General features: G+C 35.2%; 1 protein-coding gene and 1 long non-coding RNA gene across 2 annotated transcripts; one reads left to right on the top strand and one right to left on the bottom strand.

Moving 5' to 3' along the window:
- Positions 1-43,224: 43,224 nt before the first annotated feature.
- Positions 43,225-65,800, top strand: LOC116741469. The gene is made up of 3 exons (XR_004346165.1): positions 43,225-43,378; positions 59,931-60,883; positions 62,841-65,800. It is a non-coding gene; the product is annotated as an uncharacterized LOC116741469 (long non-coding RNA).
- Positions 48,892-50,646, bottom strand: LOC116741466 (hsc70-interacting protein-like). The gene has a single exon (XM_032608026.1). It carries the CDS (start codon positions 50,151-50,153, stop codon positions 49,647-49,649), a length of 507 nt encoding a protein of 168 aa, XP_032463917.1. The 5' UTR covers positions 50,154-50,646; the 3' UTR covers positions 48,892-49,646.
- Positions 65,801-72,089: the final 6,289 nt, after the last annotated feature.

Here is a 72,089-nt window from a genome sequence, read left to right as displayed (position 1 = left end):
CATTGTGGAAAATGTGATAAATCTAAATATAGTGCTTATATTTATCCCTAATTACATCACAGTGTAGCCATAGTGGTTTTTGAAATTCCGTCATCTACTTTATTTTTACACAATTCAGAAAATTATATATTGTCTTCTGAACTGTTTTTTTAATATTTATATTATTGAGTTCAAAGTTACTTATAATATGCATAAATATGATTTAGCTTATTTTAGTGTCAACAATACTCATGTTTACTTTTTCTGATATAGGCTTACAAGTAATAAACAAATTCAGTGAGACACTGTTTTAAAATGTGTATAATATGTTCAAAATATATTTTAGATATTCTTAAAAAGAGAAAGAAGTTGGCTTTTCTAAAAATAGTTTCTACAAAAATAGCTATTAATAAATGCTAAGAGATGTCCAGTTGGTAGCAACAGGGTTTCATTGTTGTATACTTAAAACACATTGGACAGGACAGTTAGGAGTGATTTCTGCGATAACATGAAAGTACAGTGTTCAAGTAACATTATAAGAATCTCTGTAGTCTCATTGATTTTCTCTTTCAAATAGCCTGCCCTAGCACAGAAAATATGTTCAAATAAATATGTGGGGCAGATAAAGCAGGAGTCTCTAAGGTCAATAAGTCCCAAATTTAGAGTCTATATGGATCAACTGTTAAAAATACAGATCTCTGCACCCCATTCTCAGAGATTCTAAACTGATAGGTTTGTGGTCAGTCCAGTAATATTCATTACAGCAAGGACTTTGGTCTTGTGATTCTGGTGTAAGAGGCATCTGGGCCACACTTTAAGAAACACTACCTTGGAATTTAGGCCTAAGCCACCTAGACTTTTCATGAGCTTTTTACAATTTTGAACCTTGGAACAATAATATATTATCCACTTTTTAAAAAATAACATAAGTATGAGATTTAAAAATGCAAATGAACATTTAATTTGTATTGAAAATGCATTTTTAAAATTGAAAATGAATTTTACCTTTAGAAATATTCTTATATGATAAAAATTTTAATTTTTTTTCAATTTATTTATTTATTTATTTTTGGCTGCATTGGGTCTTTGTTGCTGCGCACGGGCTTTCTCTAGTTGTGGCGAGCAGGGGCTACTCTTTGCTGTGGTGATCTGGTTTCTCATTGCGGTGGCTTCTCTTATTGTGGAGCATGGGCTCTAGGTGCACGGGCTTCAGTAGTTGTGGTTCGCGGGCTCTAGCGTGCAGGCTCAGTAGTTGTGGCCCACAGACTTAGCTGCTCCATGGCATGTGGGATCTTCTAGGACCAAGGCTCGATCCCCTGTCCCCTGAATTGGCAGACGGATTTTTTTTTTTTTTTGCGGTATGCGGGCCTCTCACTGTTGTGGCCTCTCCCGCTGCGGAGCACAGGCTCCGGACGCGCAGGCCCAGCGGCCATGGCTCACGGGCCAGCCGCTCTGCGGCATGTGGGATCTTCCCAGACCGGGGCACGAACTCATGTGCCCTGCATTGGTAGGCGGACTCTCAACCACAGCGCCACCAGTGAAGCCCGGCAGATGGATTCTTAACCACTGCACCACCAGGGAAACCCTTTAATGTTTCTTTTACTTGAAAAAAGCTTAGTTTTTGAACCCACACTGCTTTTGTACCCTGAGGCCTTCCTATAATGAATCTTTTTTTTTTTTTTTTTTTGTCTGTTGTAGAACTTCTGTTGGGATTAGAGAGCCATGTAAAGTGGAGTGAGATTTTGACATATTAAAAAATTGTAGCTAGTATCTGTATCTGTCATTTTATTTCCATGTGTTATTTTACTACTTATAGGGAGTTTCAACTGAACTATGTCATTTAGGTAAATTCAGATATCTTATTCATAAAGAGATTTATTTAGAACAACTCTGATTTTCTAGTACTATAATATAAAAATTGCTTAAACTTTGCCCTAATATTGCACTTTAATCCATTATGGATTGTAATTATAGATTATTATTAGTCTTCAAAATTAGGGAAAAGTGGTAAAGTGGGAAGCACATGTTTGAAAACATAAGCTTAATTTCTGGCTTCACCCCTCACGTGACTTTAAGTTCTCCTTCTCCCAGACTCCTTTACTTCTCATCAGTATACCAAAAATTTATTGAGCACTTTCTTACTGCCAAGAACAGTAAGATTTAAAGATGAAAACACAGACTCCTTACTTTGCCTTGCCTTCCTCTCAGTGTTTACATGAAGATCAAATGAAGGAGCTGTATAAACTCGTCACACATCAATTTGAAATTTTATTCTTATTTGCATTGATTAAGTGCACAAAATGGTTTTCTTAAAGTTGGTTTTATAAACTTCCTAAAGAAGATCACATAATGAACAAATGTGCTGTAGATAATATTTTCTAAGCTTCTTAAATTTCCCTGTAATAAAAACCCTCTCTGTCACTGGTCTACCTACTGTTGTTCATCTTTGTTAAAAGTGGTGCTCAAAACTAAACTTTCCTCAAGTTCAAACTAGAATCGTTTATCTTGCCAATGTATCTAACTCTTTTCTGAGAGTATGTCATTGTTAATAATGGCTTTATTCTCATTAAAATATCCTGTAATTTCCATTCCATAATGCACAGATCATTTTCCTTCAGTACTCACTCCCTATTGGTTTCTTATCATTATATCAAATCTCCTGAAAGTGGTGAATAAATTTTAAAGCCTATTCACACTATTCAGGCATCTGTGCGTGTGTGTATGTGAGCAGATTTATGCATTTAAGCAGTAGCTAATGTATAGAAATCTCATTTTCAAATGTATAAATGTAATTAAGTGTTCCTCTACTTACATAACACTAGGTATCTGCTATCTCTTTCCTTTTGTACCTGAAATTGCCCTTACCATATGCCTCTGCTGATGGAATGTCTACAGATTGTTCTGTTGGCATATGTGGCCACACTCTGAACCATGCTATGATAAGCCTGGTCTTAGCTGTTTAGAACAGGAAAGCCACATGACATAATAGAATCTAATTTGCATTAGTACATCTGGATACATGATCCTAAGTCAGCAGTCAAGCAAAAACTATGGTGATCACTCAATTTAGGGAATTTGAAATGGAGACCCAGGGTTGGGTGGGGGAAGACTCATCAAACTGATCATGAGAGCAGAATGGAAACATACATTTTAAAAAGTCAGAAAGAGGGAGGGAGAGTTGGTTCAGCAAAATGGCAGAATATCACAACAGTTATAAAACCAACTCCTATTTTGAAGGTTTCAAGAGGTTGTGCTTACTAAGACTGAAAGCCTCAACCCATAGCTGAAATACTTGTTTTCTTATTTCAATGTATACCTTTACAATAAAACTCCCATTAATTGGGTTACCCAAGGTGCTCCAATTTTCCATGGAACCAGAAGAACCTCGCTGACACAGATTCCTAGCTCTAATGAGAAAAGAAGTGGGGTCAAATCTTTTCTCTGTTGAAAACTATTCTCTTGCTTTTCAGATTCAGGAAAAAATGAATCTCAAAACGAAAATGTCATGTAAAATAAAAGATTTATTATTGTGTGAATTCTACTTACTCCTACTCAGCAGTGATGTTCCATCAGCATTACTCATGGCTCTGGAAATTTGGTTTTGAATAATAATACATGGTTCTCTAAATACAAACTGGCTTGGATGACCTGCCTATATTAAGAAGGATATTTTAGTAGATGGATTATAACCCACTTTTACACACATGCACATACTCACTCATTATTATATTTGTGGCCAAATAGTAGCTTTTTTTTCAGCACAATCTAACTTTATTGGCTAAAGACCAAAATAAACCTTGGTTTATGATTTATCATTCTGCAGCTGATTATTGGATGCTATGATACTTTTCCTAGACTCCTTCCTCAAGACCATCCCCCAGCTACAGGTAATAGCTCTTGACCACATACAGCTCAGTGCCTCAATAGGAATTGTCCTCAGCTATAAGGAACTGCCTTGCCAAATGGGACTAGGATCAGCCCATGACCAATATCTGGCTGATGAAAAGATAAAAAGGCACAGCTACCTTGCCCCAAGTTGGGACAACTTTAAAGCACATCTCAACTTTAGAGCTCCCCATTGGATTGGCTGAAGCCTGAGATGCAACTGGACTGCATTTCAGCTTCTCCTTCTGCCCAGTCCTCAGTCATCACTAATTTATATGTGTATATCCTAATAGAGCACCAGGAAGCTTTCTACATGAAATGCTCTTTTACATTATAGGGAATTCAATACAGAGAAAAGTCAAGTCCTGCAGTTTGCAACAATATAAACTAAAGAGATTTTTCTCCTTGTTTTTCTTTTTTTTTTTAATTTTTAAACAATTTATTGGGTTGGCCTAGAAGTTCGTTTGTGTTTTTCCTTAACATCCTACGGAAAGACCCGAATGAACTTTTTGGCCAACCCAATATTTCATTGATGTATAGGTGACTTACAATGTGTTGATTTCTGCTGTACAGCCAAGTGATTCAGATATATATATATATATACATATACATTTTTTCATATTCTTTTCGAATATGGTTTATCACAGGATATTGAATATAGTTCCCTGTGCTATACAGTAGGACCTTGTTGTTTATCCATTCTATATATAATAGTTTGCAGCTGCTAATCCCAAACACCCAATCTATCCTCTCCAACCCCCCTTGGCAACTACAAGTCTGTTCTCTATGTCTGTGGCTCTGTTTTGTAGATAAGTTCATTTGTGTCATATTTTAGATTCCACAAATAAATGATATCATATGGTATTTGTCTTTCTCTTTCTGACTTACTTGACTAGGAATGATAATTTCTAGGTCCATCCATGTTGCTGCAAATGGTATTATTTCATTCTGTTTTATGGCTGAGTAATATTCCATTGTGTATATATACCATGTCTTTATCCATTCATCTTTTGATGGACATTTGTTTCCATGTCTTGGCTATTGTGAATAGTGCTGCTATGAACACAGGGTGCATGTATCTTTTTGAATTACAGTTTTGTCTTGGTATATGCCTGGGAGAGGGATTGCTGGGTCATATGGCAATTCTATTTTTAGTTTTTAGAGGAACTTTCATACCGTTTTCCATAGTGGCTGCACCAATTTACATTCCCACCAACAGTGTAGGAGAATTCCTTTTTCTCCACACCCTCTCCAGCATTTGTTATTTATACACTTTTTAATGATGGCCATTCTGACCAGTGTGAGGTGGTACCTTATTGTAATTTTGATTTACATTTCTCTAATAATTAACAATGTTGAGAATTTTTTCATGTGCCTGTTGGCCATCTGTATGTCTTTTCTGGAGAAATGTCTATTAGGTCTTCTGCCCATTTTTCAAGTGTTTTTTTTTTTTTTTTTTAATTGAGTTGTATGAGCTGTTTGTATATTTTGGAAATTAAGCCATTGTCAGTCGTATCATTTGCAAATATTTTCTCCCACTCTGTAGGTTGTCTTTTTGTTTTGTTTATGGTTGACTTTGCTGTACAAAAGCTTGTAAGTTTCATTAGGTCCCAATTATTTATTTTTGCTTTTATTTCTATTGCCTTGGGAGACTGACCTAAGAAAACATCGGTACGCTTTATGTCAGAAAATGTTTTCCTATGTTCTCTTCTCCACAGCCAATATAATACTCAAAGGTGAAAAGCTGAAAGTGTTCCCACTAAAATCTGGAACAAGACAAGGATACCCACTCTCACCACTTCTATTCAACATGGTATTGGAAGTCCTAGCCACAGCAATCAGACCAAAAATAAATAAATAAAAGGTATACAAATTGGAACGGAAGAGGTAAAATTGTCATTCTATGCAGATGACATGATACTATATATAGAAAACCCTAAAGACTCCACACAAAAACTACTAGAACTGATAAACAAATTCAGCAAGGTAGCAACATACAAGATTAACACACAGAAACAGGCTGCGTTTCTTTACACTAACAATGAAATGTCAGAAAGGGAATGTAAAAAAACCCAATCCCTTTTAAAATCACATAAAAGAAAATACTTAGGAATAAACCTGAGCAAGGAGGTGAATGACTTATATGCTGAGAACTATAAAACATTAATAAAGGAAGTTGAAGATGATTAAAGAAATTGAAACGTATTCCATGTTCTTGGATTGGAAAAATTATTATTGTAAAAATGGCCCTACTACCTAACTCAATCTACAGATTTAATGTGATCCCTATCAAATTACCCATGACACTGTTTACCAAGCTAGAACAAATAATCCTAAAATTTATATGGAACCATAAAAGACCCAGAATTGCCAAAGAAATCCTGAGGAAAAAGAACAAAGCAGGAGGCATAATCCCAGACTTCAGACAATATTACAAAGCTACATTAATCAAAACAGTGTGGTATTGGCACAAAAACAGACATATGGATCAATGCAACAGAATAGAGACCACAGAAATAAACCCACACACCTAGGGTCAATTAATCTTTGACCAAGGAGGCAAGAATATACAATGGAGAAAAGACAGTCTCTTCAGCAACTGGTGTTTGGAAAGTTGGACAACCACATGTAAATCAGTGAAGTTAGAACACACCCTCACACTATATGCAAAAATAAAGTCAAAATGGCTTAAAGACTTACATATAAGACATGACACCATAAAACTCCTTGAGTTTTGGAAGAGATGGTCTGAAAGAGCTCAAGAACACAACCAAGAATAATTTCATAAGGTTTATGAAAACTCATCATTCCAATAAAATAAGAATTACAAGATAGAAGTGGCATTATCCTCACAATATCCAAGATAGAGATTTACTTTGGATTTTTCCAGGTGGAGTTGGCTGGGATTGCAAGTAATTGATAAATACCAAATCTGGGAAGAAGTTTAATCTTTAAGCCTTTTAAAGTCAGAACTGTATATAATTCTTATATAAAACAGGAGGTATATATTTTGTATTTTTTGTATTGTAGAAGTAGAAACACACATCATGGAGAGATGTCCATGATGTATTGGTAAGTGAGAACAAGTGGCATATATATGTATAATGTAATTATTTTATGAGCTGTTTATATATTTTATTTTATTATTTTTTAATTAATTTTTATCAGAGTATAGTTGCTTTACAATATTGTGTTAGTTTCTGTTGTACAGCAAAATGAATCAGCTATACATATACATATATCCCCTCTTTTTTAGATTTCCTTCCCATTTACGTCACCACAGTGCAAGTAGAGTTCCTGTGCAATATGGTACATTCTCTTTGTTATTGTATAATATAATTTTTATAAATGGAAATGGTATCAAAATCCTTTACGTGTGTGTGTATTTGTTTGTATATATTTGAGGGTGAAGAAGGATATACAACAGGTATTAACATTAATTATTATAGGGTGAGACTAGTAGAAAGGAAAATTTAGCAGGAGTGTAAATATAGTGCGTTTAAAAGAACCATTATTCTTTATTATTCTAGTGGGTTTTGTTTGTTTGTTTGTTTGTTTTTCCAGGTTGAGGTTAAGAGATATAAAGTTTGTAATTTTGGAGGGGGCACTTAAGATTTAAAGTGAAATAGAAAAATGTCTTTAACCTAAAAATCAGGCTACAGAAAACTATTCTAAATAAAACTTTTGTTTGTTGTAATGTGATACCAGTTAATGTTTATATTACTGAAATGATGACTTCAAGATTGCAATGGAATCTACTGTAAACCAATACAATGGTTTCAAAGAACTACAGTGAAAATAAACAAGACCAAATTACAATTGGTGAAAGAATTTTTTGAATTTTCTTTTCTCAAAAATGCCTATATTACCTATGACTAGAAAGCTGTTTTTCTTATTTCTCTACTCAAGACTGTTTTAAAGAAGTAGCATAAATAGAGTATATGTCATGTTTAAAAACCCTCAAAATTCCCCATAAACTTTCAAGAGAAAATTCAAGCTTGTTTAAATGGAGTGTAGGTCTCATATATCCTTTCTAATTCCCTCTTTAACTTCATCTTCCCCATCTCTCCCCTTATGTGCTTTACTTCAGTCTTCATGTTGTGACAGACCTTCAAAGTCATCTGCCTCTGTGTCTTTGTACAGTTTGCTTCCTTATGCTAGTAACTTTTCCCCACCAAGTTCCACTTACCCAGATAAGTTTTATTCCTCCTTCACTGTTAAATCAAGACGTCTTCTCTAGGTAGTATTTTTGTGTCCCCAAGCATCAACCTGGATTAGACATTTTCCTAACACATCCCCAAATATCTCAGGGTTTTCTTTCTCATGGCATTCATCCCTGTTTGAATTCACTTTTTAACTTTACTGAAGTTTAATTGATATACAATAAATGTGTATATCATTTTATATCAATCATTTTCTATCAATATATGTGTATTTCATTTTAAATTGTATAATTTAATGAGCTTTGACATATGTATACAGCCATGAAACCATCACTTCAAATCAAGATAATGAACTTTTTCTATCACCCACAAAAATTTCTTCATGTCTCTTTGTATTTCCTCCTCTCCCTTTCTACCCTCCCTGATACCTAGGCTACCACTGATGTGTTTTCTATCATGATAGATTAGTTTGGATTGTCTAGAATTTTATATAAATGGAAACTTACAAAATGTACTCTTTTATTTTTCGCTTTTTTCACTCAGCATAATTATTTTTAAGATTTGTCAATGTTGCATGTATTAATAGTTCATTCATTTTTACTTTTGAGTAGTATTCCATTGTATGGTTATACCATGATTTGTTTATCCATTCACCTGTTGATAGACATTTGTGTTGTTTCCAGTTTGGGGCTATTACAAATAATGCTGCTGTGCACATTTGTATACGAGTCTTTGTGTGGACATATGCTTTAATTTCTCCTATGTAAATACCTAGGAGTAATGTATTAGTTTCTAGGGCTCCTATAACAAAGTACCACAAACTGGGTGGCTTAAAACAACTGAAATTGATTCTCATGGTTTTGGAGGCTAGAAGTTCAAAATCAAGGTGTTGGCAGAGTCATGCTCTCTCCAAAGGCTGTAAGGAAAACTCCTTCTTTTCCTCTTCTACATTCTGGCATTTCTTGGCATTCCTTGACATTTCTGATATTCCTTGGCTTGTAGGTGAATGACTCTATTCTCTGCCTGTGTCTTCATATGGCCTTGTGTCCTGTGTGTGTCTCTGTGTCCAAATTTCCCTTTTCTTATATGAACACCAGTAATATTAGATTCAGGCCAATTTTAATCAAGTATGATCTCCTCTTAGCTAGATTATATCTGCAAAAACCTTATTTCCAAACATGGTAACATTTATAGGTTTTGAGTGGATGTCAATTTGGTGCAGGGGACACTACTAACCCAGTACAGGGCCTAACATTTTGGGGGGACAAGATTAATCTTTTATTGCACAGACATATTTTGCAAATATATTCTCCTAGGAAGGGCTTGTCTTTTCATATTCACGCCAGTGTCTTTTGAAGAGCAAAATTTTCAGTTTTTATAAAGTCCAAATTAGTGATTTATTTCTTTTACACCTTGTCCTTTTTGCATTGTGTTTAAGAAATACATGTCAAACTTAACATCATTGAGATTTTTGCCCTATGATTTCTTCTAGAAGTTTTCCAGACTTTGGTCCTCAAACCATTTCAAGTTAGTTTTTATATATAGTGTGAGGTAAGAATAGAGGCTCATTTTTGTTTATTTTATATATGGTTATTCAATTGTTCTAGCACCATTTGTTGAAAATATTTTGCTTTTCCCATTAAATTGTCTTGGCGGTGTTTTCAAAAATAAATTGAATAGATGTATCAGTCTAATTCTAAACTCTATTCTGTTCTGTATGCCAAAACCACACTGCCTTGATTATTCTAATTTTATAATGAATCTTAAAATTAGAAAGTAAATCTTCTAACTTTGTTCTTTATAAAAATTGTTTTGTTAATTCTAAGCCCCTTGCAACTCTATATGAAGGTTAGAATTTACTTGTGAATTTCTACAAAAATATTTTTCTGGGATTTTTCAGTGCACTTTATTTTTAAAAGAGCTTTAAAGTGCACTGAAAAATGTTAAGAGGGTAAATCTCATGTTAAGGTGTTATGTGTTTTATCACAATAAAAATTGAAATTAATTAATTAAAATAAAATATAGGGATCATGTTTAATATCCAACATATATTTATATACTCAGTAGACACTTACACTATTGGAATGTTCAGTAAATGCCAGCTGGTTGACTAAGTGTACTTCTTTACAACTGTGTTTGTTAAAGTTCCATGGAAAAGACCCTCCCATATTACCTTCAGTGACTGAAATTTATTGCAATACACATGTAACTTTGGTTTCCAGCGTGTACCATGTTGAATAATGTCCCCTCCAAATTCATGTCCACCTGGAATCCAGAATGTGACCTTATTTGGAAATAGGGTCTTTGCAGATATTCTCAGGTTAATTAGGTATGCGTTAATCCAATGACTGTTGTCTTTTTAAGAAGAAGGAAGGCAGAATGCCATATGAAGATGGAGACAGAGGTTGGAGTGATAAGTCTAAAAACCAAGGAATGGCAAGAAACACCATGGAATGCCAGCAAACATGAGAAGCAAAGAGAGAGGAATGTAACAGATTCTTCCTCAAAGCCTCCAGAGTTAATTTCAGACTTCTAGCTTCCAGAACTATGAGAAAATACATTTCTGGTGTTTCAAGCCATCTGGTTTGTGGTACTATGTTACCATAGGCCTAGGAAACTAATGCAGGATGTTACAGTTTCAAGTTGTTAGCTTTATTTCCTGCCTTCAGTTTTTCTATTAAGTAACTCTCACTCTCTCACCCACAAACTTGTGAATTAAACTAATAGGAGTGAGTTTCTGTTATTTGGCCAAAAGAGCTTTAATCAAAGAAAGTTGACGTACAAACTAGAAAAATCCATTTGCAGTTGCTTTTGACAGAATGTAACAATGGCCTTGAGTTAAATGGATACCTCATCAGCACATGAACATATTAGTCCAGAAACACTGAACACACTGCATATGTGTGTCAGGGTCCATTCAGGAAACAGAAAAACAAAGACATCATTCAAAGTTCTAAAAATAGAGGGAATTTAATGCAGGGTATTGGTTTCATGGCTAATGGAAGAGGCTGAGAAGCTAACCAGGGAAAAGTGAGGGAACCTAGAGATTAGGAGCAGGAGGAAGCTGCTTTTACCTATAGTCTGAGGGGACAAAAGGAGAAGGCAGGGTTGTTACAGCCAGGACTAAGTCCCCAGGCAGAAGCTGGCATGTTCGCAGCCTGTCCAAGGATGCTGGAACCACAGAAGATAAGCAGCTCCTGTTGGTGATACCAGTGAAAAAGGGAAGATTTTCAGCCTTCTGTTGGATTACCCCAATTAGAAGTCCAGTGAACAAAGGAGCCTGGGAAATGGAGCCTCTAAGGGTCAGTCCCCTGCTTTATAGAGCTGAGCGAGGGAGCTAAAAGGAATGGAGGTGGAGGCAAGTAGATACTTCACATCCATTATTTTCTATTTATCTCTTCCATTATCACCCAGGTCAGTCCCTAATCATCATTCATCTTGTGTGTTGTAAACTTCTAACAATTTTTTCTGACTCTAGTTGGAGCCTCCTTTTCTTAGCCATTGTGGACATAGTAAGGACATTTGTTTAACTCAGCTGAAGAAGTTTCCTTATTTGCTAGAGGATAAAGGCTAAACGTATTAAATTGATGATTTAGGTCCCAAACCAGGTTCAAAATATCTTTTAAATTGTCTTTCATTATTTACCTACTTAATTGTCTTGCTCTTGCTAGATAGTGCTAGAATGGTGTTGTTGGAGAGGAAAAAAAGAACCCATGCAAAATCGCTGAATGAGTATGATTAGTTTTAAAGCTGCATGATAAACTAAGTCTTTTAGGATATTGAGATCAATGAGAACTGGAGCAGTCTCTGAATCTCACTACCTGCCTGTGTTTTATTCAATATTGTATCTCACTTAGATCAGTGCATGGCCATAGTTGATACTCAAAAAATACTTACTGAAGGATGAGTTCATGAATGATGGGTCAGTTATCTGAGGCCTAAAGTCTTTGGTGAAAGGTATTATTAGCCAGATATCAAATTTATTTTTTTCATATATATAACTATCAAAAATATGGAAATATTTTGAGGTTTTAACAGAAATTTTTCATTCAAGGATACACATTGCATTCTCTAGTTTATTACACAGGGTCAATAGACACTGTTTTCCTAAATTGTATAAAGATAATAATGAGAATTTAAAATATATAGTACACCTTAAAGATACAGTTATAAATAGTTACATGTATACACATAGATAAGTTGAAACAAAGAAGAAAATGTGTTTTCCATTATAGAAAATGTGTTTTCTATTGCTCAAATTTAGTTATTTTCAGTGCTCTAAAGAACTATTTATAGATATATCATTGTCTGTATCTACCTCAAGTGGGCATGGGGCATTAAATTATTTTTTTCAGATTTGGGGCTGATGTGTAAAAGTTAGTAATAATGTGCTTTGTTCAAATGTACATGTTATCACCTTTGAAACAGATTTCCCCTTCCCCTTTAGTTATGTAGAAAGATGTGAGGAAACTATATATCTATACTTTTCTGAAAGGAGTATACTGTAATATTTCAGCATGTCAAGAGCCATTTTGGTGCTATGTTGATTTTTGGCAGTATTCCTATGGAAGCCAAAATTTTACATAAGAGCCAAAGAGACTTCCAATTATAAGGGAAGTGGAACTGTACTTTTTATCTTTGAGACTGAGAATTATTAAAATATCTTAAATTTCAGGGTGGTATCCATTAAGGTTTGCTGTAAAGGAAGTTCTCATGTGCAAAAGACAATCTCCGGTATAGAAGAAACATTCTGGACCGATGACTTGCACTTGATATTGACTTAGGGAAGGTTGGATTTGAGCACAGTGTATAGTTTATGCTGGAATCTACTCATACGTACAACTGGGTATGTACTTAAAAAAAATGCAAGCAAACTGAAAAATGTGTTCTTAACAGATGTCATAGTAAACTGATCTCTGACAAAGGATCAAAGGCAATGCAATGGAGCAAAGATGGTCTCTTCCACAAATGGTGCTGGAACAACTGGACACCCACATACAAAAAAAGTGAATCTAGACATAGACCTTACACCCTTCAAAAAATTAACTCAGAGAAGCTGCTGAGGCTCCTCGAGGGACGGACCCAGCACCTCCTGAGGCGGGAGACGCAGCGAGCTCACGGCTCAGCAGACTCTGGAAATCTTGGAATCATCACGTTCTGGCTTGAATACCCCATGAAGCAGAGAAGTGACTTGCTACTTGTTCTTGGATCTTCAAGCTGTGTGGATGAAAGGCTCTTGGTGCTCCAGCCAGGAGTCAGGGCTCTGCCTCTGAGGTAGGAGAGCCAACTTCAGGACACTGGTCAACAAGAGACCTCCCAGCTCCACATAATATTAAATGGTGGAAATATCCCAGAGACCTCCATCTTAACACCAGCACCCAGCTTCACTCAACGACCAGCAAGCCACAGTGCTGGACAACCTATGCCAAACAACTAGCAAAACAGGAACACAACCCCACCCATTAGCAGAGAGGCTGCCTAAAATCATAATAAGGCCACAGACAACCCAAAACACACCACCAGACGTGAACCTGCCCACTAGAGAGACAAGATCCAGCCTCATCCAGCACAACACAGGCACTAGTCCCCTCCACCAGGAAGCCTACACAACCCACTGAAACAACCTTAGCCACTGGAGACAGACATCAAAAACAACGGGAACTACGAAAGTGCAGCCTGCAAAAAGGAGACCCCAAACACAGTAAGATAAGCAAAATGAGAAGACAGAAAAACACACAGCAGATGAAGGAGCAAGATAAAAACCCACCAGACCTAACAAATGAAGAGGAAATAGGCAATCTACCTGAAAAAGAATTCAGAATAATGATAGTAAGGATGATCCGAAATCTTGGAAGTAGAATGGACAAAATGCAAGAAACAGTTAACAAGGACCTACAAGAACTAAAGATGAAACAAGCAACGATGAACAATGCAATAAATGAAATTAAAATCACTCTAGATAGGATCAATAGCAGAATAACTGAGGCAGAAGAACGGATAAGTGACCTGGAAGATAAAGTAGTGGAAATAACTACTGCAGAGCAGAATAAAGAAAAAAGAATGAAAAGAACTGAGGACAGTCTCAGAGACCTCTGGGACAACATGAAACGCACCAACATTCGAATTATAGGGGTTCCAGAAGAAGAAGAAAGAAAGAAAGGGACTGAGAAAATATTTGAAGAGATTATAGTTGAAAACTTCCCTAATATGGGAAAGGAAATAGTTAATCAAGTCCAGGAAGCACAGAGGGTCCCATACAGGATAAATACAAGGAGAAACACGCCAAGACACATATTAATCAAACTGTCAAAAATTAAATACAAAGAAAGCATATTAAAAGCAGCAAGGGAAAAACAACAAATAACACACAAGGGAATCCCCATAAGGTTAACAGCTGATCTCTCAGCAGAAACCCTACAAGCCAGAAGGGAGTGGCAGGACATACTGAAAGTGATGAAGGAGAATAGCCTGCAACCAAGACTACTCTACCCAGCAAGGATCTCATTCACATTTGATGGAGAAATTAAAACCTTTACAGACAAGCAAAAGCTGAGAGAGTTCAGCACCACCAAACCAGCTTTACAACAAATGCTAAAGGAACTTCTCTAGACACGAAACACAAGAGAAGGAAATGACCTATAGTAGCAAACCCTAAACAATATATAAAATGGAAATAGGAACATACATATCGATAATTACCTTAAATGTAAATGGACTAAATGCTCCCACCAAAAGACACAGATTGGCTGAATGGATACAAAAACAAGACCCTTATATATGCTGTCTACAAGAGACCCACTTCAGAACTAGAGACACATACAGACTGAAAGTAAGGGGATGGAAAAAGATATTCCATGCAAATGGAAACCAAAAGAAAGCTGGAGTAGCAATTCTCATATCAGACAAAATAGACTTTAAAATAAGGACTATTAAAAGGGACAAAGAAGGACACTACATAATGATCAAGGGATCGATCCAAGAAGAAGATATAACAATTGTAAATATTTATGCACCCAACATAGGAGCACCTCAATACATAAGGCAAATACTAACAACCATAAAAGGGGAGATCAACAGTAACACATTCATAGTAGGGGACTTTAACACCCCACTTTCACCCATGGACAGATCATCCAAAATGAAAATAAATAAGGAAACACAAGCTTTAAATGATACATTAAACAAGATGGACTTAATTGATATTTATAGGACACTCCATCCAAAAACAACAGAATACACATTTTTCTCAAGTGCTCATGGAACATTCTCCAGGATAGATCATATATTGGGTCACAAATCAAGCTTTGGTAAATTTAAGAAAACTGAAATTGTATCAAGTATCTTTTCCGACCACAACGCCATGAGACTAGATATCAATTACAGGAAAAGATCTGTAAAAAATACAAACACATGGAGGCTAAACAATACACTACTTAATAATGAAGTGATCACTGAAGAAATCAAAGAGGAAATAAAAAAACACCTAGAAACAAATGACAATGGAGACACAACGACCCAAAACCTATGGGATGCAGCAAAAGCAGTTCTAAGGGGGAAGTTTATAGCAATACAAGCCCACCTTAAGAAGCAGGAAACATCTCGAATAAACAACCTAACCTTGCACCTCAAGCAATTAGAGAAAGAAGAACAAAAAAACCCCAAAGCTAGCAGAAGGAAAGAAATCATAAAAATCAGATCAGAAATAAATGAAAAAGAAATGAAGGAAACAATAGCAAAGATCAATAAAACTAAAAGCTGGTTCTTTGAGAAGATAAACAAAATAGATAAACCACTAGCCAGACTCATCAAGAAAAAAATGGAGAAGACTCAAATCAATAGAATTAGAAATGAAAAAGGAGAAGTAACAACTGACACTGCAGAAATAAAAAAAATCATGAGAGATTACTACAAGCAACTCTATGCCAATAAAATGGACAATCTGGAAGAAATGGACAAATTCTTAGAAATGCACAACCTGCCAAGACTGAATCAGGAAGAAATAGAAAATATGAACAGACCAATCACAAGCACTGAAATTGAAACTGTGATTAAAAACCTTCCAACAAACAAAAGCCCAGGACCAGATGGCTTCACAGGTGAATTCTATCAAACGTTTAGAGAAGAGCTAACACCTATCCTTCTCAAACTCTTCCAAAATATAGCAGAGGGAGGAACACTCCCAAATTCCTTCTACGAAGCCACCATCACCTTGATACCAAAACCAGACAAGGATGTCACAAAGAAAGAAAACTACAGGCCAATATCACTGATGAACATAGATGCAAAAATCCTCAACAAAATACTAGCAAACAGAATCCAACAGCACATTAAAAGGATCATACACCATGATCAAGTGGGGTTTATTCCAGGAATGCAAGGATTCTTCAATATACGCAAATCTATCAATGTGATAAACCATATTAACAAATTGAAGGAGAAAAACCATATGATCATCTCAATAGATGCAGAGAAAGCTTTTGACAAAATTCAACACCCATTTATGATAAAAACCCTCCAGAAAGTAGGCATAGAGGGAACTTTCCTAAACATAATAAAAGCCATATATGACAAGCCCACAGCAAACATCATCCTCAATGGTGAAAAACTGAAAGCATTTCCACTAAGATCAGGAACAAGACAAGGTTGCCCACTCTCACCACTCTTATTCAACATAGTTTTGGAAGTTTTAGCCACAGCAATCAGAGAAGAAAAGGAAATAAAAGGAATCCAAATCGGAAAAGAAGAAGTAAAGCTGTCACTGTTTGCAGATGACATGATACTATACATAGAGAATCCTAAAGGTGCTACCAGAAAACTACGAGAGCTAATCAATGAATTTGGTAAAGTAGCAGGATACAAAATTAATGCACAGAAATCTCTGGCATTCCTATATACTAATGATGAAAAATCTGAAAGTGAAATCAAGAAAACACTCCCATTTACCATTGCAACAAAAAGAATAAAATATCTAGGAATAAACCTACCTAAGGATACGAAAGACCTGTATGCAGAAAATTATAAGACACTGATGAAAGAAATTAAAGATGATACAAATAGATGGAGAGATATACCATGTTCTTGGATGGGAAGAATCAACATTGTGAAAATGACTCTACTACCCAAAGCAGTCTACAGATTCAATGCAATCCCTATCAAACTACCACTGGCATTTTTCACAGAACTAGAACAAAAAATTTCGCAATTTGTATGGAAACACAAAAGACCCCGAATAGCCAAAGCAATCTTGAGAACGAAAAAAGGAGCTGGAGGAATAAGGCTCCCTGACTTTAGACTATATTACAAAGCAACAGTAATCAAGACAGTATGGTACTGGCACAAAAACAGAAAGATAGATCAGTGGAACAGGATAGAAAGCCCAGAGATAAACCCACGCACATATGGACACCTTATCTTTGATAAAGGAGGCAGGTATGTACAGTGGAGAAAGAACAGCCTCTTCAATAAATGGTGCTGGGAAAACTGGACAGGTACATGTAAAAGTATGAGATTAGATCACTCCCTAACACCATACACAAAAATAAGCTCAAAATGGATTAAAGACCTAAATGTAAGGCCAGAAACTATCAAACTCTTAGAAGAAAACATAGGAAGAACACTCTATGACATAAATCACAGCAAGATCCTTTCTGACCCACCTCCTAGAGTAATGGAAATAAAAACAAAAATAAACAAATGGGACCTAATGAAACTTCAAAGCTTTTGCACAGCAAAGGAAACCATAACCAAGACCAAAAGACAACCCTCAGAATGGGAGAAAACATTTGCAAATGAAGCAACTGACAAAGGATTAATCTCCAAAATTTACAAGCAGCTCATGCAGCTCAATAACAAAAAAACAAACAACCCCATCCAAAAATGGGCAGAAGACCTAAACAGACATTTCTCCAAAGAAGATATACAGAATGCCAACAAACACATGAAAGAATGCTCAACATCATTAATCATTAGAGAAATGCAAATCAAAACTACAATGAGATATCATCTCACACCAGTCAGAATGGCCATCATCAAAAAATCTAGAAACAATAAATGCTGGAGAGGGTGTGGAGAAAAGGGGACACTCTTGCACTGCTGGTGGGAATGTGAATTGGTTCAGCCACTGTGGAGAACAGTATGGAGGTTCCTTAAAAAACTACAAATAGAATTACCATATGACCCAGCAATCCCACTACTTGGCATATACCCTGAGAAAACCAAAATTCAAAAAGAGTCATGTACCAAAATGTTCATTGCAGCTCTATTTACAATAGCCAGGACATGGAAACAACCTAAGCGCCCATCATCGGATGAATGGATAAAGAAGATGTGGCACATATACACAATGGAATATTACTCAGCCTTAAAAAGAAATGAAATTGAGCTATTTGTAATGAGATGGATAGACCTAGAGTCTGTCATACAGAGTGAAGTAAGTCAGAAAGAAAAAGACAAATACCGTATGCTAACACATATATATGGAATTTAAGGGGAAAAAATGTCATGAAGAACCTAGGGGTAAGATAGGAATAAAGACGCAGACCTACTGGAGAACGGACTTGAGGATATGGGGAGGGGGAAGGGTGAGTTTTGACAGGGCGAGAGAGAGTCATGGACATATACACACTAACAAACGTAGTAAGGTAGATAGCTGGGGGGAAGCAGCTGCAAGGCACAGGGATATTAGCTCGGTGCTTTGTGACAGCCTGGAAGGGTGGGATGGGGAGAGTGGGAGGGAGGGAGACGCAAGAGGGAAGACATATGGGAACATATGTATATGTATAGCTGATTCACTTTGTTATAAAGCAGAAACTAACACACCATTGTAAAGCAATTATACCCCAATAATGATGTTTAAAAAAAAAAAAAAATTAACTCAAAATAGATCAAGACCTGTAATGGAGCAGGACCCTATGGGACGTTTCTGAGGCAGACCCTTCCCCCATATCCTCTGCTATAGCTCCTCTCTGAAGTAGCCAGATAATATTGCCTTGGCCAAAAAGTTTGTTCAGGTTTTTCCGTAACCTCTTACGAACGAACGTATCTCATGAATTTAACCTGAGTTTCTCAGCTGCTAAAAACCTCCTCCAAATGGAAGAAATTATTTACTTGATGATCAAGAGTGCATAGCCCCCAGACCTTCTGGTGCCTAAGGATTGATAATGTTGACCTCCCTGTTACCTCACCAAAAACCAATCAGAGAATTGTGCAGGAGCTGATCACATACCCTGTGACTGCACCTCCCTCTCCTTGCTTTTTAAAAATGCTTTGCTGAAACCCTTTGGGAGTTTGGGGTTTCTGGGGCCGGAGCCACCTGTTCTCCTTGTATGGTCCTCCAGTAAACCTTTCCCTACTCCAAACTCTGACGTTTCAGTAGTTTGGTCTCACTGTGTGTCGGGCACAAAAACTTGTGTTTGGTAACAGACCTAAATGTAAAATGAAAAACTGTAAAACTCTTCGAAGATAATCCAAAAGCACACCTAGATGACCTTGGATATGGCAATGACTTTTTAGACAAAACATCAAAGGCATGATCTATGGAAAAATAATTAATAAGCTGGATTTCTGCAAAAACAATATCAAGAGTATGAGAAGACAAACTACATGCTGGGAGAAAATATTTGCAAAAGACACATCTGATAAAGGACTGTTGTCCCAAATATACAAAGAACACTTAGAAATCAATAATAGGAAAGCAAACAACCCTATTAAAAAATGGGCCAAAACCTTACCAGACACCTTGCCAGAGAAGATATACAGGTGGCAAATAAATGTATGAAAAAGTGTTCCACATCATGTGTCATCATACAAATGCAAATTAAAACAACAGTGAGCTACTACTCCATATCTATTAGAATGGTCAAAATCCAGAACATTGACCACACCAAATGCTGTTGAAGCTATGAAGCAACTGGGACTCTATTGCTGGAGGAACTGCAAATGGTACAGCCCCTTTGGAAGACAATCTGGCAGTTTCTTACAAAACTAAACACACTTTTACCATATGAGCCAGCAATCACATTCCTTGGTATTTACCCAAAGGAGGTGAAAGTTTATGTCCACACAAAAACCTACACATGGATGTTTATTGCAGCTTTATTCATAGTTACCAAACCTTGGAAGCAACCAAGATATGCTTCAGTAGGTGAAGGGATAAATAAACTGTGATACATCCAGACAATGGAATATTATTCAGCACTAAAAAGAAATGCACTATCAAGTCATGTAAAGACAAAGAAGCCAATCTGAAAAGTCCACATCTTATATGATTCCAACTATTTGACACTCTAGAAAAGGTAAAACTATGAAGACAGTAAAAAAAATCACTGGTTGCCAGGGGTTGGGGGTAAGGGAAATAAATGGGCAGAGCACAGAGGATTTGTAGGACAGTGAAAATAGTCTGTATAATACCATAATGATGGATACATGACATTACACTTTTATCCAAACCCAAAGAATATGCAACATCAAGAAAGAACCCTAAGGTAAACTATGGAGTTTGGGTATAATGATATGTCAATGTAGGTTCATCGAATATAACAATTGTACTACTGTGGTGAGTGGTGTTGATAATGGGAGAGGCTATGATTGCTGGGTGGTGGACGGGATATATGGTAAATCTGTGTAATTTCCACTTAATTTTACTGCAAATCTTAAATTGCTCTAAAAAAGAAATGCTATAAAATAAATAAGCTGTCATAGTTAAGGCTCAAGGTAATTAATTTTACTGTAGGACCTCCTTAATAAACCTAACCCTGCGAGGAATCCTTCCCCAAAGGATGAGCAACTGCACTGAAAAAGCCCTTACCTCAGAGCCAAAGTGACTTCTGGGCTTCTTTCATTTCTGCCTAACACGGAGCCTCAGCTCTGTGGCAAATTTCTATTGCTTATGGCCTTGCACCAGATAGCTGAACTGCTCTGAACTTTAGCCAGGAGAGCCATTTGGTACTGGAGAACTTTTAACCACAAAGGGAGGCTGTTGAGAAGGCCAACCCTTACAGAAATTTGGCTTAATGAGGTACACTTGAGTTCTCAGTCTCTGGCCATGTTAGCCAGGCCAGCAGAAAGGAGGAAGAATTCAACAAACCAGGGCAACCAAGTGTGGGGTCCTTAGAAATAGTTTAGGATATTGGGGAAACCTAGATTTCCTGTTCACGAGGGGGAGATGAGAATCCAGAGTTGTCATAATATGAAAAATATTTTAATTATGACATTATTTTGTACTTAGAACAAGAAAAGTAATATCCATATTTCAAATATGTGTATAGAATTTCTGATTTTGTTATTCAATTTAAACCCCATACCCTCGAAATTTGAAGATAAGTTTCTTCCAACAAATACAACAGTCCTTATTTGATAACTTGCCTTTAAAATTGTTTCTTGTACAGCCAATGTATATGTTAGCAAATATTTACCTAATCTGAACAGAAACAACAAAAAATTGACCAAATAAATAATTCTCAGGTGGACCACTTGTATACTGCACACATTTATCATTATCATCATTATTATTATTTTCTGAGCTTTTGAAAAGCTGGACTCAGATAAACAAGCCAAATATTCAGACTGTTATGAGAAAACGAAACAAAACAAAACCTCTTGGGCATCAAGAGCTTTGGGTTAGTTCTGCCACTAACTAGCTGTGTGGGACCTTGGATAAATCACGTAGGTTCATTTCAGTGGACCTTTGATTTTTCCTTTTTAAAATAAAGAAATTGTACTCGATGATTCCCAAAGACTTTTGCAGTGCTAAAAGATCTAAAATTTCTAGCATGTGAATTTGTTACAAATATTTCATATACATAGCAATATTCTCAAAAGTTTGCCCAAGCAAGATATGCCATATCTACTAGGAATTAAGTCAATCAGGTAGTAAAAACAACTATTTCATTCAGAATAAAGAAATGTCAAAAACAATTGCACATTCTTAATGTATTAAGATACAGATTTCAAAAATTTTCACAACTTAATAATGTAAAACATCCCGATTTTACCATTTTTCCCTTATGAAAAAGAATAGGCTGTTTGTACACCATTAAAAATAAGTGCTTCTTTGCAAACTCTTCAAGAAATCATATATTTTTTTTCACTCATCAGGAGTATGTGACTATCAAGTGAAAAGTTGAATTAAATCATGGCTTCAACATGATATGGGCCATTTTTCAGTGAATACATACATTTCCCTTTTCAATACTAGTCTGATAAAATTCTTCTGACTTCTTTCCATGGTAATTTTCATGCCTCAGAAAATTTTATCTGCTATTTAATTCTTTCCTTTCATAAGTCTTTACCTCTAAATTTTATCTCATAAATGTATATTCAATAAATATTTTCTATTTCCAAATTATTTCATCAAGATACATATTGAAGGTTGTACCATCATAAAATATCATCATGGGTAGGCTGTTAAAGTACATCATTCACAGTAGTTACCCTTGACTTTTTAGAATCGTTGCTAGTCAAAATGTGAACCATGGGCCATCAGCCTTAGTATCACCTGGGACCTTATGCAGAATCTTAGCCATCCCAGGCCAAGGTTGAATAATAAACATGTTCAAGTTTGAGAAGCATTGCTTGAAAGGAGATACTGATGCTTCTGGTCTGAGGACCATGCTTTAAGTAGATAGCCTAGGGAGGCCCTAGTGTTTTTTTTCCCCCATTTACATTTTTCCTAGAATACTATTGAGATGGTGGTTAATGCTCATAGCTTTCTTCAAAAGCAGTACTCAAAGCTGGCACTTATGAGAGGACTTAGTTATAGAGAAGATTTTCATTTAACTTTGGAGAAAAATGTTCTCAGATTTAGTGTAAATCACCTAGATATACATTGAATATATTTTCATTCCATTTTGAAAGTAAAATTATAACTGGCTGTTCACATCTGAAGTAAAAATTGTTTATTTCCATGGAATTGCAAAAGGTTTTAATTGTAAATCAATTGTTTCAAAGTATTTTATGCTTGGATACCAATCATAAAGCATTTATGGAGATTGAATGACTACATCTAAGGGACAGATGTTGGCTCAAGTTGTGCTGAATAAAAACCTTACCGAGTATAATATATAATTTTCCTACATCTATTTTCACTTCTGGTTGCCTCCCTCTTCCAAAGATATTTATGCTTTGGATAGAAAATCCTGTGATGTCATTTAAGGGAAAATTACAGTGTGAGTTTTGTTTATAACAATGTAGTGGTCAGAGGAACCCACTCTACCTTGGCACTTGATTACAGTTCAGAAAATGTTCATGTCCATTTGTAATGTGTCTGAAGGACAGTGAAAGAGAGAGATTTGAAGTTGGAAAGAGTTCATACAAATCCAAGTGAATGTTTCTTAAAATAAAATATAATATGATGATATGATATGACTTAATACAATATAATAAAGCTCTTATAGAAAAAGTCTGAATCTAAAAGATAAAATTAAGAAAATAATGAAGTTAGCAAATAGAAATTTACTGTTCCTCACCTTGCTATTATTACTCTTCTGAATAAGGGATGTGAAGTTACAAAGTGGTAATAGACAAGGCTCATTCACCTTATGGAGAAACGGTCAGTGCCTGCCTGTCTGCACAACACTCTGTTAGACGCTGCACTGATGCCTCAAAAAAGGGAAGAAAGGAACATTATAAAATTCTAATTGAACAGCAGGAGTTGTAGAGTAAGGACAATGTAAGGAAAATTATGTAAAAATTGTAATGTAAATTATAAATCAATTTTAAAAGTTCAAAATGGAGAAACAAGAAAAGTGAAAATACAGAGATTAAAGAATATAACAAGAGAAAGATAAGAATGGAAGATTAAAGCATGTAGAGAAGCCATTGAAATGTAGAAAGAGAAAGAGATATGTAGATAAGTGACCAATATTTACTGGTTCCATAGGAAGCATAGGGATAGGGGAACCTGAAATTTGCAGGGAGAGGTAGAAGGATTGTTAAGAGTCCTTTAAAATGAGGTGCCAACTTCAGGTCTATTCTGATCAGTCCAGAGAATAAAGATTAATAACAACAAAATAGCTAATATTTATTTATTGCTTATATAACTAGGTACTGTTTCCTAGCACTTCACATACATTAACTCATTCAATATTCATACAAACTTTATGGATGAGAAAACTAAGGCAGAGAATGGTTAAATATTGAATTTAAAATGTTTTAAATAGTATATGGTCAAATGTTGAACCGGTCCAGAGATTCACAGTTAGTTAGTGGCAGATTTAGAGTTGAGCTTGAAACGTCTGACTCCAGAATTTTTATTAACCACCATGCTGTTAAGAATCCTAGGGTACAACAGTCATCCCCCTTCTAAATATTATATTTCTAAAATGAAACATAATGTTTTTGTTTTTTATGAAGGGGTTTGATTCTCACTGCAAAGTGTTAGCTAGTTTTGAAAGGCAGAGTAAGAAGGCTAAAAGGCCAGGGTTTTATACTAAAACAGACCAAGATTCAAATCCTACTCTACCACTTATTACTTTTCACATCCTTGGCAAATAATTAAATCTTTATTGACCTCATTGTCTCATTTGTAAATATCTGTCTTCAATATTTGATGTGAGATCAATAAGATTAAAATTATGGTACCATGTTTGACAGGGTAGACACTCAAAAATGGTAATTATTATTATTATACTTTCTGAAATTACTGTTATTTGTACTGTTATTCTCAAGTACTGTTGGCTAATTGTTGTTAGTCAGTCTCCTACGTTTTCCCACTAAAATACAAACTCTATAAGAGTATGAAATCTGAGGTGTCTCCAGCCTAATGTGGTGTCTGGCACAGAATAGCTATTCAATAAGTATATTAAATAAATAAATAAATAAATAAATAGACAAATAAGAACACCACTGCTATTGATAATTAGTTAACTTAGTATTTTCAAAGAAATGAATTTTATATTTGTACTTATTTAAAATGACTTCAGAATATGGACTTAAACTTAAAAATGAAGGATAATTTGGGGGATTAAAATTTTCTAACTTTTAATGCAAAGAAATTTTTTTCCTATGATTTATTTTTAAAGTAGGAAAGTGCTAAAGCAGTGATTTCACAGTAATGAAAATTCCATTTATTGTAGCACTTGTACCTTGGCTCTAGATTTACAGTTGACTCTTCCCACCACACACCAAATATAGTACATAATAAAATGGAGTTTCCAGACAGAACTTAGTTTTTTTACTGCTTGATGTATATCAGAGAAACTCTCTCCTCTTTGCATTCATTGATAATTATGTAGTATTGCTGCAAAATATATCTGCATTTGAGTTTTTATTTTTATATTTCCCTTTATGCTGTTTGTAGATAAAGTTGCTTGATAGTGTAGTGCTTTATTTCTTTCTTTTTCTTGTGGCACAGTCAGCATAAAAACTTTACAATATGGTAAAAAGGAAAAGTATGCAATGAATGAATCTAATAAGCTTCTGAAAAATAGGAGTTTGAATATATTATACAATTTAGAGTTTCTTAGGAGTTTGAATATGTTATAAAATCAGAGCTTTCATGTAATGAAAGAATAGAATAATATGGTCATGAAAATCAAATCTAAGAAAGTTTATACCCCTTTTCCCAATTTATCTAAACTTCTCTTTTATTTGTGGCCCATTAATGAGCTCAGTGGAGATTCTATGATTTGATACTTACTATGTTCAGGGCACTGCACTGGTGGCCATGAACTCCGAGGCATGTATTTTTCCTTTAGGGCCTCTCCTTCAGATAGTTTAGGGTCCAACTGCCTTGAGATGGGCTCATGACAGGGCCTTGTAGGAAACAAATAGTAACAGATTTCATCCTGTTTCTATCATAAGTAATTGTGTTGCTTTGGACAAGGTCACTTATTCTCATTCATTTATTCAATACATATTTAATAAAGGTTTTCTATTTTCCTGTCACTGTTCTAGGTTCTAGGAATACAGTAGTGAGCACAGTAGATGAAGAATGTGCCTTTACTCAGTAACTTACATTTCAGTGGGATTGCCTTACAGTCACTGGGTCTATTTCCACCTCTCTGAATGTGTTAAACTATGGATCTCTTAGGGTGTGTGAAGAGTGAACTGGATAGCAGATAAGAGGCCCTAAAGTAGTAAATGCATGATGGAACATAAAGGTTCAAGAAATGTTAATTTGCATCCCACCAAGTTCTATTCCTAAGGAACACATAAAATATTTAGGTAAGATAAGTTCAAAACCAATGTAAAGCCTTTATAGTCATAGAATCTTATGTATTTGTTGTATCATAATAAATATTTTGAGACTTTGTTGTAGATAATATGAAAAATAATTCCAAAGTATTGTTGAAAAGATTAATAACTTCACTCTTATGAAAAATCATTTTAATGTTCATGCCAAAAATATTTTACCTTTAAATTCTTTGGGTGTATGCCATAATATTAAGATTCCATTAGAAGCTTCAAAGTGGATTTCCTCCAGTAATAATTAGAATGATATTTAAGATAGCCTACTGTGGATTAGGCATTTTCTTGAATTTAAAAATCTTTGAACAGTATATAAGGTTGTAAATATATAATGTTGCAGTTCTAAATTTAATTTTAAAAATTTTAAATAAACTTTATAATTTTAGATTTGTATAAAAGTGGCAAAGATAGTATAGAGAGTTCCCATATACTCCATATGTAGTTTCCTCTATAATTAACATTTTACTGTAGTAGGATACATGTCACAATTAATCAATATTTATACGTTATTATTAACTAAAGTCCATACTTACTGATATTTCTCTAAGTTTTACCTAACATCTTTCTTCTTTTCCAGGATCCCATTAGGATAGCACATAACATTTAGTTGTTATGTTTTCTTAAGCTCCTCTTCGCTATGAAAGCTTCTCAGACTTTCCTCCTATTTCCTTTGATAGTTTTGAAGAGTCAGATATTTTGTAGAATGTTAATCAGGATTTATTTGATTGTTTTCTCCTGAGACTGGAATTATGGGCTTTGGGGACAAAGACTACGGAAATTACGTGTTATTCTCATCATATCATATCAAGCTGACAATCAGCTGACAACACTGCTGATGTTAACTTTGGCATCTGGCTGAGATAGCGTTTGCCAGGTTGCTTCACTATAAACTTATTTTGTACTCTTTTTCCATACAGTGCTCTTTGGAAAGAAGACAGTAAGAGTAGCTCCCACTTAAAGGTGAGAGCTATACTCTGCCTCCTTGAGGACAGGGTATCTACATAAAATATTTGAAATTCTTCTGCAGGAGAGATTTGTCTATTCTCTCTTATTTGTTTATTTTATTCTTTATGTCAGTACAGATTCATAGATATTTATTTTATACTTTGGGTTATAATCCAAAACTATTTCATTTATTTTGTTGTTCAAATTATTCCAACTTTGGCCATTTGGTACTTTTTTTATTTGGCTCATATGCTGCTTTCACATACCTCATTATTGTTTTTGTTGTTTTACTTTTTGCACTACAAAATGCTCCAGGATCACCTTGTCCTCAGTCCTGGAATTAGCCATTTCCTCATGAAGTCCAGATTTTTTTTATTGGAGAATGATATTAGAAACTAAGATCTGGGGACCAGGTGTGCTTGTTGCTACTGAGGTGTCATTGCTTCTGTAATCTCTTAGGTAACAGAACCAGGAAATAAATGTATGTATACTAACCAGAGAATATACATGTAAACATAGATATTTTTGTATATATATCTGTGTCTATATTACTGAATTTGATTTTAAGCATGTTATTCATTTAGCAAAATCATTTAATGGGAGATGAGTTTGCACATCGCTAAACACAAGGTATTTCATAAATTACATATGATAATTTAGTAAACTTTTGATGCTGCCACATTCTAGCTGAGGCTTGTCAGTAGTTGGAAGGTGTCCTACTTTGTACTCTAAAAGTGAGATACCTAAAAATGACTCTTACATAATGCTATGGTTTTGAGTTTGTTAAGGACTGGTTTTGGTGGACCTGTTTAGTGGGAATTGGGTAAGAGTTGATGGGTTTACTACAGTAGGAACTTTATTCTAGAAGCAGAACCAGAGGTGAAGATCCAGGTGTACATGATTTACTGAGGAGGTATTCATAGGGAAAAATGCAAACGGAAGGAGTGAAGCAGGGTTGAAAGGAAAAAGGGATGAACAAGGATGTGGTCTTAGGAAGAGTCTTACCCTGTTTACCCTGGCCTGAGCCACAGGGGCAAGGCTCTGGAGCATAAACTGCACCTTAGAATGATTTCCTCTTGAGGAAAAAGAAATAACCTTATACTTATTCCCTATTAGTCATTAGTTATAAACTATGGGCCATTTCCTGGGGTATGGCTTCCTTACCAAAGTGCTTCCCATCAGGTGAGGGCAGTTTTCTGGAGACATTGGGCAGCTGTGAGCTCCTAGTAACTAACACAACAGACCCAGTAATGGCAGCTGGCCAGGGCGCCATAGTGCCCTTTACAAGCCATGAGAAATAGAAAGATTAGGTAAGGATTACCTAGCTTCAGAATTATAACATTGTATCAATGAGTAGAATTATACTGAATACAGATCAACCAGATTAAAGACCACCATTAGCAGAGAGGAGATTTATGGAACAATCATGTTTCAGAACAATATATAAATATTAGAGATTAAACAAACTCTCAAATGATGAGAATTCGCAGATTGGCACTATGATTAGCTCCCAATCACATAGAACCTCAAAGTGATAGTTGAATTGAAGACCAGAAGAAAGAGGAATTTTGGCAATTGTAAATAACAATAATCCATTCATGGAAAAATATTCATTGGAGTACATATTTTGTGCCAAGTACTATTCTGGATGAAACAATGAAGGAAACTGAGTCTCTTCTCTCTTGAAGCTTACATTCTAGTGAGAAGAGACAAAAAATAAACAAGTATAACATACTATAGTTCAGTGGGTAATAAGTATTAAAATGAAAAATAAAGCACTGCATGTAATAGTATAAAAAAGGATGTTTTGGATTGGATGATTAGAGAATAATTAGTCTTCAAAGGTGAAGGAAAGGAGCTATTCAAAGATTGGGAGAAAGTGTGTTCTAGACAAAGGACACAGCTTGTGCAAAGGCACTGAGGTGAGAATGTGCTTGTTGTTTGCAAGTAAGTGCAAGGATGTCAGAGTACAGAGATGTCCATGAGTAGAGGGAGTGTGGTAGAGTGAATGAAATCTGTGAGGGAGAATGTAGATCTTACAGGTGTTGCAGCCCAAGTTTGACCTACTAGCTATTTCTATATGGGTTATGAATGATTATAAATGGTTATTACAATTTAAAATGTTTGGAATAAAATATGAAAAATAAAACAATATTTTATGACACTTATAATTTGTATGAGATTCAAATTTTATTGTCCATAAAGTTTCATTGGAATGAAGCCACACTCTTTTGTTTCTGCATTATTTATGACTGTTTTCTTGCTACAATGGCCAAGTTTGGTAGCTGCTACAGAAAATATTTAATGTCTAGGCTTTTACGGGAAAAGTTTGCCCACTCCTAATATAGAACCTTATAGGCAATGGTAAGAATTTTAGATTTTATACTGAGGGGAGATAGGAAGCTGCTGTGGCTTTTATAAGAGAGGATTTACTTGATCTGACTTGTTTTCAAATATCTAATAAGTTTATGAAATCAATAATTTTCAGGTGTGATATTGGTATTTATAATAAATAATATATATTTGCTCTTTGCCGCATTTCTGGGATGGAGCTCCTAAAACCCTTGGAATTTCCTAAGTGAAGAGAACAGCAAAGGTATTCATTTGCCCCGAGTGCAGCAAACCAAGACTTAATAGCAGTTTCAACCTCTCCCAGGAATTGACCTTTAAAACAGTCAATCTGAAATTTCCTGATCTACACTAGTGAGGTAATCTGCATGATAAAGACCCTTTCTGTTTCCTTCCCCACACCCCATCCCCCCAAAGAAGATGGCCTGGCCTGAATCAATCCCTTCTTTCATTTTTCTTTTTCTTTTGCTTTGTTGCTGTTGTTGTTGTTAGCTAGCACCTTCATCCCCACCCTCCTTCCGCCTATAAAAACCTTACATTTTGTACAACCCCTCAGAGTGCCATTCTATTTACTAGATGGGATGCTGCCTGATTCATGAATCACCTAATAATTAGATCTCCAAATTTACTTGGTTGAATTCTGCTTTTCAACATTAGTGAGGTGACTTTTGGACTGCACCTAAGGATGGGGGCTTGTTGCCAGGGGAACCTACCATGAATAAAGGGTTGGAACTTTCAGTCCTACCCCCTGATTTCCTGGGAGTGGGGAGGGGCTGGAGGTTGAATCAATAGCCAGTGGCCAATGATTTAATCAATCATGCCTATGTAACAAAGCCTCCAAATGAATGGGATTTGGAGAGCTTCTGGGTTGGTGATCATGTGGAGGTTCAGGAAGAGTCACATTTTAGGCAGAGCATGGAAGCTCTGCACCCTTTCCCCATACTTTGTCCTATGCCTCTCTTGTATCTAGCTGTTCCTGAGTTATACCTTTTTATAATAGACCAATAATCCAGTAAGTAAAATGTTTCTGTGGGTTCTGTGAGCCACTCTAGCAAATTATTGAATCTCTGGAGGGAGTCATTGGAACCTGCAATTTGCAGCCTGTTGGTGAGGAGCACAGGGGACAATCTGGACTTGCTATCCTCTGAAGTAGAGAGGAGGACAGCCATATAAGACTTAGCCCTTAACCTATGGAATCTGATGCTATCTCTGGGTAGATAGGTCAGAATTGATTTGAATTGTAGGACAGCCAGGGTCTAAGAATTTCTTAGTGGCATAGGGAAACCCCCTGCTGCTCTGCAACACATCAGAATTGGTAACAAGAAAAATAGCAGGTGAGACTTTTGTCCACACATGGCCTTGTATCATTTAGGATCTAGTGTTTCAGAATTGTCCCTCCAGGTTATATATTTTCTACTATATATTTCTATAAATATGTTCCTATATATATGCTATAAAATTTAAGATGTGTAAAATATTAATACAAAAATTCCTTAAAGAAACCTAAATAAAATAATGTAATTTTTGTGCTGTGATTGAAAAAAGAAAACAAAAGAACCATGAGAATCCAATCCATTTATTTATAAAATTATAACCTCTAGTTTTGAGGTTACAGAACTACAGGATCTTTGTGGGAGCTTCTAAAGGGGCTGCAGAAGGCTTCAGGTTTGGGAACAATGGAGAGAGAATAATTAGAACATTGCTGAACTGAGAAAGGAAAGTAGGGCCCAAGTATTCACTTTGTACACCTAGAGACAACAGGGAGGGGACCCTCCAGGAGTGCAGAAAAGATGACTTTAGAATCCAGGCAAACAATCCTTGATTCATTCTCAGCTCACCAATCAAAACAGATTTTATTGTTATGTGCTGTTTTTTGCTGGACTCAACATGAAAAGGTTAGTGTTGTAAAATAACATTTTCTATGACTCATACGCCTTCCAAGCTTTCAGCACCAGACAGCTCAGTTGGCCTAGGCACCTCAGTTCCTCCTTCATTACACCTTAGGCCTGAGATTTGTGCAAAAACTTGAGACCTTGATAGAAAGGCTAGAGAAAAAGTAGAGCTGAGGTCTCGGGATATGGAGAAATCGTGCTGCAAGTAAGAGACAGCTCTTTCAAAATGTGCATTCAGGTGTCCTTCTGAGACGTTTTTCTCAGGTCTTTCTCTGAGATAATATTTTACTGTTACTTCTCTCAGCCTGCATCAAATTTTTTTGATCTTAATATATACCTTAATATATACCTTAAGGACTGATATAAATAGATCTTAGGATATAAGTTAGAATTTAAGAGTATATTAAATATAGAAAAATAACCAACTTGGATAATAGCTACAGTTGATTTCTTATATAGGTAAGAGATTCTTGTAGTATTACATTTATCGAATAGAACCAAATATTTAGATGGAATTCATGTGACTTTTCAAGTTCTACCTTCAGTAGTAAAATAGGAAGTCAGTTAAAATGAATGCTACAAAATAATTCTGAGTACATGTTTATTTAGTCACTTATCAGTATTCTGTAGAAATTGGTATAATTTTGAAATACAAATTCTGAGCGTGATACCTGCACTAAATTACAGTAATCAGAGGCAGGAAAATCTAAACGTAAGACATAATACTCTAAGGATTCTAATGGTTGTTGTTGGGGAAAGAAAGGAGCGTTTCAGTTGGAAGAAATCAAATGGCAGTAAAATGCTGCAATACCAGAAGCCATACAGGAAATAAAATATAAAATAAATATGAGAACCATCAGAAAACTTCAGGATAAGAATAAATGGAGTTCAGAAAATTTTGAAGGTATTTCTGTAGAAACTTCCGAGAAATTTGATATGTAGTTGTTCAAATGAATCTTTTACTTTGGAGTGCAGGCTTAAGTGGAGGCTAAATACTTTTAAAAAGGCTGAGGTAGGTGCTGGTTAGAGTACATGTACTCTGCTATATTCATTTCATCTAGAAGCTAATGAGCTTAAGTGTGGATTCTGCAAAGACTGAAAAATTTTAATCTTGTTTGCCAACATCATAATATCAAGTACTGTTCATTATGAGTTTTTTAAAGATGTATTCTGAATGATTTTATGCAGTTTAGAAAAATAGATGAATAGATAGATATAGATGAAAAAGAGATATTTTACTGGTTGTGTCCTTTTAAAAATTTATACAATGGGAAGTCAATTAAACTGAGAGAGAAAGTGCTAGTGAAAATTATAGGCTGTACAATTTGATGAGTAATTTTTGCAATACTTTTTTGGAAGACTAACATAAAATGGGTCTCTAGGTTGTGATCAAGGAAAATCATGTTTGCTTGATTTATATAGTTTCTTTATTCATATTGTAGAACAAAAACAAAAAAAACTTTAGTTTTATAGAAAAATCCAATAGTCTATAAACTGAAGTAATCAAAATTATTTTCTCCCATAAAGAGGTTGCAGAATCCTACAGATAAATACAAAACTATCAAAGTCCATACCAAGTAAGCCCTGTGATAAAGAGTTAAGAGGAGTGGGGAGAGATAGGTTCCAGTCCTATCTTTCTATGATGCCTTCAGCAAACCACTTCTTTTTTGTAGTTCTCTATCTACTCATCTACAAATTGATTGGATACTTATCTACAAGTTGACTGGATACTTTCCAAATGTTTTCTAGTTCTAAAATTAAAGCATCCTTTTTAAACTTTATTTTCAATTGGAAATGAAAATGTTCTGTGGAATATGGGAAAGTCTGAAAAGGGCATAAACTAAGACAGGTCTTATTTTAAATTAATAACTGTAAAAGTAGATAGCTTCAAAAAGGAATGAAGTACTGATACATGCTACAATATGTATGAACCTTGAAAACATTAAATCAAAGAAGCCACATATTATATTATTTCATTCATAGGAAATATCCAGAATTGGCAAATGTATCTAGATGTAAACTGTATTATCAATTGCCTTAAGCTAAGCTTCAGGGGAAGCTGAAGCTTCCCCTGGACGGGGAGGAAAGGGGAGTGTCTTCTAATGGGTATTATATTTCTTTGGAGGGGGGGGTGATGAAAATGTTCTAAAATTAGATTGTGCTGATGGTTGCACAAGTCTGTAAATATACTGAAAACTACTGAATTGCCCATTTTATATGGGTGAATTGTATACATATGAAATATATCAAAATAAAGCTTAAAAAACCCCACAACACAGATAGCTTTAGCCTTGTATAAAACAGACCTAAAATAAGACAAGTTCAACAGAATGTAAGCACCATGAATGCAGGGATTTGTGTCTCTTTTGTTTACTGCTGAATACTCACATCTAAAGATTGTGCCTAGCACAAGTTATACACTCAACAAATATTTGTTGACTGAAGTCTTGCATTAAATTAAGAACAGAAAACCAATTACCTTCATGCTTGAAGTCATTTTCAGACTTTTATATTTTTACTAATCTCTTTCTTCTCCATCTGTTGGCAATGCAAAAGAAATTATCTTTATTCCCAGTCTTGTTATACCAGAGCTTTTGGTTTCCTGTAGAAAGCAATCAAAACCTGTGCTGTAATTGGCATCCAAGGTAGAGAGGTGCTATTTGAAAGAAGGCAGGGCCCTAAGGCACCAGAAGCAATTCTGTACTAGCTGGTTTATGAGAATGTGCACAGCCCCTGGTCTGAGGAGCCTAACTGGAGTAGTGTCTTAGAGGTTTATACTGTGTCTTAGAGGTTTATACTAAGTCTAGAGAGCAAACTGTGCATGTCTATTTCTTCTTTTCAGTTCTGTTTTTATGTTTTACCAGATATGAACACTATACTTGTTTCCTGTCTGAGGCGTATTCCTCTAATTCCACCATGAGAGCTTTCTCTCATTGGTTTACCAGGTGTGAGAGGTGAACCTTGTCTCAAAAGAGCTTAATCCTATAGAGAGTGTTTTAAGAAATTCGTTCATCAAAAAATTCCATTCCTATTATTGCAGATGCTAATTTGCTAGTAGGTTTTGATTATTTTAGTTGGACACAGGGTCTTTATTTCATTTTTTTTTCTTGATTCTCCTTTGGTTTGTTTTATATTTTTGCTTTTCTCTTATGTTTACTTTTAGACTATGTTACCTGGAATTTCCAAATACAGGTTCCTATTTGGCTCAGCAGTGGATCTTGATGTTCTTCCTGTCTCAGAAGGCTTCCCAATTGCAGTAAAATGGATTATTTGCTAATTTATTTCCCCTACACAAAATTAGTATGGCTATCCAAAGTTGACTCAGACATATAGCTGACCAATTATTAGTTTTTATCAATAATCAAGATGTGGGTTTGTTCAGCAATTTGGTATAGGTAATTTATGGACCAAGTCTGATATTTAGCAAAATTTTGAAAATAGATTCAGGAAATAAAAAATTATGTTAGTAGAAGAGCAATGATGAATTAATCCATTAACACTTCAACAATCCAAAGTTGTACACTGCTAGCATTATGTAACACTATAGATTAATTGAAATTTAAAGGTATTAAAGTAATTAAGTAGGTAAATGTTGGATATTGCTTTTGAAAAGGAAGGGAGATGTTATGGTTTGACAATATATTTTTGCAATAAAGAATGTACTCTGTTTTTAACTGAATAAAATATTAGTAATTTTGCTTCTATAAATGGATGTTGTTAAATTATATGTGAATAAAGAAATATATAAGATAGTTTAGAGAAAAAATAAAATGTATAGGAATTAACCTATTAACAAATGATAAAAATAAACCCATGCATCATGTACTACATATGTTTTATTTTTAGGCCAGTTTCTTCAAATCAATTCTGGTCAATAAGTGATTTGTTTTATGGGACCATTTAAAATATCTCAAAGCATTCAGTGCATTAGAATCTTTTTTTTCTTTATTTTAGTCTTTTACCCTAAATAGTATACTCTTCTAAAAGGGAAGCACATTTTTCTGATTTGTATTAAATACAATGAAAACCTTTCCAAATATAGATTTTTTTTTCCTTGTAAACCCAAGTGAATGAAAAATCTGCTAGTGAGATTTACTATTCCAACTATGGAATAAAATTTCAATGGCTAACTTGATGATGACAGAAACTTATAAAGAAATTTCTGAGATGTTCCTTCTATGATTACTTTTCATTAATTTTTTAAAGTCTGGTTGAAGGCATTTCATGTGTATATTCATCATATCCTGTGTTCTATTGCCCCAATTGCAGTTTTGCGGCAGAATTTGCACTGTCATCAGAGTATTGAGCCATCAATGACTAAGTCTCGTGGTTTTGGTTAACTGCATCACAATGATCACATTGACTGAAAATTTAAAACATAACCCTGCTTGTTTAAATATTCTGGTAGGGGTTGAATATGTTATAGCAGACAAGAAAATCAGCATGTTCAGGCAGTGACTAATGACAATGAATTAATAAGGAAATACTAGTTTTACATATCGAAAGTGGAGAAATATTTTAAGAAGCTCATGTTCTAAGGTCCCTTTTAAACATCAGAATTTGAATGCCTGAGTTGAGAATCTAATCTTCATTGTATGGGGATGTGGTAAAGTGAAATATGTATCAGTTTTAGGTTTGAATTCTGGGTTTGAATTCTGACACTGCTACATTTTGGATTAGTTTTCTGACTATAAGATAAAAATCTAAGTATCCACCTAATTTTATTGATAGAGCTCAACAAAACAATATACATAAGAAAATGTAACATATGTTCTCAACACACAATGTCAAGCATCATTATATGGATGTTTATTATGGTTATATTTGATATGACAAGATCTATAAACCACTGTTATTAAGAACAAAATAAGCCCTGTAGGTTATTGATTCCAAAACCTATTTTCCTAAATCCTAAATGCCTCCATACCTCCCGTTGTGTTTTAAAATGAGTAGAATGAATGACTCTACATCTCTAAATTTGAGAATTCCCTTATATTTTTGTAATACTGAAATGTTTATTAAATACTTGGATACCTGCTGAAATTGCCATTCATTTTGTAAAAAATTCTCCACTAAGACTATTACCATTCAGAAGCACAGAAAATTTTAGCCCATTTTCAATTATCTCTGTATGTTGACTAGGATCTCAGGTGAAATATGACTGTTCACAAACCCATCAACAGAAAATGTACTTCATGAACCAAAGTGAGAGTGAAATGCAAGTTTTAGTTTATCCCATTCACAAATCACTGAAATTTGAAATCCTTCAGAAAATTGCATATAACTAAAGCACACCTCCCAGTTTAGTAACTTTTCCACCTGATCGAAGGGATGCAACATAAACTAAAAAGGGCTTCAGTGTCTTTGGGCCTTAGCTTTAAGGGGGAGTGGGAGGGAAGTGGGGGCAGGGACAGAGAGATTTTGTGTTGAAGAAGTTTCCATAAAAAAGGCATGCCCTCTCATTTCACAAGTTTATAGAGAAAAAAAAAAATGTGCTGTAGAAATAAATTATTAATAAAATTGATCTTTTATATGGCAAAATAAATCTATGATGTGGTCCACTTTGGTTCCCCTGAACAATTGTTTTAAGCTAGCTCTGCTTAACATCCTGGGTGGGGACTGGGGAGAGGGGAAAAGAGGCAGAATTATCACCTCTCCTAGGAGTACTGAAAAAATACTCCATCTACCATTTTTCATAAACAACACATGGGTGACATGTCTGTGAATGTCAATGCTGCCTTTGATGTATAGCCATATAACCTAATATGCCAGATATCTAGAAGAAAATAATACATCACTATTAGTTGAAATAAATTTAAGTTAAAAAATCAATCACACCATTTACTATGTAGGAAAAGCACTTATTTAACAAACTGTATTATTTTTCACCCAATATTCTTGTGTATCATATAGGATTATAAGCAGTGTGGCCCACGGACTAGCAGCAGTATCTGGGAATCTTAGAAAGGCAGAATCTCGAGTTCTACCTCAGAGCAACTCAATTGGAGTCTATGACTTAGCATGATCCCCAGTGTACTGCTTGCTCCTTCAAATTCAAGAAGTACTAAGATAAAGAATCTCAAAGCTACTGTGAGTGTAAGAATCTAGTCAATAGCATCCACCCAATCCAGACTGTAATGAACCTGAAATGGTCCACTCAGTATTTTATTTTTTTAATACCCTTGTATATTGAGGTGTTACATATAAACTACAAAGTGGACAAATTCTAGTTGCACAACTTAATAAATATCTACACATACATAACTATGGTTCTTTCTCCTCTACATTTACTTTATTTAGCTTCTACTCTTCATCCTCTATGGCTGGGGGAAGGTACATAGTCTTGAAGACTGCTACTTTCATTAGAATTCTGGATTTCAACCTCACTTAGACCTTCAGTATTGCATGGAAATTCTTGCCTTCATCTTTATTCAGTTTAATCCTCTATTTTCTCAACAGGTATTTCAAACTTTAGTAACCATCTTCAGGGCTTTTTCATGTCTATTTTCTTGTTTCCTTTTAGTGAATGACCGTTTCCTTTACTGAACCAAGAAGAGTGGGGCAATCTGATGGGAACTTCTTATCTCTTGCTTGACCCATTACTAGCCCGCCAAATTTAGAAACAATATCCACATCCACCCTTCTCTACTCACTTCTCTCCTGGTGTCTTCTCAGTGATAAGTGATTTGGCTTCATTGGTTTATTCCCTTTCCCCCTTAACTACTATATTGATTTATTCTCCTATATATCATATACATATATATATATATATGTAAAATTGGGCCCCGCAATTAGAAAGAAAATGCAAATTTTTCCCTTAACTGTGTCACCCTCTAGTTTCTACACTACCTTTCTCCTTCATTTCATTCTCAAGTTTCTTAGCCTCTTGACTCATCTCATGGTTTCCATTTCTGCATCTGTTATTCGCTCTTCAGCTGTGAGTATACTTTTCCCCCACTCCTCCACTGAAACAATTCTTGCCAATATCATCAGTGACTTTTGTCAAATCCAGTGGATACATTTTTTTGGCTTCATCACTCAATTTCTAATTGAAGTTTTCTAAATAATTTCTTCTCTTGTCAAGAGTTATGATTTGCTTCTCATACCTCAAAACTAAGTTATGCTTTTACCATCTGTAAAAAATAAGGTGATAAATGCTAGTGCATATCACATTGGTGTTATTGCATTTGTGTATAGTTCTTTTTGTTTTTAGTGTATAGCAATCACACAAAATAATATTTTTCAAACATAGTAGTTCCTTTCTGCCTTAACCCCATAAACCTGGTTTGGTTCATTAATTTTTAACTTATGAAGGCAGTGAAATGATTATTTGTAAATGACTACACTAAAAAACACTATGGAATAGAATCTATATGTAGGCTGCTATGCCGAAAACAGTTGCATAATTATGGATATTCTATACATAGTAAGGTTCTAATACAGACCTCCTATTTTCCATCTTCCCATCTAAGAAATTGCTCAAAATCTTTACCATATATTGCAATGAAATTGCCTCTCTTCTTGTATTGCTTGAAGTTTTCTTCAGATTCTCTTCTATGTTTCCATACATCCTTATGACGATTCAAAATGATGAAAAGAACAATCTAGATATATATGTACCTAATTATAGCTTTACCATATATAAAAAATAGAACTAAAGGGAGAAATAGAGAAATCTACAATTTAGGTTAGAAATTTTAAAACATCTTTATGTGAGTCACATAGGCACAAAATCAATAAAGATATTGAATATTAAAATTGTTTCCATATATTGAAGATTACGTATTCTTTTTGAGTATAAATGAGATATATGCATATATTAAATTTGATGATATTCTGTACCATAAAGTAAGTAGCAATAAATATCAAAGCACTAAAATCACACAGAGTATATTCTTTACCAGTTAAGCTCAGATTAATACTTTTTTTTTTTTTTTTTTGCAGTACGCTGGCCTCTCACTGTGTGGCCTCTCCCTTTGCAGAGCACAGGCTCCGGACGCGCAGGCTCAGCAGCTATGGCTCACGGACCCAGCCACTCTGCGGCATGTGGGATCTTCCCGGACCGGGGCACGAACCCGTGTCGCCTGCATCGGCAGGCGGACTATCAACAACTGCGCCACCGGGGAAGCCCCAGATTAATACATTTTGTAAACCCAGACAAAGGCCTATATAATCAATATAATGAATAAAAAAGTGGTATCATTGCAAATTTTATTAGCATTACATAGATAATAATAGAATGTTATAAATGTCTTTAAGCCACAGATTTTGCAAATTTATGTAAACTTGACAAATATCTAGAAAATATAAGATTTACCATAACTGACATGAAAAAAAATAGAGTATCAACTCCATTGAAGCACTCAAATCCTTAATTTAAAAACTTCCCAACAAAAACTCCAAGCCACTGGTGAAATACTTCAAACACTAAATAATATATAAATACAATTTACCCAAAATATCCTAGAAAGTAAGATGAAGAAGAAGAAAAATAAAGACTTCCCAACTTATTTTACTAAATCAGATTTCCTTGGCATCAAAATTTGAAAGATTATAAATATGGATAAGTTATCTCTCTCACAAACATAGATATAAAAATTCTAAGCAAAATGTTAGCAAACTAAATCCAGCACTATATAAAAGGAGAATACATTACAGAAATGTAAAATTTATTCTAATAAAGCATCATTGGTTTAACATTGTAAAAAATCAATTAATTTACCACATTAGTGAATAAGCAAAAGTATATGATTATCCTAATAGAAGCAGAAAAATAACTTGCGGTAATTCAATACTTTTTCATAATAAAAGCTTTTAGAGGGCTTCCCTGGTGGCGCAGTGGTTGGGAGTCCGCCTGCCGATGCAGGGGGACGCGGATTCGTGCCCCGGTCCGGGAGGATCCCACATGCCGCGGAGCAGCTAGGCCTGTGGGCCATGGCCACTGGGCCTGCACGTCCGGAGCCTGTGCTCTGCAACGGGAGAGGCCACAGCAGTGAGAGGCCCACATACCGCAAACAACAACAACAACAACAACAAAAAGCTTTTAGCAATCTAGGAACTAGAAGGGAATGTTCTTAGTCTGAAAAAGGGCATAGTCAGGGAGGAAGAAAATTTTCTCTCCCCTTCTGTGTCCTTCTGGCCAACAGAAGACAGATTAAAAGAAGAAAAATCAAATAATTTAATAACATGTATACTTGAAAGACACAGAAAAACTGAGTAACTTGTCAAAATGGCCAAAGCGCTCAACTGAAATGTCATCTTCAACTAAAGACAAAAGAGGATGTCAGGAGTAGTGGTTTGTGACTTCAAAATGGAGGAAGACAATTGACATGGAGATGGAAAAGCAAATGTTTGGTAAATAAATGTTTGCTGGACCATGCAGAGACAATGGGACACAGAGAGGAATTTTAACAGACTTTGCTAGGTTCCTACCTGTCTACACACCCAGTTCATACTACATACTATTGTTATCTATGATGATAGCTCCCTTCCTGGAACAGGTCCTCTATTTACATTCTTTTAGATGTTAGGGGGAAGGTCAAAGTTTCTTCCTGAGTCTTCCTTGATTGATTTCAGCTTGAAGTACTCCACATACCAAAGAGGCATTTTTTGGTTGGCAAGTTTTGCTCCCCTATTGTATCTACAAAAATGCTACACAAATATCATATTTCATGTTTAGATATTGTATCATATCTCTGAAATCAGAAACTAGATAGAAATACTGGTCACCACCACTTTTATTCAGCTTTGTATTGAAGATCCTAGCTAGTACAATTAGACAAGAAAAGTAACTGTGTAAGAATAGAAAAAATAATTAAGCTTCTAATTTTTGTTTTTAGAAGGTGACCTGATTGTATTTATAGAAAAGTCCAAAAAAAATCTAAGGATAAACTATTAGAGTTAATATCTGAGTCTTAGAATATTACTGGCTTGCATAACTCTACCAGAAAAATCAATTGTATTCCTCTACATTGAGAGCAACCATTTAGAAAACATTTTAAAAATATGTTTAATTCACAATGGCCTGAGAAAATAACAAATACATTGTAATAACTCTAACAAAAGATGTGAGATTTTTATTTAGAAAATTATATAATACTACTGAGATAAATTAAAAAGACTCAAATCAATCAAAATTTAACATGCTAATTATTGGAAGACTCAATATTTTGAAGATGTTTGTTCTACCAGAATTGATCTACAGATTCAAAACAATCCCCATTAAAATTCATAAGGTGGTTTTGTCAGTAACTGAGGTGATTCTAAAATGTATATACAAATGCAAAGACAATCTTATAGAAAATATTGGAGTACTTACAGTAATAGATAAAAGGTTTATTACAACACTCCAAAAATTAGGACATTGTGGTATTGGTACAAATATAGTAATAGAACAGAACAAAAAGGGCATTAAACAATACTTGATTTAACATAAAAATAGCACTGAAGAACAGTATAGATATGTCAGTTTTATTTAAAAAGTGGTCCTGGGTCAATGGGATATATGTGTGAAATAAAATGAATCTTTACTTCTCCATTATGGCCTACCCAAAACCAGTTGGCAGATTGTGAGAGAATATATTCAAGATTTCAGGGGTAGACAAAGATTTCTTAAATACTAACATAAAAACTTCTGAGCTTAAAATCTGTGTCAAACAATTTACTAAAATAAAATAAAAAATTTTGTTGATCACAATCAAGTCATAAAACAGTGGAAATTTTACATAGTACATATAATCAACAGAAAACGTGTATCCAATATACATAAAGAGCTCCCACCAAATCAATAAAAGATACTGATAGCCCAGTGAAAAATGGCAAAAGAAATGAATAAGCACTTTACAAATGAAGTTATCCAAAAGACCATAAACATATGGTCCTCAAGCTCATCAGGGAAATGCAAATTGTAATCACAGTGAGACACTACTACTTATCAGAATGGCTAAAATGAAAAAGATTGACAAGTTGATAAAGATGTGGTATGCCTAGGTTATCACAGACTGCTTGGGATGTAAATTGGTACAACTATTTAGGAAAGCTTTTTCATAAAGATACAGTATGACCCAGCAATTCCATTCGTAAGCAAATATCCACAATACATTCTTATATATTTTCACCAAAAGATAAGAACCAAAAATGTGTTTCTCAGAAAAGGATGAAACTTGAATCTATGGTTTCTGAATCACAATCTATATCCAAATACCTTCAATTAGAGATTACATTTGCTTCAATCTGAAAAGTCACACTGAAGGAAAAAAGTAAGAGGGAAGAGATATGGGAACATATGTATATGTATAACTGATTCACTTTGTTATAAAGCAGAAACTAACACACCATTGTAAAGCAATTATACCCCAATAAAGATGTTAAAAAAAAAAAAGAGTAGCAAAAGACTTCAGCTAGACATCAAATGTCATTAAAAATCAGAAAGTGCATACTGGCAACTGTAGTTCCCCTTTGCCCAATATTTTTCATTCTCACCTCTGAATACTATTAAACAAGCCTAATTCTAGACCTTTAATAATGTTCACCAGCTAGCACCACACGTGCCAAAAAGACATGCTAATGGCTCTTTAAATACAAGCCTATTTAAGGCACTATTTAATGGACTAGTCAAATTGATTTCTCGGCAGTTCCCAGAGTGTTATTACCAAAGTTTTGCCTGTGAAAATAGTCTGTGTTGTATCCTCTCAGAGGAACACATCCTTTACCCAGGCCTCAAATTATTCCCACAAAGATTCAAGGAATGTGAGCTCCTAGCTAAAAAATAAATCACAAAACTTTCTGCACAGGGAGCTTGGCCTTGTAGAAATTGCCACCGCAGTCATGAGAAAGAGAGAGAGAGACACATAGTCCAAATTCAAGTCTAGATCGCATGGTTTGTGGAGCTGAGTCACAGGACCATACCCTAGCTGGGAAAGCCAGAATGTTCAGCTTTTCCGAGGAGAGATGATCTTGACTCCCACCAAGGCTTTCAAGGTAAATGATTACCAAAATATTGCAAATGTCTAATAAAAAATGTGATATCCGTCCTGAATCTCAATTCTGCCTCTGGTTTACTGCTTTACCACATACATGGGCCCTGACATATTATTGCCAAGCCTCTTTTCAATATATGGATTAATTTAACTTGTCCATAAAGATCTTGGAACTGAGGCACACTCTTGTTTCTCTTTTTATCTCTCTCTATTTCTTTGTTAAAAAATCTTCTCTAATCCATCATTTACCCAGTGAGTATGAGAATGAGGCATGATATTTTAGCCTATTGATTAGTAGTTATGTAACTTTGAAAACATCAATGGCATGAATCTTATATATTTGATCGACTGCTATGTAATTGGTGAAAATAAATCTGAAGAAAGTGAGCTGGCTAAATTAAACACACACAAAAATGAAACCAACCAGGAGAAATTTTTAAGCAATGTGCATAAGGAAATTTTCATCCCTTATAACCCAAAATTGAAAATTGTTTTAAGGACTGATTTAAAACACTTAGAATGTGTTTATTCAGTTTGGCTACAGCTAATGTGCTGTATCTGTATGAGTGAGTTTGAAATTTCAAAAGCTATGAAGAGCGTGGACTAAAATTGCAAATGTGTTCAATGCAAGTGTCCTTCTCAACTGACCATTCATGAACAACTTGAAGTTCGTGTCACATTAGCCCTACAAATTTCCGGTGAAATTCAGGTTGATTGGAGATTTTGTTTGTTTTTGGTTTAGTTTTGTTTTCTAGTAAATAACTTGTGCTTTGCTAGGCTTGGTTTAAAGAATCAGATTGCAAGAGTCTGTAATATTGTTGAGGTGACCTTTGGCACGTTTGTCTTCTATATTTGGTTTAATGTGTCAAAAATGTAAAATCATTCCCTTCATAACTTACCTCTTTATTGTTTCAAAACACCACAAACAATCATAGTTTCTATATAATTTCTCCCTTCGTATGGAAGAAAAATGCATAGAAAGTTCTTGAAATATCAGACAGCATAAATTGTACTGCTCCAAAATGAGATGTCATGTCCATATCAACAGCCAGCTTTTACCTGATATTTCTGACCTCCTCTCTCTGTACCCAGTTAGCTGCCATAGGTGCTACAAACAGCATAATTTGACAACAACCTTTTGTATTGAATAAGGAAAATAAGTACAATTATACACAATGAATGTGTGAGTTAATTTCTTCTACAGTCATTAACTACATGGAAAATATTCAATCAGTTTTGGTAAACACAGGCAAATGCAAACACTGTCTTACATTTTTCTTTAAATGAGGCTATCGTTACCTATCTTAACTAGCTTTTCATGAGACATTTATTAAGATGTTTGTATGGAATCTGCTTGTAGGTAATGCAAGATTAACAACATTTCCAAAAGTATAGAAGAAATTTTCATTTGTATATTATTGTTTCAAGAGTAGCAGATGTTACAGAATTTCAGAACTTGCAATTCAGCTGATCACTTACTACTTCCTCATTCAAAAATTCATTAGTAGTTTTAATATTTTAGACCAGCAAGTATTGCTGTAGTCTGAAAAGAGTTTACATGATGTCACCTTTAAAAAATCTGATTGCTGTTATCTGATTATACCAGGCAAAAATTGGGGAACCTTTGAATTTTTTCCCTCTCTGAGAACAGAATTAATGTTTTTATTATGATAAAGTAGAGATAAGGAAACAAGGTTCATGAGTTTTCACGGCTCATCTTTTATTTAATCTGTCAAAACACCTCTTAGTTGGAACAGAAATCAAGTAGTAACTATTGTAAAAAGCATTGCATCAGGATGGAGAAACCATGCTGTTCTGCTGCTCCTTTGGCTAAGGATTATTTTTTGATCCATTTGGAGGCTTTGGAGAGAGTGAGCTATGGTAGACTCATTAAGGAAGATTATAGCAGTCCAACTTGGAAAATGGAGTAGAGCTTTATTGCCAGCTGGAGATGAAAGATATTTCTAGTTCTTACAGCAATCAAAATTCAGAAACAGTAAAACAAAAAATGTAGAACTGGTAGACTATTTTACCACTGGAAACTAGTAGAAAAATTTCCTTTTACTGGAGAGGCTGCATTTTCTCGATAATTTAGCAAATGATTTTCCCCTAACAATTGTCAACACATCACTGTAGCCCAGGAAAATCTTGATCCAGCTGAAGTCCGTCCATATTTCTACACCCTCTTGGCCTGTGTCATAGTAAGGACTTCCATCACTAAAATGGCACATATTCAGCTTAAACGCTCCCATCTCTAGTTTTACACAGTCCACCCTGGGCATTGTTTTTATGTTTATTATAGAACTTTTTTTTCAAGCTTACATGTATTCTGTGTACATATTTGCTTTCTTTTCTTATCTGTATTCTTTGCCCCAACATACGGCCCCCAGTATATAAACTTCTTGAATATGAAGTGATCCTATTCATAACATTTTTTAAATATCACTGAACATGTTGCTTTTACACAGCAATACTCAGTAAAAGTGTATTGAATAAAAGGAGATATGCATACATACATGAATAAATGAATAGGTGAATCTACTCATATGTGTTCTTTTTGTGTAAAGAGAGATCAAATAGACTGCAAATATAGACATGAATATGTTCGTCATGGTAGCATTTGATTACTACTTAAATGTATTTATTCTTAGTATGTTTGGTTTATTAAATAAATTTATTAACAGGAATGTTCCAGGAGAGTCACTGTTTAGGATCCTCACATAAGTTACCAGGAAAAATAAATTTACATGAAGTCATAAGATTTCATAAGTTAACATTGGTAAAGCGCTTAAAAAAGTGCCTGACACATAGCAAGTACTAGACAAGAGCTTATTAAATGAAATAGACCACTAAGATATCTCTGTGCTCACTGAAGAAATAGTCTGGGCTTCCCTGGTGGCGCAGTGGTTGAGAGTCTGCCTGCCAATGCAGGCGACGAGGGTTTGTGCCCGGTTCTGGGAAGATCCCACATGCCACGGAGTGGCTAGGTCCATGAGCCATGGCCGCTGAGCCTGCGTGTCCGGAGCCTGTGCTCCACAACAAGAGAGGCCACAACAGTGAGAGGCCCGCGTACCACAAAAAAAAAAAAAAAAAAGAAATAGTCTGCATATACTTTTGTGTACACAATCAAGAATGATAAAAGAAAGACACAAATAACGTTAACACAGAGTAGATTCCCTAACATGCAAAAATAACAAACATAATTTTACTTTATGTTCAATAAATGTATGTTGCACCGAACTAGTTTTGCAAAATTTGTTTTTTTTTTTCTTTTTTGGGTCACACCATGAGGCATGTGGGATCTCAGTACCCAACCAGAGATCAAACCCATGCCCCCTGCAGTGGAAGCATGGAGTGTTAACCACTGGACTGCCAGGGAAGTCCCAGAAATTTGTTTTTTTAATTGAGGTATAGTTAATGTACAATATTATGTAAGTTTCAGGTGTACTACATAGTGATTCACAATTTTTAAAGGTTATACTTCATTTATAGTTATTATAAAATATTGGTTATAGTCCTATATTGTACAATAGATCCTTGTAGCTTATTTATTTTATATGTAGTATTTTGTATCTCTTAATCTCCTACCCCTATCTTGCCCCCCTCCCATCCTTTTCCCCACTGGTAACCACTAATTCTTCTCTATCTCTGTGAGTCTGATTCTTTTTCGTTATATTCATTAGTCTGTTTTCTTTCTTTCTTTTTTTTTTGTTTGAAGATGTACTTTGTATTAACTTAAAAGTCTAAAAAGCACAGGATACATTTTCAGACCAATTTTACTTTTACCTGTGTATGGTAATATGTGCAATGTTAGAAGGTACTTAAGTAATATGTCAATCAAATGAAAAATCCAGAAGCAGCTGGTCCTGAATTACAGCACACACTGGAAATTTTGAGGAGAACACATATTAACAAAAAGAATACCAGCAAGCTCAAACTCAAGTTTTAATGTTGAGTATTTTTAAAGGGTTTTAAAAAGCATACTCAATCAGCATACAGCTTTTTCTCACTTAACAGATCCATTTCTATTTGCTTGTGTACAGCAAAGCGTAAAAACTTGAATCAACTTACTTATGATTTCAGAAATGTATTCCATGGAATTTACTTCAATGCTCCTACCATTGATTCTTCAAATAAGCAAAGTACAGAGGCTCTCATCCCTTGAAATTGCTTTTAAACTAGCACTTTTTACATTGAAAGATAATAAGTAGAAACCTAGCAATTCCTGGTACAGTGCCTGGACTTAGCCTCATTTAATATAAGAATTGTATATACAACAGAAAATTTATCATTTTCTTTTTCCTTGGAGGAGAGGGAAGGAATAAGGAAAGGTGGAGACATGGCTGCAGTATTTAAGAGCTGAATAGAACAATGCATCTTTCACAATGCTGACAACTCCACAATGAAGAAACACCATGAATCTCATCAATTTTTTTAGTTCATGCTGGATTAGGAATTTAGGTTCCCCTCTTTGTGTATCAATTAATTCAAACTTCTCCAAAAATTCATACTACAAGATAAACTCTAACTGCAGTAGGTATTTCCTAAGTAGGAGACCAAACACCAAAGGGAATCCCTTCTTCCAACATCTTTTGGTATGTTAAGATTTCACCAAAGAGGAAATCTAACGCTTAAATACGAAATCTCTTGGCCAAGTAAGAAACTACAGCTATTATGGGTATTACCCTACGTAGCCACTATTTGTATTACATATTAAATTAAACCCAGCATTAATTATGCTGTGAATGATGATAGCAGTGATGATGCTAGTGAAAAAGCATCATCTTTAGCCCAAGAAGAGTAAGAGGAAAAAAAATGTGAAAACAAGTAGAAAGCAGACAAAGAGTTGGGCATCTTCTGATCTGAAAAGAACATTTTAAACATAGAAATACAAAAAGAAAAGTATTCCCTTATTTCCCATATGTGGTAATATGAAACATTTATTTTAGATAACAGATAAGAACAGAACTAAGTAATCTGATTTTACTGCAGCAGTGTAAAAATCATCCCTTCACCACAGTGTAAGATTTAAATGCATCTGCACAAGGGTACACATTATATAAAATGCAGTACGATTACTGCTGCCCTGCCAAGTGCTTCCAGTCCCTACCCAGGTCCTACTGAAATACTGGTAGTTCTAATAGTTTCATGGAAGAAAATCATTAAAAATAATAATAATAAAGCAATTAAAGAGATAAATCAAAATGCTTCAGTAACCATATATCCAGCTCAAACTTTATCTATTTAAATGTTACATTTGCCTCCCACTAATAAATCTTATTTCACTCAAACTTGAACAATAAATCTTCCATACTGAAGTATCTTCCTTGCCTAATTTATTCCAAGGAAAAAACCAAAATGATTAGTAAAGAAAAATGTAGGGATTAATACACCCTTTTAATTTGTTTTAAATATTTTTACGGTTTAAAAATTGTTTAAATTTTGTAATTTCTAGTAAGAAAACATTATCTGAATGAATACCCTAATGGAAAACCACTGTAAAATGTTTCAGCTGCATTTGGGGCAGAGGGGTAGAGATTATCTTCAAAGCACCCCAGCTTTCTTCATGAGAAAGTCAGAGGTACACTGGTTTGTGTTATTATGACATCCATGAAGTGATCTAAGTTGCTTTTCCTTCAGCAGGGGCTTTATTTGTCAGCAGGGCATTATGCTTGACTTCCAAATTTGGCTGACAATTTACTGATGAGATTCATAACTTTTGGATTGCTCTGATATTTTGACATATTTGCCAGGTTCTGAGCCACATCCTGGAAGGCCACCATAACTTCTGGATCCTGCATGCCTGCAAGAACCTCTGGATCACTAAGAATTTCATTGAGCCCAGGCATTCCTGCCATTCCAGGCATGCCCCCTCCCATTCTAGGCATTCCTCCAGGAAAATTACCAGGCATTCTGCCAGGAAAGCTGCCTGGAAAAGAGCCATACTGAGCTCCTGACTGTTGTCTGGCTTCTTCCTCCCTCTGGGCTCTCTCATGGTCTTTCCGAGCATTCTTGACCCTTTCTATTCTTTCTTTGATCTCTTGCTCTTCACATTTTCGCTCATACTTTCTCCGATGTTCAGCAATTTTCTGGGCCCTTGGTTGAACTTCTTTCAGCATTGCACTAGCATCTTCATCATAATCCAGTTTACAGGCAAGGGCAAGATCATAGGCAGCTTCTTCCCAATGGCCCAAAAGTCTGTGTGCTTTCCCTCACCACTTGTATGGCTGAGCAGAATCAGGATTTATTTCAATAGCTCTGTCACAGTCTCAGATGGCAACATTTGGCTTCTGTAATTTGATGAAGACACTTGCTCTCTTGGCATACAGAATGGCCAAACGAGGATTTAGCTTGATGGCATCTGTGAACAAGTCAATGGCTTTCTGTAGTTCACCAACATTTAGGGCATCACTGGCAGCCACGTTTTTATCATTTGCCTGATCCTTCATCGCCTCAGTTATCTCTACATTTTCATCTCCCATTTCTTGAGGGGCATCAGTGCCTGGTTCAAGCACACCTTCATTGTCAATTTCTAGATCACTTTCCTCACTTGATGGTTCGTCTGTCTTTATGTTTTCCTCCACCTTCTTACTATCTGTTTTTTCTTCCTTGGTATTTTCTTCCAATTTAGTTTTATGAGTAGCAGGTGGTATTTTACCCCCCATACTCTCCACCCACTCCCTCAGGAAGTGCATTTCCTCGGTGTGCAGAACACTCGTGTCCTGCTTGCACATTTTCACGAAGGCTTGAAGCTTGCTCACTTTGCTGGTGACCATGGTCTGGAAGCAGCAGGAGACAGCAGGAGGCGGTGAGTGTGTGGACACTGCAGCCCCATCCCAGGCCCAGGCACTAGCTCAGCGTGACCGCGTAAAGGGCAGTTTGTTTTCTTTTTTAGATTCCACATATAAGTGATATCATACTGAACTAATTCTGTAAAATTAGTTTTAAAAGATCCAAAACCAGACCTGGAAAAGTCTAGTCTAGAAGCTTCTGCTTTGATCTGTAGTTTTACTTCCTTATTAACCTTTCTTTTCTTCATGGCAGCTATGCATTACAGTGGTTATTCAGTACATGTTCAAAGGAAGTAACAATTAGATCCTCCACTTATATATATTCTTATAGAAGACCACTTATCTTTTGACATCTCTCAACTTCCTGTCCAACTTTACGTACCACTTGAATCCTTCACCTTCTAGATGTTTTGCTGCATCAGAGCAGGTAATTCCTGACCTTTAATAAACCACGTGAGTTATTTTTTCTTTTTTATCTTTTGTTGCCAGACCCAGTGTTCATGCATTAGAAGAGCTAGCTAAGCAGATTGCCTTACCCTGGGCTGAGCTCCTGAGAACACTTAGAATCACATGGGGTGGGAAAGGAAACAGAACAAGATGCCCGTCAAGAACAGAATTGCACTCAAGGGTAATTGCAAAGGGTCAGTAAAGAAGAATTCCTGTAATGGTCAAGCTGAAGAGATAATTGTAAGTCACAAACAAGAAACAAATGAGATGTAAAGAGCAGGATAGTTAATAGAGGACCATGTGAGGAAAATGTAAGACTGAATGAGGGAAGAAGTTTCATTAATTTGCTTTTAACAAAATTGGTATTGCTAGAGTTGAAATGGATGCTTCAAATTCATCAAAGCTACTAGGTTAGTGTAGACTCTTCTAAAACACACAGTAAGTCCAGAAAATAAAAGACATTTATTTATTTATTTTTAATTTAGTTTCCTCATTTTCTTTTTAAAAATTTAATTTAATTTTGTATACAGCAGGTTGTTATCTATTTTATACATATTAATGTATGTAAGTCAATCCCAATCTCTGAGTTCACCCCCCACCCCCACTTTTCCCCCTTCCCATACTTTTGTTCTATACATCTGTGTCTCTATTTCTGCCTTGCAAACTGGTTCATCTGTACCATTTTTCTAGATTCCACATATATGTGTTAATACATGATACTTGTTTTTCTCTTTCTGACTTACTTCACTCTGTATGACAGTCTCTAGGTCCATCCACATCTCTACAAATGACCCAATTTCATTCCTTTTTATGGCTGAGTAATATTCCATTGTATATATGTGCCACATCTTCTTTATCCATTCATCTGTCTATGGACACTTAGGTTGCTTCCATGTCCTGGCTATTGTAAATAGTGCTGCAATGAACATTGGGGTGCATGTGTCTTTTTGAATTATGGTTTTGTCTGGGTATATGCCCAGTAGTGTGATTGCTGGGTCATATGGTAATTCTATTTGTAGTTTTTTAAGGAACCTCCATACTGTTCTCCATAGTAGCTGTATCAATTTACATTCCCACCAACAGTGCAAGAGGGTACCCTTTTCTCCACAACCTTTCCAACATTTATTGTTTGTAGAGTTTTTGATGATGGCCATTCTGACTGGTGTGAGGTGATACCTCATTGTAGTTTTGATTTGCATTTCTCTAATGATCAGTGATGTTGAGCATCCTTTTATGTGTTTGTGGTCAATCTGTATATCTTCTTTAGAGACATGTCTGTTTAGGTCTTCTGCCCATTTTTGGATCGGGTTGTTTATTTTTTTGATATTGAGCTGCTTGTAAATTTTGGAGATTAATCCTTTGTCAGTTGCTTCATTTGCAAACACTTTCTCCCATTCTGAGGGTTGTTGTTTCATCTTGCTTATGGTTTCCTTTGCTGTGCAAAACTTTTACGTTTAATTAGGTCCCATTTGTTTATTTTTGTTTTTATTTCCATTAATCTAGGAGGTGGGTCAAAAAGGATCTTGCTGTGATTTATGTCAAAGAGTGTTCTTCCTATATTTCCCTCTAAGAGCTTTATAGTGTCCAGTCTTACATTTAGGTCTTTAATCCATTTTGAGTTTATTTTTATGTATGGTGTTATGGAGTGTTCTAACTTCATTATTTTACATGTAGCTGTCATGTATTCTTTTACGTGTAGTTTTCCCAGCACCACTTATTGACGAGACTGTCTTTTCTCCATTGTATACCCTTGCCTCCTCTGTCATAGATTAGTTGACCATAGGTCCATGGGTTTATCTCTGGGCTTTCTATCCTGTTCCATTGATCTTTATTTCTGTTTTTGTGCCAGTACCAAATTGTCTTGATTACTGTAGCTTTCTAGTATAGTCTGAAGTTGGGGAGTCTGATTCCTCCAGCTCCGTTTTCTTTCTCAGAGTTGCTCTGGCTACTCGGGGTCTTTTGTGTTTCCATATGAATTGTAAAATTTTTTGTTCTAATTCTGTGAAGAACGCCATTGGTAATTTCATAGGAATTACATTGAATCTGTAGATTGCTTGGGGTAGTATAGACATTTTCACAATGTTGACTCTTCTAATCCAAGGACATGGTATATCTCTCCATCTGTTTGTGTCATCTTTGATTTCTTACATCAGTGTCTTACAGTTTTCTGAGTACAGGTCTTTTATCTCCTTAGGTAGGTTTATTCCTAGGTATTTTATTCTTTCTGCTGCAATGGTGAATGGGATTATTTCCTTAAATTCTTTTTCTGATCTTTCATTGTTAGTGTATAGGAATGCAAGAGATATATGTACATTAATTTTGTATCCTAAAACTTTACCAAATTCATTGATTAGCTCTAGCAGCTTTCTGGTAGCATCTTTAGGATTATCTATGTATAGTGTCATGTTATCTGCAAACAGTGACAGTTTTAGTTCTTCTTTTCCAATTTGTATTCCTTTTATTTCCTTGTCTTCTCTGATTGCCATGGCTAGGACTTCCAAAACTATGTTGAATAATAGTGGTGAGAGTGGACATCCTTGTCTCGTTCCTGATCTTAGAGGAAATGATTTCAGTTTTTTACCATTGAGAATGATGTTTGCTGTGGGTTTGCTGTATATGGCCTTTGTTTTGTTAAGGTAGTTTCCCTCTATGCCCACATTCTGGAGAGTTTCTATCATAAATGGGTGTTGAATTTTGTCAAAAGATTTTTCTGCATCTACTGAGATGATCATATGGCTTTTATTCTTCAATTTGTTAATATGGTATATCACATTGATTGATTTGCATATATTGAAGAATCTTTGCATCCCTGGAATAAATCCCACTTGAGCATGGTGTATGATCCTTTTAATGTGCTGTTGGATTCTGTTTGCTAGTATTTTATTGAGGATTTTTGAATCTATAGTCATCAGTGATGTTTGTAATTTTTTTTTTCTGTAGTATCTTTGTCTGGTTTTGGTATCAGGGTGATGGTGGCCTCACAGAATGAGTATGGGACTGTTCCTTCCTCTGCAATTTTTTGCAAGAGTTTGAGAAGGATGGTTGTTAGCTTATCTCTAAATGTTTGATAGAATTCACCTGTGAAGACATCTGGTCCTGGACTTTTGTTCATTGGAAAATTTTTAGTCACAGTTTCAATTTCATTACTTGTGATTGGTCTGTTCATATTTTCTGTTTCTTTCTGGTTCAGTCTTGGAAGGTTATACTTGTCTAAGAATTTGTCCATTTCTTCCAGGTTGTCCATTTTATTGGCATAGAGTTGCTTGTAGTAGTCTCTTATGGTGCTTTGTATTTCTGCAGTGCCCGTTGTAACTTCTCCTGTTTCATTTCTAATTTTATTGATTTGAGCCCTCTCCCCCTTTTTCTTGATGAGTCTGGATAAAGGTTTATCAATTTTGTTTATCTTCTCAAAGAACCAACTTTTAGTTTTGTTGATCTTTGCTATTGTTTTCTTTGTTTCTATTTCATTTATTTCTGCTGTGATCTTTATGATTTCTTTCCTTCTACTAACTTTGGGTTTTGTTTGTTCTTCTTTCTGTAATTACTTTAGGTGTAAGGTTAGATTGTTTACTTGAGATTTTTCTTGTTTCTTGAGGTAGGATTGTATTGCTATAAACTTCCCTCTTAGAACTGCTTTTGCTGCATCCCATAGGTTTTGGATCATCATGTTTTCATTGTCATTTGTCTCTAGGTATTTTCTTATTTCCTCTTTGATTTCTTCAGTGATCTCTTGGTTATTTAGTAACGCAATATTTAGCCTCCATGAGTTTGCTTGTTTTGCATTTTTTCCCATGTTATTGATTTCTAATCTCATAGCTTTGTGGTCAGAAAAGATGCTTGATATGATTTCAAGTTTCTTAAATTTACCAAGGCTTGATTTGTGACCCAATATGTGATCTATCCTGGAGAATGTTCCGTATGCACTTGAGAAGTTTAATCTGCTGGTTTTGGATGGAATATCCTGTAAATATCAATTAAATCTCTCTGGTCTATTGTGTCATTTAAAGCTTGTGTTTCCTTATTAATTTTCTGTCTGGATGATCTGTCCATTGGTGTAAGTGAGGTGTTAAAGTCCCCCACTATTATTGTGGTACTGTCAATTTCCTCTTTCATAGCTGTTAGCATTTGCCTTATGTATTGAGCTGATCTTATATATTTATAATTGTTATATCTTCTTGGATTGATCCCTTGATCATTATGCAGTATCCTTCCTTGTCTCTTGTAATATTCTTTATTTTAAAGTCTATTTTATCTGATATGAGTATTGCTGCTCCAGCTTTCTTTTGATTTCCATTTGCATGGAATATCTTTTTCCATCCTCTCACTTTCAGTCAGTGTGTGTCCCTAAGTCTGAAGTGGGTCTCTTTTAGACAGCATATATATGGGTCTTGATTTTGTATCCATTCAATGAGCCTATGTCCTTTGGTTGGAGCATTTAATACATTTACTTTGAAGATAATTATCTATATGTATATTCCTATTACCATTTTCTTAATTGTTTTGGGTTTGATTTTGTAGGTCCTTTTCTCCTCTTGTGTTTTCCACTTAGAGAAGTTCTGTTAGTATTTTTTGTTGAGCTGGTTTGGTGTGTTAAATTCTCTTAGCTTTTGCTTATCTGTAAAACTTTTGATTTCTCTGCCAAATCTGAATGAGATCTTTGCAGGGTAGAGTAATCTTGGTTGTAGGTTCTTCCCTTTCATCAGTTTAAATATATCATGCCACTCACCTCTGGCTTGTAGAGTTTCTGCTGAGAAATCAGCTGTTAACCTTATGGGAGTTCCCTTGTATGTTATTTGTCATTTTTCCCTGTGGCTTTTAATAATTTTTCTTTGTCTTTAATTTTTGTCAATTTGATTACTATGTGTCTCGGCATGTTTCTCCTTGGGTTTATCCTACTTGGGACTCTGCACTTCCTGGACTTGGATGGCTATTTCCTTTCCCATGTTAAGGAAGTTTTCAACTATAATTTCTTCAAATATTTTCTCAGGTCCTTTCTCTCTCTCTTCTCCTTCTGGGACCCCTATAATGTGAATGTTGGTGCATTTAATGTTGTCCCAGAGGTCTCTTAGTCTGTCTTCATTTCTTTTCATTCTTTTTTCTTTATCCTGTTCTGCGGCAGTGAATTCCACTATTCTGTCTTCCAGGTCACTTATCTGTTCTTCTGCCTCAGTTATTCTGCTATTGATTCCGTCTAGTGTATTTTTCATTTCAGTTATTGTATTGTTCATCTCTGTTTGTTCTTTAATTCTTCTAGGTCTTTGTTAAACATTTCTTGCAGCTTCTCACTCTTTGCCTCCATTCTTTTTCCGAGGTCCTCAATCATCTTCACTATCATTATTCTGAATTCTTTTTCTGGAAGGTTGCCTAACTCCACTTCATTTAGTTGTTTTCCTGGGGTTTTATCTTGTTCTTTCATCTGGTACATAGTCCTCTGCCTTTTTATTTTGTCTATCTTTCTGTGAATGTGGTTTTTGTTCCAGATGCTGCAGGATTGTAGTTCTTCTTGCTTCTGCGGTCTGCCCTCTGGTGGATGAGGCTATCTAAGAGGCTTGTGCAAGCTTCCTGATAGGAGGACTGATGGTGGGTAGAGCTGGGTGTTTCTCTGTAGGGTAGAGCTCAGTAAAACTTTAATCCACTTGTCTGCTTATGGGTGAGGCTGAGTTCCCTCCCTGTTGGTTGTTTGGCCTGAGGTGACATAGCACTGGAGGTTACAGGCTCTTTGGTGGGGCTAGTGATGGACTCCGGGAAGGCTCATACCAAGGAGTACCTCCCAGAACTCCTGCTCCCAGTGTCCTGTCCCCACAGTGAGCAGCAGCCACCCCCCACCTCTGCAGAAGACCCTCCAACACTCGCAGGTAGGTCTGGTTCAGTCTGCTACAGGTTCACTGCTCCTTCCCCTGGGTCCTGAGGTGCACACTACTTTGTGTGTGCCCTCCAAGAGTGACTGTTTCCCCAGTCCTGTCGAAGACCTGCAATCAAATCCCGCTAGCCTTCAAAGTCTGATTCTCCGGGAATTCCTCCTCCCATTGCCAGAACCCCAGGTTGGGAAGCCTGATGTTGGGCTCATAAACTTCACTCCAGTGGGTGGACTTCTGTGGTATAATCATTCTCCAGTTTGTGAGTCACCTACCCAGCAGTTATGTGATTTGATTTTATTGTGATTGTGCCCCTCCTACCGTCTCATTGTGGCTTCTCCTTTGTCTTTGGATGTGGGGTATCTTTTTTGGTGAGTTCCAGTGTCTTCCCACTGATGATTGTTCAGCAGTTAGTCGTGATTCCAGTGCTCTCACAAGAGGGAGTGAGTGCATGTTATTCTACTCTGCCATCTTGGACCCATCTCCCAAGAGGCACTTATTAAAAGCAAAAAATTATTCAATATCCTTTATGTGCCATGTTTTGAATATGTGTATACGAATGAACAAAATGGAGCCCTTAAAAAGTTTACACTCTAGCAATACAACAAAAAATAATTATATAAATGCAGGGCACAATGAAATCACACAGCAGGGATAATTAAACATATGCTGGGAGTTTAATCAATGTGGATTTACCTAGGGAAGTGATATTTAGGATGAAATCTAACTATCCTCTTTAGCCCAACTAAGTCCCCATAGCTACTTGACAATATTTATATTAATCTCTAATTAGATGCTTGTTGCATTTCCTGTAGCAATCAATCAAAAATATTTCTCGGGCTTCCCTGGTGGCGCAGTGGTTGAGAGTCCGCCTGCCAATGCAGGGGACACGGGTTCGTGCCTCAGTCTGGGAAGATCCCACATGCCATGGAGTGGCTGGGCCCGTGAGCCATGGCTGCAGAGCCTGCGTGTCCGGAACCTGTGCTCCACAACGGGAGAGTCCACAACAGTGAGAGGCCCACTTATCACAAAAAAAAAAAAAAAAAGTTTCTCACTCACCCTAAGGGGGTTTCCATCTTTCTCCACACTCTCTATTCTTGTGAATATCTCTTCCACAACTGTTATGGGTAAAGGATCCTCCAGCATAGAGGCCTCCTAGGTGTTCTTTTTAATTTGATCATAACACTTGGCTACCTTCATCTGTTTCTCCTTGTAGCCCCCAGCTTCAAAAGGATTTGACCTCTTTTTTAGTCCCAGGTGAAACTTTCTACATAAGTCTCATTCTTTCCTACATTAATCCAGACCTGGTTCTAGCAATGGTTTGCTCCTTCTCTTTCTCCATCAATTACAATCTTTCCCTTCATTGATTACTTCCCCTGTACCATCTAGGTCATTTCTGTTAAATCTGATAAATTTTCAATCTCCTTTCTTTCATGAACTGACTTTTGAGCAAAGTAATCCAATTCACTGGTTTTTTGTTCCTATCAACCTATTCAATAAATGGCTTGATGTCTGGCATCTGCTTCTGTCCATATATTGGATCCTTTCCAGAAGACTACCAATGACCTAATTCCTGATTACCAATACCCATCCAGATATCTGTTCTCAGGCTTAGTCCTTGACCTCCAAGTAGCATCTGTTCTTCTGAGTTATCTCCCTTAGAAACTCATTTCCTACTGACTTGCATGCTCCTAGTTTTGTTTTGTTTTTTCCTATCTCTCTGTCTTCTCAATTTTTGTCTGTTTCACTGGCTCAGAAGACCTTTACGCTAGAAGCAACCTGTAACTAATTGCATGGCTCAGTCAGCTTGAGGATTAACCTGAGCATATTTATTTATTTGATAAATACTTTTTATATAGTGCTTAACATGCACCAGGCCGTACTGCAAACACTAATACATTTAATCCTCACAATAACCCTTTGAGGATTAAAAAATAGACAGGCTGATGCACAGAAGGTTTAAGTAGTGTTTAAAATGGTATTCTCGCCTGGAGTCTATGATCTTAAAAATAATGCTGTCTTTGGCATTACTGCACATTAACACAAACATACCCTTGCTGGGAAGTTTCCACAACCAAATATATTCTACTATGTCCCAAACCAGCTCTAGGAATCTATGTCTTCTCACATGCACTTGCTCTAAAGAAGCTCTTAATCATGGACCACCAAGGAGTCAGTGCATACAATTCAGGGAGTCTGTGAATTTGCATGATAAGAAAGGGCATCTAACTAACTTCAAACATAAGTTTAGTATTTCCATAAAATATTACTGTAGTTACAAAGCATAGTGGTATTAGCAGTACTGTGACTTTGGCACCACTGGAAAACATAGACAGTTTATATCACATTAAAGTTTTTCAGATCTCCTTAAATGTTGTTTAGAGTGATCATTGTATTTGAATTATGGCAGTTATTACACCCCACTAAATTGAGTATATTAATATATTATCTAATATATTAATAAGTACAATTCATATTAATATATCACATTTTAAATTATTTTTTAAAAAATATTTTGATAGCTCTATTTCAAACTAATTTTTACCTATATTAATTCATAAATTATTTTATGTATGTAAAGCCATTATTCTGAGAAGGGGTCCACAGTCAGGGCTCCAAGGCACAAAATAACTTGGAAACCTCTGTTCCAACCCTCTCTATGCTTACATCTCCTCTGTCCTTTCTACCCTGCAGAATTGCACCTATAATGATGCAACTCAAATACATATCTAGAATTCTGCCCTTTCCTAAACCTAGAATCTTATTTTCAACATTCTGCCAGACTTTGCGTGATGATGCTACCAACAATCTCAAATAAGAGAATCCTTCATCTACCCTCACTAATTTTCTTCTCTTTGTAGTGCCCACATCTCTAGAATTTCCATACTTCCTGCTGTTTAGACTAAAAACCTTGCAAGTACTCTTGATTCTTTACTGTTCATTTTTAGTTTCAATTAAGTATTTTTGTTGTTTTTTCTTCCATTTTCTCCCCAGCATTTTATGTGTTTGTCCACTTGATTTCATTCCAGGTATTGCTGCCCTCATTTTGTCTCACTTGGACAAGCACAGTAGTCTCTCCCTGCTTTCTATTTTCCCCTCCAATTCTGGTTTGCACCAGTTCCATGATTGCGCATAGAGTTTCACAGAAATAAAGGTTGTCTACACATCTCTTTATAGACATATATTTTTTCTTTTAAAAAATTACAAGGTACAACTTAAAGATGCATTCATGTGTTAAAAAGAAATAAAATTCTGTACAATCCTACCTTCCAATGTTTTTTAATCAAGTCTTTTTAAAGGAATTAATATGTATGTTTTATATATATAGTATTCATAGTTGCCTACAAACTTTAGTAAACACACTATATCTTTGAGTGATTTCTTGGGTCATTAAGTTAGTGTTTAATTACAATAGAATATACAATAATGTATAATCATTACTCTCTTTTTTTTCATTTAGATTGTTTCCAGTTAGTGCCGTCAGAAATAATCATGTTGTGGACATTATTTAAAATTGTCTTCCCATGGTCCCCACCTGTGGATATCCAGCAATTTTTGAAATCCAGCTCAAGTGTCACTATCTCTCTTCTCTTGACCCCTTCCACATACCCCAACCATATATTAAACTTTTTAAGAATATGTCATACCTTATTTGGTTTTGTCTCTCCATGAATAGTGGGAGGCACAAGGAACATTAAGTTTCTGGAGCAAAGGTTAGAAATCTGTCAGGGTCCACTGGGCATCTTATTTTCCAAATTCCCACACACAGTAAATGTGGTTAGTAACAAATGCCTGAGAGGACTTCCCTGGTGGCACAGTGGTTAATAATCTGCCTGCCAATGCAGAGGCCACAGATTCGATCCCTGGTCCGGGAAGATCCCACATGCCTTGGAGCAACTAAGCCTGTGCACCACAACTACTGAGCCTGCGGTCTAGAGCCTGCGAGCCACAACTACTGAGCCCACATGCCACAACTACTGAAACCCGCATGCCTAGAGCTGGTGCTTTGCAACAATATAAGCCACCACAACGGGAAGTCCACGCACTGCAACGAAGATTAGCCCCCCTCACCGCAACTAGAGAAAGCCCGCACACAGCAACAAAGACTCAACACAGGCAAAAATGAATTAATTAATCAAAAAAAAAAGAAATACCTGAGAGACAGTTAAAAGGCAAAGCTAGTGTTCTCATTGAAATAATTACATGATAAACTCAAAGTTAATGTACTTATGATGCCATAGAAGAAAAAGTAAGCTTCAAAGTAACCTCAACATACTGAAATAACAAGTTTAAACAAGAAAAAGATAAAATATGGGTTTGTGCTATCATCCAAGATGTCTGATATTGTAACACACACTCACAGGTGCACAAATCAATGAACGATTTCACATAAACAGGAAGTTTCTTGAAAAGGTATTTATCCGGTAGTAATTCTTTTCCTTCTAACCAATAAAGAACATTAAATTCCTCCTTAAAGCTTCAGAAAGAGAGAGAGAGAGAGAGAGAGAGAGAGAGAGAGAGAGACAAATGCTGGGTGATGTAAAAACAAGAGATGTTCAGGAAGAACAGAGAACAATAATGTCAGCTTTTGCAGAGAGTGCAAATGAGAAGTAAGAGTATCTCTTCTGTTTTTTTATATTTCCTACATCACTATACAAGTTACAGGTTCACAGATCATAGAATTTATAAATAAATCTGGAAAAGACTTTTGTTGAAATACCTTTCAATTGCATTAAAAAAAAAACAACAACCAATAATTATATTTAAGTGTTCAATTGTATAGTTTATTTCATAATTCATTTTTAATCATTTTCTTTCTAGAGAAATCTAAAACAAAGAATCCTTTTAGATGTTTTTATACATAGGAGCATTACAAACCACTTAATGCTCTGGTATTCAGTGTAGGTGGAAGAGATAAGCAATACCAAATGCTGCTTTATTTAGGTTTATTCCTGTTTGGGTGTATTACACATTTACAGATGTATTAGGAAATATATTCCACTATGTATTTAATGCTAATTTCTGCTGACACTACTCTGCATAAATATGGATGAGAGTAATGCCACTAAAATATATCTTGATATCTTCACTCCCTATAATAAATGATCACATTTAATTTTTAAAACTTCTAAAATTATTTCATTATAATTTAATAAAACATTACTGGATTGAAAAGAGATAAATAGTTGAATGTGGCCAAATATTTTCTTGAAAGTGCCAAAGCCTGAATGAGAAAAGCTCAACTTCAAAGTCAATTAGTAGATGCTAGATTAAAGAAGGAATGTAGGCTCAGATTAAAATCTTTGAGATGGAATAAAAGGTTCTGAGGAGGGAGAATTCAAAAGTATGAAGTATGTGGTGTGTAAGGCTAATGGGGGAAGGGAAAAATGATAGCAGTGCATTGCAGGTGGAGTGTAATTGAGACAAAACATCAGAGAGAAATGCTCAGCAAGTACACTTCCTAAAAGACACTCATGGCTTTACTAAAAATCTGGTAAAACGTTTAGCTTGGACCAACTACGACAGATTTCACTGTACAGGTTCTAGTATGTGTCTTGGTTTTTTGGTGATTTGTTGTTGTTTGTTTTGGGGTTTTTTTGGTCATAGCATTTCTGTGCCAACAGATTGGCCTCTTTTAACAGTGTATACCAATATACTTTGCTGAGTCACACTGATTACTATTTGTATCCAGGTTGTATTAATTTTAATTATTCTCGATCTTTCAGTAAAGACAGTTATTATACAAGCAGTGTAGAATTTTCTATGCTAAATAAACTTACATATAAAGCAGGACTTCCCTTGGGCCTATGAAGTGCAAGAGAAACAAAAAATCATAGTCACTCTAGGTGTACTTAGTGGAGACACAGAGCCTATCAGTCACATCACTTCCTCCCTCTCATACCTTCAACCTCAGGAGACTCCTGCCCATGCCACCTTCCTGATGAAGGTGAGGGGGAGAACAGCTGTTAACATTTCTTGAGAACCCCAGAGGACCATCTTCATTTTTTTCTCCATATGAAATGATGCTTTCCTACAAGGTTTAGCTGGCTGAGAATGATTTTTTAAACGATTGCTATAGTCAATAAACTACACTAACAACCAATAAGTACATGAAGGCTGAATTCTAATATTTGTAGATAACCAGTTTATTTATAAATCTAATTTATAAGATTTGGATGAATTTCTGAGCATATATTAATCTGTTTCATTGATGTTAAAATCTGTTTCATCAAATCTGTTAAAAATTATATTAAAAAATTCTTAGAATTCTTACCATGAGAAATGTCAGCATGTGTCACCTATTTTGTGTTTATTTAACACAAAGTCTAGTATCTCTAAAATAATTTTGTTTGCTTTGAATCTGTTACAGGGACAGACTTGGACAAAATCTGCTTCAATAAAACTTGCATTTAAACCTTGATAAACAACACACTGATTTCTCAAGAGTTTGGTATTGGAGAAGAAGCAATTGCTAATTGTATGTATAATGAAATAAGATAACAAATGAAAAAATTAATGTTTTAGCAATACCTATTCAGAATTCCCAGAGTAACAAACATCATACTGGGCACAACTTGTTAGAGCTGATTACCTTTAGTTTATTCTTCATGGGTCCTTTTGTTTAAAAAGAATGTATAAATATATAAACTGTAGAAGGAAAAGGAGACATAGTGAGACAAATATCGCCAGTTTCTGATTAGATGCAATGTCTCCTTGACCTGAGGAATACAGACAGGAAAGAACTCATGTAGAGAAGGTGAAAAGGGAAAATTGAGATCATGAAAGAAAAACTTTCAATTCACTATTTTGCTTGGATCTAGACCTAAAGAACCTTCATGCTGAAATCCTTCAGTGGAGGAAAGTATTGCTTTTGCTATATCTTTTCTAGTGATATAAATTCAAAAATTTCTGAACTGCCAATCTAATATTCTCCCCAATTCAAACTAACATTAGAAACCAGAAGAACATGACAATAGATATTATAGCATTTTGTTATTCTTATGAATGATTTTCCAAAGACCTGATTCTTCAATTCACTAAGCAAAACCAATGATTCCAGTCTGATTCTCTGTTTAGTCTACAGATCATCTTCGGGGCAAGCATTTCAAGAACATATGTCAATTATTAGCTGAAAATCTATTATATGCCAGAGAGTTTAGAAACTAAAAATATGTTCAAACTTATCTCTAGTTACTGTAACTGATATAACAATAACACAAAAAGAAAAAAATTTTACTCTAATTCTTCCAAAAATAAAATTAATGGTTAAAAATCATCCATTTTCTACTTTCTGTATTTGCTATTTTCCTTTCAAAGAATCATATAAAATAGGCTCAACTATGCCATCATCATCTTGACACACGTGGCCTTCAGTATAATTACCACAGTGAATTTGTGCCAAAACTAGACTTCTCCGATACTATAATATTTGAGGTGGAGCACAGAGGATTTGTCCACATTGGTGGCAAGTTCAGCACCCTAAATATGTAGCAAGATCATTTCTTGGTCTTTACCAGAATTCTGGCCAAAGTGGCAATGTGAGGGAAGTTGTTACCAGGTGCTTTCCACTTTCTCCCCTCTCAGGTAATGTTTATGAGAACCGATCTGTTCTCATCCCTCCTTTCAAGCCTACCCACATGAGTACAAATTCTCTACAATGGCCTCTTGATTTCCAAAGCTATCTCTATCCCTCAGTGATCTATCCAGGTCCACCTTTTCTAATGTAACTATACTACAAAAACCATTGATTCCCACACCACAGAACACCCATTTTTGCTTTTATATATATAACCGGTTTATTTAAATAAATGTAGATTTCACTTTCTAATATGGATCTTAATACAGTTCCTTTAACCTTCTAATATGAACTTTGTTCTTTACCTGTCTCCTTATCATTAATGGACAATCATGGATATTATCAATGGTATTTTAATTGTTAATAATAATTTATATTTGTTATACTTGGGCTATCAAAAATATAGCTGACATTAATAACTTAATAGCTAACTTATTTTGAGCATTTACTATATTTCAGGTCATAGAGGTAGTAAATGTTATTAAACCGATACCATGTGGCTCCAGAGTCTTTGCTTGAATTCTACCAAGTTTGAAAATCACTCATTATAAACTCTGTTATAGTTCCAAGTTCTCATCCTGCTATTGTAAATGATGAGGTACTTCAAGAATCTCACAATTTAGTCTCTCCCCTGAAATCAGCTCTTCATGATGCTCTGCTTCCAGTAATGACAACATCATTCATTCATTCACTCAGCCAAGGGAAGCAAAATGTGTTTCAGTTCAACACAGTCTGTGTTCAACCTAAACCAGTCACTGACTTCATGGTCATCTTTAACTTCTTCTTCCATCCTCCCACATGCAAGTTTTATCAGTTCTTTGTAAGTCATGAAAGTCAAAAATTTATTAGATGGCTATAATCTAACAATGGAAAATGACAAGTGTTGACAAGGATATGGAGAAATGGAACCCTCTTGGATTGTTGGTCAGTATGTAACATGGTGCAGTGCCTTTAGAAAAAAAATTGACAGTTTCTCGGAAAGTTAAATGTAGTTTCCCTATGACCCAGGACCTCTAATCCTAGGTATATAGCCAAGATAATTGAAACATATGTCCAAACAAAAACTTATACATGGGTATTCATAGGAGCATTATTTATAATATTCAAAAAGTGGGAAAAACCCCATTACTTTTGCTAAGTAATCCAATATAATTTGAACTAAATATCACTATCTATGTACTAAGTTAGCTTTTGAAAATAGTTTTGTTAATTATTTCTATTTAGTCTATTGATTTATAATAATCATTAATGTAAAAAGCAGCCATTAAAAATGTATGGGTTAAAATTTCAGCAACTTCATAGTAAAGTCAACATATTATAATATGTATTGCTACATTTAAATAAAGTGTATTAATTGCTAAATTACTTAACATTTTCATGTAGTAACTTGAAAAGATAACTTCTTTTTATTATACTGTAATTATATCAACTTTGGAGAAAATTCACACTGTCATTAATATCTCTGCCATTATCTCATCTTACTTGAAGTAGGAAAATAAAATCATTTTACAAAATTATGTTGATTTCTGTAATGGTCTTGGAAAACCATAGTTTTCTTTTCCAAAAATGTAACCAAAATGTCTAAGGAAACAGGAGTATAAACTTGCTGCTGAGTAATCATTTAAAAAAAAAAAAAAGATCAGCTGTTGAAAATTAAAGATTCACTTGATTTAGAGAGAACCTTTAAAATTTTTTTTGGTGTTTATTATTTCATTACTTGTTTAAATAATTACAAAACTCAGTGTGATGCCTAATAGATTTAACGGGTGTTTATTTAAAGTGAACATTTTAGTGTAATATAAATGTCCTATTAAGAACAATCTAAAGAACAGTATTAAGTTTTTGCTTTAGTTTTTACATGTAGGCTTTTGCTCAGGTCTAACAGTTAACTTTTGTGGTTCCAGAAGTGTCCTGCCAAGTCCCATGGTATAGGCACAGACAAAAGTTTATCAGAGCAGAAAGCTTTCTTTTGAGTTTTCATATGGTGCCTACCTCATGCTCAGCCAAGGTAAGCAAAAACGTGTTTCAGTTCAACTTTGTGTGTTCAGCTTAAACTGGCTGTGCCACTCTGGCTCCCCTTATTTGTGGTCAGCCAGCTCCCTAGCTGCAGCTGGGTCTACTACTCCTAGCTAATAATAGGAGTCAGGTCAACTCTAAATTTTGCTACTTGTAAAAGAATCAGCTTTCGCTTACTCAGGGAATTATTTTTAAATAATTTCCCTTTCAAACCAGCTGTGAGGTGGTTTGAATGAGGCCTTAGTGTCAACTAAAATTAAAGGTGTACGCCTGGAGACATCGACACTCAGGGTTCTTCCTTAGACTGCAGTGAAAGCATTGATAAGAAGGGCACTTCAGTGCTGCTTTGTCTTCTCATAGGGAAAGGCAGGAAAATTCAAGGATGCCAAATATATATATAAACAAACATCTCTTGAAGCTAAATCCGTGCTTCCTTCTTCTTAAAAAACATATGCTCCCCTTTCTAAAAAAAAAATATATATATATATATACACACACACACGCACATGTATTGTTTTTAAATATATGCATGTATATGTATGTGTATGTTCTACTTCTCTTCACTCACCTACATGTATAGCAAACCACTTACCCAGCTCCTAGACCAACAAGATAATCTTTAATGGACATCAGTAGAAAGTCCTTAGTAGAAAGTGCTATCTAGCAGTCCTGAATGACTGTTCTGTCCTCTATTTTCTGTGAGACTACAACAGCTTTTTTTTAGACTAAGTAATGGGGAATACAAGTGACCATGTCAAAGACAAAATCTCAGGTATGAGATCCTCTTTCCAGAGCAATTCAGTCTTTCCAGACATTGAAGTGTTTCAAGGTTGGGAAGAAATTGTGGTTGTCTCTTCTGGTAACTCTGCAGGGAGGGACCAGGAAGATTTTACCAGCTGCCTAGTGCCTTGACCCCTGTAAATGATCCTTGATTGAGTCTACATCCAATCGTTCTAAGACAAGAGAGTCACTTTGTGTCTGTTCTAAGCATAGTTAAAATGTTTATGGAAATAAAATCTCAGTAGACAGTAAATAAGTTTTGTCTGTTTTAAACAATATTTATTTGAAACAATGATATCAGACCCTTTCTGGTAGAGAAAAGAGAACTGAGCTTGAAGTTTAAAAATAATTTTGTTTTTCAATCTCAGTCATGCTGCTTACAATTGAGTGATGTTGTAGTCACTTAACTTCTCTGAGCCTCAGTGTCCTCATATAAAATAGAAACAATAATATGTAATTTGGTATGAATTATAAATAGGATAATGTGGGTTAAAATAATTTTAAATTTTATCTAAATATAAATGCATCATTATCCTTTGATCCTCTTCCTTGCCTTAAATCATCCAGACTCATTTCCTTCCACATGTTTATCTTTTATACTTTTCCCATAAATAGTAAAAGATGAAACCAAAATCTCATGCTCAGTTATAGTAACTACATAACTATGAATTTTGACCTTTCTTGGTCTCTTTTGAAAAATGATCTTTTAATGTTTTTAGTGAATCTTATTGTATGTTACCTCTTACTCTTTATGTAAATCACTGAGGTCTGAATTAAAACAATGTTATTCAGAGTAATTTAGTTAATGTCAGAAGGATGATAATACATGATACCAATTTTATGATTCCTGATGGCTTAGAATTTTATAATTCCTGATGGTTTAGAATTATTTCAGGTTGATTTATAAGGTAATTATTTATTTATTTATTTTATGATTTTTGTTGAAATTTCTAAAACTAGCCCAAGGTCTTGCACTGAGCAAGTGCTAAACAAAATTTATTAAATGAATATTGATTTTTTTCATATTCAGTTTGTTCCAAAATATTTAAAGCAATTTACAGAAAGACATAAAATATGTAAGAAACATTTAAACTGGAATGGTCGAGTGAGAAAAAGAAGAAACTTGTTGAAACAATAAACAAATAAACAAATTACAGTGAATTTATAATTGTCTTGAAATCTTTAGGGATTGTTCAACATGAGAAATACATTTCAATCTATTAAGACATTTTTAAAACACAACATAAAGCACTCCAACCACATAAATGGCACTTGACTGCTATGCAATCCTCCTTAACAATTTAAGTAACTTATTGATAGTAAAGCAGAGGACAAATCCAAATCAAATATGAAGAAATTCCTGACTCTTTCCCAAAGCAATCGAAAATTATTTTATTAGCTTTCTGTGACTACATCTACAGAAGCAAACAAATGAAAGTGGAGCAAATCCCTCTTCAATTTAAACTGTATAGATCAACAATTTGATTCTCAGAGCTTCCTTGCCTGCTTTTTGTGTGGAAATTTTCTGTCTTATTTACAGAGTTGATTACCAAGAAAATAAAATCATTTTAATTTCTGTAATATCTCATATTTCTCTATCTGGAAAGACTTGCAGATGCTAACTCTGGAAACTGAGTAAATCATTAGTATAAAATTATGTATAGACCTATGTTTATATATTTATTACATATATAGAATCAGTCCAAAATTATTTATTGATAACCTCCAATATGCCAGGACTCTTCTAGGTGTTCAGGGTACAGCAGTGAATGAATATTGCACTCCTCTGAAAAAATTATTCACAGAGAAAATAAAATACTACATAGTAGAATGCTTTTGTTTGTACACCATCTTTTTCATAACTAATTTAATTTCTCACCATAGTCAGTTATAGACCACTAAAGTCATTTACTGCTTGATTGTTTTCTCTCCAATCAGTTGAGACTTTGTTAGTGTGTCTCATATTTTTAACAACCTAGGAGTCTAGCTCCCAAATTTCAAGTTCAGTCTCTTTTAAGGTCAGTCTCCGTTTCCTCAGCTACTACTGGGCTGATCTTTCTGAATCTTTTCTAGACTGTTTCGTGGCTATAAAAATATAGTGACCACACAATGTGCTTGGCACAACAAAGGGCCATTTCTTGTGTGTGTGTGTGTTGGTCCATTTCAGTTTAGAAAAACAAACTTTCTATGTCATTACATTATTTTGAGGTGTCATACAATCATTCCATTTTTTTATTCCATGACAACATAATTATAGGATTTCTTAATATAACCTATTTTAATTTAAATAAATGGCATTATTATCATAATAAAAAAGTGGAAACAGGTCAGATCATTAAGAAATAATTTAAAATATGTTCATTTATTAGATTGGATAATTTGAAGCCATTAAAAAGATTTACAATATTCAAATATTTATTAAATATTTTCAATATTCAATTATTTATTTTTAGAATGTGGGAACACCCACAATGTAAATATTAGTGTAAAAAGCAGGACACATAACTATGTGTAAAGTAGTTGTATAACATTAGAATAAAATACACTAAAATATGAATGACACATATTGTAAGTAATACAATTTTGCCCGCACACTTTCTGATATTTTCCATAGTCTCTACAATCATATATTAATGGTAATGTATTAAACAAGATTATTTGGATAATAAATAATAATCCAAAGATCAAATTATTAAAAATAGATATTTGTATAATTAATGGCACTTTCAAATAGGAAAGGGTCCCATTTAGGAGCAAATCTATAACTCCTACTACAATTTTGACTTTAAATATCAGTTGATCCCATATGAATACTCATTCATTCAACAGATATTTATTAAGTCCCTACAATGTGACAGGCACTATTCTAGGTACTAAAAATACATCAGTAACCAAAACAAACTAAAATATCTGCCCTCCTGCCCTCGTAGAACCTATTTTTAGTAAGAAAAAAGAAACAAAAACCAACTTTAAAATATACAGTACTATAGAGAAAAGGGTGATAGAGGTGACTACTGTGAGGGGAAACTTTGAAAATGCAACTATGTTCATCAGGGAGAGGATCAACTGAAAGGTAATATATGATCTAAGACTTGAAGTAGGTGAGGGTGCAAGCTGTACAGATATATGGAGGAAGTAATCCAGAAGGGAACAATAACACAAGTCCTGTGGCTGGACCATTTCTAGTGTGTTGGCCAGCATGTTGGTCAATTTTGGCTGGAGTAGAATGAGGGAAGGTGACAGGAGCAGATGAAGTAAAAGACCTAACAAGAATCAGATAAATTAGGGCAATATAGCCATTATACGGACTTTGATTTTCATGTTAATTAGAAGTGAGTCCATTGGAAGGTTTAGAGAAGTGATATAATCTGGCTGACTTGTAAAATAATCACTCTGGCTGCCCCACTGAGAATAGACTGAACTTTAACAACATTCACAAAAAATAAAGGAAACTGAAAATATATTGATTGAATGCCCACGGTGCTCAGCAACATGTCTCCATTTTGTCAGGACAAGATCTCAACATCTCCCAGCACTGCACAATCTCTTGAATCACCTCTTACTTCATAGCCCCATGTCAGGCCTCTACTAAGTACATGTCTTCCCCCTGTGCATAGGCAATCCTGTCCTGGATCACACATCCATGGTGAATCCCAGTGTAGACTTCTGGGGCTGTTGTTCCACTGACTTCTTTTTTCTCTGATACTTTGCTCTGCAAATTAGTAACATATCTAATTGGTGACAGAGTTTTCCTAAAGTCAGAGTTAATTGTTCTTCTACTGTATCATTTCCTTACTAATTCTGCTTCTGGCATCTGTGAGACTGGTACAGAATTCAGTGCATAAATAGAAAATGATCCATACTTCCAAATTTATAAGAGAATTTTAGTAATGAATTCATAAAAAATGCTATCACAGTTATTTCCGGTTATCAAGAAGAAACTTAGTAGGCTCACCTACTATTCCTTCTATAGAATCTTTACTAATATCATTGTTATGAGGGTGGTTTTAGTCTTTTATTTACTACTTTTGTTACTAAAATAGTCACAAGGCTTTTACTTTCTATACAATTTTTGTTATTATAAGAACTGCAATCCAATGAAATCTGTTCCCTAACAATTGGTTTTATGTAGATTGATCCTATAATAACTTTGAAAACTTGGTTAATTTTACAGACATTTTTATTCATTGAAATGACATTTAAAAAATGAAATTAAGGTAGTAATTTGAAAAATAGCAATTTTTGAGACTAAAGTCAATTTTTGTTTTTTATTAATAGTTTCTACCATCACAGACAACCGTATAGTAAAATTGTTAACACAGTACAATTCAACTGGAGTCACATAACTGATCAGTTATATCAAATCATGAAAGATTGAACCTAGGCTGAAAGTCTGAATCTAGGTTAATTTTGGCTAATAACAGTTATGCATTTAAGAACCATCAAAATAAACAGAAAATGTTTTATTGTACATTTTTATCTTCTGGATACTGCTCTATAATCATATCTGGGGATAATAAAGAGTTATGATACAAACATACTATAAAAATAATATATCAAACTGGTGTATATGGGTCATATTTTAAAATAAGAAATTGTTATATAACATTTAATTGCATTCTTCTGTTTACTATGATTCTAAATTTCTGTAAGATATTTTGATGGTAACATTTTATTAATATGTGGGAACTTAGTATTTGAAAACATTAGTAGATTCCTATTAATATATGAATTTAAAATTGTTTAAAATGTAATCTAATTTGTTTTCTACAGCAAGCCTGCTACAATAAATGGGTTGAAGTTTGAGAGTATTATCACCCACAACTGAATTTGTCTCAATTTGGTTCTGTTTACTATCCATAGATCATGCATTAATCCATCCCTAACTCTATTAAATAATCTTGAAGTTTAAATCTTGAAGATACTTTTTTTTTTAATGCATCTATACCTTAAGCACCTTCTCTGTGTTAACCACTGTTCCAGCTACTGATGATACATGAGTGAAAAGACCCAAATCTCTGCCCTCATGGAGGCTCTGGTTTTGTTTGTTTGTTTGTTTGTTTGTTTTTCCGGTTCGCGGGCCTCTCACCGCTGCGGCCCCTCCCGCTGCGTAGCACAGGCTCCGGACGCTCAGGCTCAGCGGCCATGGCTCACGGGCCCAGCCGCTCCGCGGCATTTGCGATCCTCCCGGACCGGGGCACGAACCCGTGTCCCCTGCTTCGGCAGGCAGACCCTCAACCACTGCGC

The sequence above is a fragment of the Phocoena sinus genome, chromosome 1 (genome assembly GCF_008692025.1).
Source record: "Phocoena sinus isolate mPhoSin1 chromosome 1, mPhoSin1.pri, whole genome shotgun sequence".
NCBI lineage: Eukaryota > Metazoa > Chordata > Mammalia > Artiodactyla > Phocoenidae > Phocoena > Phocoena sinus.
The sequence above is the reverse complement of the archived record's forward strand: the minus strand, read 5'-3'. Positions and strand labels throughout refer to the sequence as shown.

Coding starts and splice junctions, on each gene's coding strand:
- LOC116741466 (XM_032608026.1), bottom strand. CDS start 50,153: ATGGTCACCAGCAAAGTGAGCAAGCTTCAAGCCTTCGTGAAAATGTGC.